The sequence below is a fragment of the Arachis hypogaea genome, chromosome 16 (genome assembly GCF_003086295.3).
Source record: "Arachis hypogaea cultivar Tifrunner chromosome 16, arahy.Tifrunner.gnm2.J5K5, whole genome shotgun sequence".
Lineage (NCBI taxonomy): Eukaryota > Viridiplantae > Streptophyta > Magnoliopsida > Fabales > Fabaceae > Arachis > Arachis hypogaea.
In genome coordinates this window covers 31815022-31887110 of record NC_092051.1, presented here as the reverse complement: position 1 = coordinate 31887110, position 72089 = coordinate 31815022, and the positions used below count along the sequence as shown (strand labels likewise).

The window sequence follows — 72089 nt, the reverse complement described above, 5'->3', positions numbered from 1 at the left end:
CAGCCAGAAAATACCTGAAATCACAGAAAAACACACAAACTCATAGTAAATTCTAGAAATGTAATTTTTGCATAAAAACTAATAAAAATATACTAAAAAGTAGCTAAATCCTACTAAAAACTATACGAAAATACCCCCAAAAAGCGTATAAAATATCCGCCCATCACTATACATACCAATATCACTAACATCAATATCTAAAATTCACAATATACCAAAAAATAAGGGTTTTTGAGAAATCTTACCTTAATCACAGAAATTGGGGATGAAACCTAATGATTCCTCACTATGGGTTGGCACCTAAACAACCAAATCACAAAATTTCACTCAAAAATCAAACCTAAATTTTGAAATTCATAAGGACAAAGAAAGGGAGTATGAAACTCAAAAACTTACCAGCAAAAATTGGTTAGAATTGACAAGCTTGGCGAGAGCTTCGCGTAGCCGCAAATGAGACGCGAATCGGAGTACCATAACTCAAGTTATAAGTGAAAGAGTGAGAAAGTGAATAGTGTTTCTTCCCCCACTTCACTCTCAACTCACTTCAGCTAGGTTTCGTGTTTATGAGTAGTGAATGAGCTAAATGACATTCTCTTGTGGGTATTTATATGTTGGGTTTGGGCCCAACTTGGGTACGGTCTAACCTGTTAGCATTTTTTGTCTGTTTTCTTTAGAATTAACGCCCAATTTTTAACTTTAATTATTTTCCTAAGTATTTCTACAGTTTTTATTACTCTCACGCAGTACCGAACAGACTTAAACCGGTACTGTTGGCTAATATAACGGTATGCATTTTTACGCAATTTTCTTTTTCAGCTCGAAAAATTTTACTGAATTCAAATCTCACCTCCAAATTTTAAAATTAAGACATCTAAATTTTCAATCTATTTCTGGATAATTAATTTATTATTATTTTACGTTAATTATTTCTGATTCTTACAGGGGACGGGGGATGGGAGTAAGGGTGTTACATTATCTGTTTGTTCCTGATATAGTATTTTTGAGATTGAGTATTGATGATGAGATGATGATTGTGTTGATTGATTATGTGATGGGCTGAAGGCCGTGATTGGTTTCTGATTGAGGTATTAGTAAAGTATGAAAAATCAAGCTGGTTCAGCATAGACTTAATGAACCTATGCTTGGAACAGGTTGGTTATTCATACCGTCTAGGAAATTGATTAAGATTTTCTTATAAGAAAAGAAAGGTTTTAGATTTTCTGAAAAATTAAATATTGTTGTTTTAAAAAGGTTTGAATGATTAGCCTTTGGTTTTTTAAAAGATTCATAGGACGAACGATAATCACTGCCTTGAAAAACGTATCTTCTTATAATAATTCTTAAACCCTCTACTAAGAACTCTTTTAAGGATGATGTTCTCACTCCCCTACAGAATTTCTTTTTCAGTGACAGGTTTAGGAAACTTTGGCGCGAAACCGCGACCGATATACAAACTTTACATATTTGTTGTACTTTCTATTTGTTGGTTTAATTGAGACTTTACCCCTCGTCAAATGTCATTTTGAGATTTTAGAGGGGCAAGATTTGTATTTAAGGAGTTTTAATTTTAGTTTATGTATTTATTATTATGTGAATATAATTATGTAATTAAGTGAATTAACATAAAGACTTTTCGATTTCGTAACTAAGGATTCAATTTATATTCGCGAAGGCTCAATATTAAATGAATATAGTATGAAATTAAAGGAATAGAGGTAAGTAACGCTTGAAATTTTAGTACGATCATGAGGTATTAAAAGTAAGGGTGTTACAATGGGGACCTGTATAATCTCTGTATATGTGAAAAGACTTAAATACATACATATATATATATTGTTACAGAAACCCTAGCCATCAGTTTTGTTCCCCAAAATTGAAATTGAAAATTTGAAGCCCTCTCACAGCCTCACCATCAAGCTCCTCCTCTCTCACTGCTTCCCCCTCACTCTCGAGGTCACCGGACCTGCAACACTGTCGTCGCGCGCCTAAGTCCCATCTTGTGGAGAGCGTCGTTGTCGTGCTCAACGCGCTTGGCCCAGCCGAGGAGAACGTTGTTGTCGCTGCCTGACCTAGCCGAGGCAGAAGAGCTTCGCGTCAGAGCTTTTTCACCGTCAGAGCCTCTTCGCAGCAAAGCCTCATCACTGTCTTTGCCGTTAATGCCTCTTCCTTCCAATAAGTTAATTTATGTGATTTTTATTTACCTTAAAGTATTTCCGTGAACCTGTGATTGTTGTGAACATGTGATTTATGTGAATCTGTGGTTGTTGTGAATCTGTTGTTTCATTTTATTTCTGTGATTTCTATGCCATAATGATGAATACCTCATATATGTGATACTATTGAAAATTCTTGCTTGATTATTGGTAATTTTTGTTTATGTTTTGCAATTTTACTGAGATCATGTTTTAATTTTATTGTTTTAGAGTTGATATATGATTTCTGTGAATTTGTGATTGCTGTGAATCTGTGAATCCGTTGTTTCATTTTGTTTATGTGATTTCTATGTCCTAATGATGAAAACCTTATATATGTGATACTATTGAAAATTCATGTTTGTGATTATTGGTAGTTTTTGTTTATGTTTTGTAATTTTTTTGATATTATGTTTTAATTTTATTGTTTTAGAATTGATTTTGATTTTTTTTTTTGATGTAGGATTCAAACAAATCAGATTCTACAATCACTACCATGACCAAAGAATGCCATTTATGTTTTTAGAATGTGTTTATTATTTAGAATTTTGAATATGTTTGGTTGTTTTATGAATATTTTAGAACTTAGATTGAGACAATATTAGTTGCTTGTTGTTATTTAAGTCTTTGAAGATTATAGAGATTATGCTGATAATGATAATTGCAGGTCATTTTTTATCTTTCACTTTTTTCTGGTTTTTATTGGATATTTTTAAATTTTTTTAAAATTCGCAGATATTCCTGATCCCTGGTAGGCTAGGGTTCTGTTACCTACCATGGGGACAGGACGGGGGTGGGATGGATTTTGGGTGACAGGGACGGGGGCATGTTTCCCACCCCATGGGACCCGTTGCCATCCCTACTTGCTCCCAACAAAAAAAAAGGATTCCAGGATTATATCCCAGAATAATTTTTCTTTGGAAATATTTTTTTATTTTATTCTAGAAAAAATTCCTTTTTATAAATTTAAAATCTAAAAGATTAAAACACATTTTGAATACAATTTATAAAAAATATTACTTATTTATCAAATTGAGTACATTTCGAATGCAATACGTGTGTTTGTGTTAGGAATGAGAAATATTACCACAATTCAATGTATCATGTGTCAAATAATTTGTTATTGTTATTATATTAAAGGGTTAATATAATAAAATTTTTGATCAATTTAGAGATTTATCATTATGATAGTGATCAAAACAATAAAAGATAATTTTTTATAATTTAATCTAAATTATTCTTGATTATAGAATTATTAAAATAGATATTAATAATATGGATAGATCAATATGTATATAATAGTCTTTATTAGATAAATATTAATATATCTCATTTGTTAATATATATATATATATATATATATATATATATATATATGTATGGTGCATATAGAGATATGACTATTAAATTGACTCATTTTAAGAATTTTTAATGGTTATAATTACCGCAAATTTGTCAATAGGATATTCACAAAATGAATATGGTACTAGAGTTATTTTGACATACGACTATCATAGTAATTAACAATGTATTTATCATATTTTGATTCCGGAGACCTAATACCCTAGGGTGCTAGTTGAATGGATATTGGGTATGATTTAAATACTTGTAGAATTAATTATTAGTTGATGAAAAATCCGTCAACTCTCGGTAAAGAGTTTGAACTCTGATTATAATGACTGAGATTAATAAAATCTTGATCAAGGGGATTGAATGAATGAGAAAACACTACTATATACTTAACTTTTACTAACATTTAAAAAATGTTACTAAATCATATTAACATGTTACCTATGTATATTAGTAATATTTTAACAAATGTTAAATATACTCTATGTTACTAAAGCGTTTTACTAACATCCTTCTAAAAATTTAATAACATTTAGTAAAAATATTTATATTCTATAATAATATTATGAGAAATGTTACAATAGACCATTCATGGTAATACTTAGAGAAATGTTACATAAGATATTTTTTGTAACACTTAAAAAAAATGTTACCATAGATAATTTTTGTAACACTTAGAAAATGTTACCATAGATATTTTTTGTAACATTTAAAAAAATGTTACTATGGATATTTTTTATAACACTTAAAAAATGTTACTATAAATATTTTTTGTAACACTTAGAAAATGTTACCATAGATATTCTATAGCAATACTCTAATAAATGTTATAAAAGATTTTTTTTTGCTAACAATTAAAAAATATTACAATAGCTCTTTAGTAATATTTAAATACACAAAATATTGAATTAAAATATTTTTCTTCAATTACATATTCTATACCCACTTTACAAATTAAACCCAAGATAGTTAAACATTAAAATTAGTCCAATAAGTCAATTTTTCTATTTTTTCAATATGCTTACATGATTAAATACAAATATTTGAGACCATGAGTACATGTTTGAATTGAAAAAGAAGTAATATTGTTTATCTTTCAACTATACAAGCAAGAGACACCAACAATTATAAACAAAATAATATCTCTATAACAAACAAACCTGATTAAAATATTGTTGAAGCTTTTCATTAGTCAAATCAATACAAAATTGCTCAAAACAAAGTACACATAACAACCGATATAATATACCAAATCAACAATGCCACATTCGCAAATGATAGAACTACAACTTGACTGGTAGTAATGAGTGAACACAAGCAATGTCATTTCTCATCTTTTGAAACAGATGAATGTATCTCCTTCCTTTTCATGAACTCAATGTTGCCAAGATGCAAAATTGCAGCAACAACTCAAAATATTGTATCCTGAAGAATGACAGAAAAATGGAAAGGCAAAGTATTGAAGCACATGTCAAAATTTAAGAATCTAATCATGAATTTAAAGAAACTTCCTATAAAATACCTGTTCCTCAGAACTCATTCCAATAACATCTATTGCTCTCCTTGTAGCTATATATTCTTTATATTCGTCAATCCCTTCTAACTCATTGCAGTTTGATTGGTTCAGATAATGAAATGTTTTTGGATGTCTTAACTTGTACTTCATAATCTCCTGTCAAAACAAAGTCCTATCATGCTAAATTTTTATTACCCCATTCATATTATCAGCTAGAGCTAATAGCAAGACCAATATTGAATAATGACGTGCTCTAAGCTTCTAAGCACCGAAAAAAAAATCATAATGAATAGCAACCACATGCATTACCATAATTAAGCAAAATGGCATAATGTACAACGAACACTGTATACCTAACATGAAGATAATGATAGAAAAAGGAAATGATCTCTTATTCTCTATCGAACACTCTAGAGATCATATGTCAGGGATTTTTGTTTAATTATCAGTTACTCAAATGTGTGATTTCATCCAGAAACAAATTAGTGCAAGAAAAAGAATTCTACTACCTCCTGTGGTGCAGTGTAGAAGATGTAGAAACAGTGATAATTCCTCTATGAGTCTGACAGCTGACAAACACGCGATCTTTCCAGAAGATATGTTCTGATAGTAGCTCCTAAAATTCTTCCCCTCTGATCAAATTAGTGCAAGAAAAAGAATTCTACTACCTCCTGTGGTGCAGTGTAGAACATGTAGAAACAGTGATAATTCCTCTATGAGTCTGACAGCTGACAAACACGCGATCTTTCCAGAAGATATGTTCTGATAGTAGCTCCTAAAATTCTTCCCCTCTGATCAAATTAAATCTCCACAAACTTACCAAAACGACTGCAGAAATCACAAATTATAGTAAGACAGCATGGCATAAAAATAATGCCATCTAACTAAATAAGAAGAAAACTTACTATTATTTTCCACCTTGAATTATTGTTCCTAACCGTCTTTGCATTCCCAAAACTTCAAGAACAGGATTGGGCTATAAATCACAGAAGAGCAAAAATGTTCATGTTTATGTAATTTTTATGAAAACTAGGTACTAGAAATGATTAACAAAGAAATAAATTTACGATATTCAAATCAGCTTGCAAAACTAAACTCATGAAATTTGATTCTCTTACCTACAAGACTTTTTGCTCAACAATTCTACCTTCAGCAGTAGCAATTCTAAACTCAATTGTATAATAAAATTCTTGTGATGAAGATAAGGAAAGGGTTACTATATTTACCGACAAACAATGTAAAGATCACTTTTCGATAGCTCACTAACTAGTATAGATTTTCCTTGACAAGTATGTGATAAAGGCATTTAGTGAATACAATCTACAGATCAAGATTTCCTCTAACATTGTTTGATTAACAATTCAAGGCTTCTTAGCAGCCAAATCAAAGTAATGCTGAACAATTTGCAATAAAATGAACAATGGTTTCTTAGTGCTTTTTTTATCATAAAATTGGAAGCTCTTTTCTACTAGAAATAATAGAATAATTCAATCAAGCATGAATCATGACTGTAGATTATTCTTTTTCTAATCAATTAATTGGAACTTATTGAAAAACCGATGCTAGATTTTCTGTAATTTGGTAAAAATGTACATTTGATTAAATTTTTACATAAGTACAGAAGCAATAAGACTAAAAATTTCTTTAAGGATCTTTGCATTAAGGTATTAAAAATGATGAATAATTGATGAATCAAATAATTCTTTTAATACAGTAATAATATTGTTACCAAATCTTGCTAATCAACCTTCTATATATTTGCAGAACAAGACAAATATGCTGTTATAACTGAACCAAATCCAATTATATACAAAATTGACAAAAATTTTAGCCTGTAACTCCCAGTCCACGCAATAGTCCTAACATGTCACATCATATCCAAGTGATGTTTTTTTGTTCTAGTTACTAACTGCTAACATTTTGTTTTCTAGTGCAAAAAATTGCTACAATAACTAAATGAATTTAGAAAATGAAGCGAGGAAAGAAAAAGAAGTACCTTAGCAACTGGAGATGCAATTCTGGAATCATCAGTGTCTTGCTCGAGACTCCCAAACTTGAATTGAGCATATCTTAACATTAGGAATTCAATTAATTCATGGTCAATAGATCTTAACAAATATATACAAAATGCGTAAGAAGATTTCAAGAATAATAATGAAGCAGTGAAAATTAGAGAAGAAAGAACACGAAAGGAGGTTCTTCTTCTCCTTCTTCATCAGACACACCTCAAAACAGAGAGTAACAAACCCTAGATATGATCGAGAGAGAAAAATAGAGTTTGTTGAAACAAGAGAGAGATTCAAGGAGCGGAGTGCGAGCGAGATTGAAAGCACGATCGAGATCGAGATCAAGAGCGCGAGTGAAATTGAGAGTGAGAGTGCGAAGGAGAGCAAGATTTGGAGTGAGATTTTCTGTGCTAACAGGTTTCCCGATCTTTCTTCTGTCCCAGCCGTTAGGTTAGGTCTCTAATTTTGATTTTCAGAGAAGCGAATGTTCATTTATTTTCATGCCAATAGGAATAGGTAACACTTTTTAAGTTTTTTTTTTAAATTACATGTATTTACTAACATTTCATTATAAATGTTACTTTATATATAATTTTATAATAATTACTAATATTTTAGCAAATGTTAAGAGATAAATGTTAGTAATAAATATTTAAAATGTAGTAATAAAACGAGTTTCTTAGGCCATTCACAGTTTACTATAATAATGCTAACAAGTTAGAGTTTGATAATTAAATCATACTTTAAGGGTTAACCAAGAGTTAAAAAAATGGAAAGAATTATACTTTGTTATTCTTGGATTCTTAGTAAAAATATATTACTTTATACTATCGGGTCGTTAAGGAGTATTATTAAATGCCAATCTTGATTCGTAAATTTAGTAGGACTAATTTATTACCCGCTTAGTGTTGAACCTATGGAGTCACACATTAATGAGTGTTCTGATCTTTGCTAAGAAATTATTTGATTATTATTTTGATTTGATCAAATAAATAATTATATTAATTTAAATAGAATATTATTATATTCTTTGTCAGTAACTAGAATATAATAATAATAATAATAATAATAATAATAATAATATAATTAAGAATATTAAAATATTTAGTTATTCTATTTCTAAATTTGAATTCTAGGTTTGGATGAGATCCTAATCGATTCTGTTTCAAATTAAATTGTGATATGATATGATTTGTAAGATTTCAATTTGAAATAAAATAAGATAAGATTCAATTTTGAAATCAATAACAAATCTCATACTATATACATAGGATAAACTGGTAAAGTATATTTTTTGTTGAGTAAAGAGACAAAAATATACATAAAAGAATTTGGGATGGAAAAAAGTGCACACCAAAATCCGTAAATATGAAAGTATATTTCCAAAAGATTGATTTTGAAGGACAAAGTACACCCTAAATTTTACAAACTCACTAATGGCACAACACTTTTGTCCATCAAAAATAATCTTTTAGGTGTACTTTGATATTTATAATTTTTTACTTATATTTTTGTCCACTCCAAACTCCTTTATTTGTACTTTTGTTCATTTACTTTTTTTTTCTCTCAAATTTGGTAAATTTTAAAAATATCTTTAGTTTTATTTTATTTCAATTTTGTTTCAAAAGTTTTTTATTTGTATCAAATATACTCTTAACAGCTAAATTTTTAAAAAATTTAAGATTAATCTAATAATTAATAATGTATAAAAATTATGCTTGATTTGCTTATTTTGAAGGTTGTTCTTCTGAAACTATTATTGAATTTGTCCTAATTTTTTTTGAAAAATTAGTTTTCACGGATATATTTGATGCAAGTAAAAATTTTTGGGATAAAATTAAAACAAAGTAAAACTTAGGGATATTTTTGAAAATTTTACCAAACTTCAAGGATAAAAAATATACTTTACCCATATATATATATGACAAGAGCAAAGGAGAAAAAACAACACAAGTTTTTTTTATTCTTTTATCTCTACATACACAAATACATGTGAGCATAATTTTTAGAGAAAAATTTTATGGTGTGCAAAGAATTGCAAAGAGATTTTTTCAATTTAGATCAAATGTCCATTAGTCAAAAAGTTGATAGCAAAGATTAATTTCAATGTGAATATACATAGCACCTTCGTACTATTGAAAAAGAAAATTATTTTAACTAGTGTACACAGTATTTAGATATATGTTACTAAAATAAAATTTAAGTATAAAATAAATCTTTAAAATTATTTTATTACTTTTGCTATATATTATGAACACATAATAATTCTACAGTTTAAATTATTTTTTCATTGATATATTCAACCTCATCCAATTCCTTTATTTTTTACTATTTTGATTAATTTTGTTTCAACTTTTTAAAAAGTGTATGCATGTTGCTAATTAAAAAAATTAAAAATTATTTTATTTATAAAAAATATCCCTAATTTGATTAGTTTCATATTATCCGAAATAAAAGCAATTAGTATTTAAATGTAATAATGCTAAAAAAATAATATTTAAAATTATCTTATATAACATAATCTTCGTAATTTTTTGTTTATTATTGATCTAAGAAATTACATTATTATTTTTTTTTTATGTAATAGCACCTAAGTATACAATGCATATTAATTAAATTCTTAAAATAATAGTGATGATTTAAAATTTGTAGTGAAGCTTTTGTTTTGGAAAATTATCCCGTATGGCACTTGAAATAGCGGAGTATAATATTCCTTTATACTAACAAGTAGCCTTAATTAAATTTATCGTGTAGTGAAATTTGAAGGACAAAACTAACCCTCTTAATGAAAGTAAAATGTGTTAGATGATAAAAAAAGTGTAGCGTGGCCAAAAAAAAATTTGCTAAATACATACGTATTTTTTTATATATTTTCATATATATAATTATATATTGTGAATATATACCTATATTAGCTATTAAACACATTTTAACAATTTATGTAATTATTTCACGTGAATTTTATTATTATGATATGGATAATAAGGTGAGAAATAAACATTTTAAAATTTATTAAAAAATATTAATAATTTAGATAGATTAATGATGATAATAATTTTCATTGAAAAAAATTTAATGTATCTTATTTATTAAATTATACACATATAAATATAATTATTAAATTGACTCACAATATGATCATTATTTATGGTTATGTTTATTAATATTTGTTAATAATAGAATATTTTAATAACAAAATAATACTGAAAATTTTTTTGGCGTCCAACCATTATGAAAATTACTTCATGTTATCATGTCTTTGAGAATTTTTGTTAAATAGTAATTTTAATTGGCAAATTTAGTTTGATTTGTTTACTACTTGTTTAGTGTTTAAAATTTATAAGTTCATATACTAACAAGTATTTTAATATATTTTAAATTATTATTTAATTATTATTTTGATAATTAAATTATAAAATTTGATTTGATCAAATAAATCATCTAAATGGAATTTGAATTTATTTTAAAGATTATTTGAAAGTTAAAACATTCAAATTCTTTTGTTTATATATCAACTAGTATTTTTACTCGTAATAACATTACAGAAATATAATTTTTTTAAGATTATGGTACACTTTGTTTTGATAGTACAGATTATGTATAGCACAAAAGATTTATAAAATCAAACTACTTTTATAAAAAAAAAGTCCTAGATCAACAAAAGTCTCTGGCTAAGTAGACCAATGTATCTGTAGATAAAAAATCAAATAATAAGATTTTTAGTTATTATTTTTATATGAAAAGTCTAATTTTTTATTAATAATTAATTTTAACATTCGTTATCTAAAATTTAAAATAATTTAACGTGTATACTTTTACATTTAATTAGGTGTTAACTGTTAAGTTTGATGCACAAATAAAAATAATTAATTTTTATATTTGTTATTTAAAAATAATATTTTTTTCTCTATGTATATAAAAATATAATTAGATATTAGCATAAAAAAATTATACTGATAGTTATAAAATTAACTCAAAATTAATTTTTTTAAAACAATTGAATCTTGATTCTAACTTTTAATTATAACATTAGTATTCTCTCCAAATTATATGTAATAAATATTTGAAAGAAGAGAAATGAAAATATAGATTAAAAAGATAAGCGGTAAAAATTTAAAACTAAATAAAAAACTAAAAAACTATATATGTATATAATAACACTAATAATAATATTTTTATTTAAATTATATTATTTTGTTCATTTTGTTTTATGTAGAAGAGAAAAATAGAAAAAGTAGAGAATGAGAGAAAAAAGAGAGGAAGATAAAGATGAAAAATAAGAGTGAAAGTGAGAGTTTGTTAATTTTGAAAGAAAAAATATTTATTTTAATTGTAAAAAAATATCGAATGACATATTTTGATTTGTCAAATTACTAATATAAAATATAAATTATATATAGAATAAAATTAGTAGAGAGAAATAGAAAAATGGAGAGAGGTAGATGAGAGAATTTAGGAAGGAAGTTTATTAATTTTGAAAAAAATATTTTCTCTCAATTTTAATAAGAGAGTGTCATGTGACACATTTGATTATTAAATTAGATACTAATATATGATACATAATATAGGTATATTTTAATTTTAATTTTAATGCAATTAAAGAATGTCATGTTGCACATTTTAATTGTCAAATTAGTAATTAGTCATTGATATTGATAGGGGTGGCAATGTGTAGGGTAGGGTAGGATAGAATTTGGATCCAACCCTAACCCTACCCGCGTGTTGAGATTTTTATATAAACTCAACCCTACCCTACCTGCAAGTTGAGAATTTTTCAACCCTAACCCTACCCGCTCTTAACCCGCGGGTACCCGACCCTTTCCGCGGGTTATAAAAAAGATACAATTTTATTATATAATTTGATGATAATTTAAAATATAACTGATTTTTACGTAAAAAAATATTGAATTACCAATTAATAATTTTTTTTAGTGGCTAAGGATATTTTACATTTAGTGAGAGGTATTTGATTCAACATCCACTTAAAACATATTTTTATATAAGTATATAACATATCCATATATATAGAGTGCGGGTTGGTCGAGTAGGGTTGATGCTCAACCCGCACCCTACCCGACCTGCACGAGAACCCTACACGCACCCAACCTTACCCGCTGCGAATCGGGTTGGGTACCCACGGATATGGTACATATTGCCACCACTAGATATTGATAATGATATATAAAATAAATAGAGTGGTTGAAGGAACGAGAGAAATAGAGGAAGGAAGAGGGAGGATAGGAGAATTCTTTAATTTTAGAAGGAAAGATTTGAATTCAATTGCAATGAGATTGGTTGTAAAATTAGTAAGAAGAAGAGGAAAATTTCTTAATTTTGGAGAAAAAAAATTTGATTCTAATTGCAATGAGAGAGTGATATGTAACACATTTTAGTTGTAAAATTAGAGATATATAATAGATAATAGATATTTTGCTATAAAAAAATTTCAAGCCTTTTATAATTTATTTTTTTCACATTAATCAAGCAATCAAAACTCAATATATAAAATTTTACTTTACTTTATTAAATATTTTTTCTTTCTCCTAATTATCTATCTTTGAACAAATCATAAATCGTACGATATTAAAAACTAAAATTTATTAGATATAGTTAGATATCATGTTTTTTTATTTTTAAAATTTTAATTTGAAGGTAATTTTTTTTTATGAAATCACAACTTTTAATACTTAAGAGGCCAAAATAGGTTTAAAATATATAGTATGTTCGAGGGTTATCCAATTTATACATATTTATGTGAATTTATGAAATTTACTCAAATTCATCCTAACTTATTTAAATCTAAATTACTAATTATTAAATTTATTTATTTTATTAATTTAAATTAGTAAACTTGTAAGAATTTAAAAGTTAACTTGAGAATTTAACAATTTTAGTTTTTAAAAAATAAAATCCGTAAAAACAAATTATGAATATATCAAATAAAAGTTTAAAAAAGAAAATTATCAATTTGGTCTCAAAAATAAAAGATTAACAAAATAATATATGAAAAGAATATTATTTAATTGTTAATATTAAATACATACTTTAATTAAGATAGACTCTTTATTTATAGTGAACAAACTTATATGCTAAAAACAAAAATAAAAAAACATATATTACACGATATATATTGAAAATAGTTTTAAACTTGTAAAAAAATCTTAATAATTAATAAAAATTGTGAGAAAGAGTTGAGATTTACAAGGTAAAAAAAATAGTTCAGATAAAAATAAAAAATACATTTAACGTAAAAAACAATTTTTAGTAGTAGGATCCAAAATATTTTTTTTTCTTTGGTTCAGTTTGTGTATATTCACTTATATAGAAGTGAAATATTTAAGTAAAATATTTTTACATATTTTTCATATATAAAATTGTAAAATATGACTAAAATTTTTAATATATATTTTTGCTATTTTGTTAGTGAAATATGAAAATGATATATAAAATAATAAATTTTAAGATTTTTCACAAATTAAAAATTTTTTAGAGAAATAAAAAAAGAGCAAAATTAAATATTCTAACATTATTTTTTATCGATTTTTTAATAAATTTTTAATTCTATAAAATTCATGATAACATATGTATTTAAGAGTTAATTTAAAAAAATAAAAAATAAAGTTTTATTGTTAAAAATGGTTTAGAAAAAAAATGGCTTGACATAATTTATATAAATTATTGACAGATAGGCTCATTGTATATTACCATGAAACAGTTTCAAATTGGGTAGGTTGGACATTTTCATCAATTTCAAACTGAAAAAAGAAAAAATTCGTTGCAGACTTTTTGTAGACCTTTTATTATTGATATGTACAATATTTTTATTCACTAAATTTTAATCACATGTATTATTTAATATATATCTTAATGGTTGTAAAAATTAAAATACCATATTCCAAGCAAATAGAGTGACATATATGAACATTTTCTGTTTGTTTTACACATGGATATAGTATATAGTAGTGTTACATGAATAATCAATTTTAGTTGTTAGTTCATGCTTTCATATACATCTGTTAAAACATATTATTGTTTACTAAAATTTTCTTACATTAACAATTATCACCGTCATATCCAATAATGATTAAATTGAAATAGCTGTCTAAATAAATAACAAAGTTACACATTATATATTTATCTTTGAAAAGATAGAGATGCACATGCTTCTTTAATATCTCAAAGATTGGCTTTAAATCAAACTTGGACGGTTTGTCTTTCAGTTGCTGGAACATCAAATAATCAAACAAGTGGTTATATTATTTATTTCAATTTGACTGGATAACTAGCTAGAGTATCAACTAATTCTGTCAATTTTAATATAAAATTCAATATAATAAGTTCTATTAACACAAAAATACTATCCCACATACTTTTATTTAGACTAATCCTAACTTATCTTTTTATTTAAATGTGATTCAATCACATTACTCTTCTCTTACTTCTAACTACGCTACTGTCAAATTTCACCCAGTCGCATCGTCGTCTTCCATCATGTTCTGGCGACACCACTGCTACACCAAAAAACCGTGCGCTAACTCGACAGTGTCGCGAACATAGCCCTAGGAAGGCACCCTTCGCACGTCGTTGCTGCCTCCGCAGGACCCATCTCACGTGTCATTGATGCCTCATCATCGTACCAGACTTCTCGAGCCATTGTTGCCCTCGCGATCCCATCCCATCGCTGGCATTACGCAACCGATCCTGCAACGCCAACCCTGTGCTGAACGTGCTCTCCATAAAGCCACTTCCTGCATCCTCCGTTGCCGAAGACCATCACAACATGCATGCCAAGGATCGTTGGTAGTCACTTCACCGCCAATTGCAACGAAATCACCTACAAGATAAGTCCCCTTGTAGTTGAATGTTTTTTAATGCGGGCTTGCAGATGTTCTTTCTCTATTGATAGAAGTTTCTTTACTCTTTAAATGGATGTTTTTTTTATAGTATAGATGGATGTTTCTTATTATAGGATTGCGGATGTTCTTTTTATTTGGTGGATATTTTTTTACTTTTAGTTGCATGTATAAAATTTGGGATGTTTTCTTTTTGTTACTGAATGTTTCTTTTTATATTTTTTTGGGCCCTGCGGTGACACGGCAGTGGCACAGCACTTGCACGACGCCTGGTTGATGTCAACAGTCTGGCGACGCAATGTGAGAGCTCCCGACATACACGCAGCGATTACTTCTTCGTACGTGTATAGAGAATGGTTATGTGTTTAGAGAAGAATTAAATCTCTAATTCTAATTATTCAAAATTTTATTTTTTAAAATTAAAAGATTAATTGGTTAATAAGTTGTTTAAATTGGTTGGTGGGTGAGTTGCCCCTATACTTTTTTTACTATTTGTTTTTTTTTAGAAAATTGAACTAACCTGTTTCACTGACTGTATTGATATAAAAATTCTCACTTCTTTAGTCTTTATAATTACGTAGTTTGTGTCTTTATTTTTAGAGTTAAACATCAATCAATAATTATCGAAAAAGAAAATATATAGCGGGGTTATTATTTAGTGGTTTTAATTAATTTACTTAACTAATTCTACCTTTAAAAGGCATCTAATCTAATTAAGATAAAAGGAATAAGTAAAAAGGAGTGAGCAAATATCTAAAATTGGCACTTAAATTTATTGGATTTAAAATGGTTTTTAAGATTTTAATTAATTCAATTTAATAAATTATCAAATTTTTATTTATGACTCTTTGTAGTAGTTGGTTTTATCTTCGTTAGTTTGATTTTAAATGTATACTTACGTAGTTAGACAATAACAAAAGTCACATAATAAAAAATTTCAATAATTATCTGACATAGTTAAATTTTTATATTGAATTAATTTAACTCTATCTCATTACGATAAAAATGATTTAAACCCAAATTTGTCTTCCTTATAAGAACCCTTCTGAAATTTGTTATTGTCATTTTGAGCATGTCAAATATATAGTGACAGTCAAATTTTTTAATAGCTTCACTAAGTCTTGGTCATATGGAAAATGAACATAGGACAATCTAATATGATAATTTAGCATGTTGCTAGCGCGCGGAGATACATTCATAGAAAAAATTTTAAGTATTTAAAAAGGCAATTTACATAATAAAATGAGTGGAGCTCAAATTTATTTGATTATAACAATTGAAAATATTTTACACGTGTGTTCAAATTTATATTTATATAAATTTATACTTTATGCAGATTACACATTTATATGTAAACTGTTATATTTTACGATAGTTTACGTTCAATAAAATTAATGCATAATCTGTTTTATTCTGTTGTTGATTATGAAAATGAAAAATTATATATAATTTGTTATATCTCTACCACAGATTATAAATAAATTAAATGTTAAAATCTACTATTAATTATCACAGTTTATAAATAAATTAGACTAATATATAGATTGTCAAATTCACAATATCAAATGAAAAAATTAACCAAAAAAATCATGTCAATTATTTTTTTTGTTAATTTTTTGATGATATTGTACAATTTTATAATTGTTATTTTTTTATTTTTTTTAAATATTTTTTTATATAATATTTTTTCTAGCAGTCTTAGTATTATTTTTTAGTATTTTATAATTTTTTTTACTATTATTATTTATGGTTATTTTTTTGTTTAATTTACTCTACCTCACGGATTAATAATTCATATAATAAAAATATAATAACAATAGACATGATATACAAGAAAAATAATTATAAAATTAAACAATGTGACCAAAAACTTAATAGAAAAAATAAAAAATAATAATAAAAATTTTTCATCTTTAGATTTTTTTTTGTTATTTTTTTGGTTTGATATTGTGAATTTGTCACTCTATATAGTGGTCTCATCTGCTTATAAACCGCACGACTTTCAGCATCTGCTAGTTTGTTTAGTAGATATACACTAAATATAGTTTTTCATCTTCATAATCTGCAATAGAATATAGCAGATTATGCATTGATTTTGTTAAACATAAACTGTTATAGGGTGTAGTTGTTTATGTGTAAATATGTAATTCGTGATAGAGTGTAACGATTTATATAAATATAAATTTACACATGTATATAAAGCATTTCTAATGGTTATAATAACGTAAATTTGAATTTTAGTCATTTCATTTATATAAATTGTTCTATTTAAAAATATTAATATTTTAATAATTTTAACTGTTAATTTTAATTATAAAATTTACTTAAAATTAAATAGTTAAAATTTAAAAATACTTTAACATCAATATTTATAAAATACCTAAAATTCTTCCAACCCCATAAAATTAGGTCAATTAATTAAGGTTATTTCCATATAGCCATTTAAAATGTGATGCATGACTATAATTAAACTTCTCAACGAAATTATGAACGAAAAGAGTAGCGAATTAAATTATAACACCTAGCTTGCTTTTCCAATCCTACCAATACCAGTGAAAGGTGTTAATAGCTTCAACTAAGCTTCAACTACTTTAGGGTACTCCACTGTGTTATTCTTCAATTCATTTATTATCAATCAATAAATTACCAACTGTTAGTCTGTTACTGTGCTACATATATTATGACTACATATTTATGGGGCTTCCCATTTCTACAGTCACTGTTCACACTCCATCATTACTTACATTTACACGCATCTATTATTTATTAACTTTGAGGGATATTAATACCCCGTTATACTTTCGGGGTTAACTTCCTTTCTTATATTTTCTTCTTTGTCTTCTTGTGGACATATATGCACTTGTATTATTTTATTGATTTTATTTTATTTTATTAAATTAGAGTATTTTCTAAAGATCTAGAGCCTTTATAGAAATTTATAAATCGCTTACTAAAAGAACCTTTAAAATGATTAAAAAAAATTCAAACTGAAATTTTTTAAAACAATTATGTGGTACATACTAAAATTGACTACTAATACAAAATATATATTAAAAGACACAAAATATATTAAAAATAAATTAAATTATATAATTATACATATATTTATATATAAATATATGATTTGTTAATTTTAGTAGTTATTTTTGGTGTACACTTAATATTTTGGAATAAATACTGTTTTGATTCCTAAAATTTAGAGTCAAAATTAAAATCATCTTTAATTTTTTTCTAGTATAAAATAATTCTCAACGTTATATTTAATGTTAAAATCATCCTTTTAAATATAATAATTTTTTAAATAACAAAAATATTCTTTTGAGTTTGTTTTTTAGAAAAAAAGAGGAGTTAAATCTCAAATTCGTCCCTGAAAGATACCCCGATCTCCATATTAGTCCCCGAAAGATAAAGTTAATCAAAAGAGTCCCCGAAAGATACCCAAGTTAATCACGTTTGTCCTTCCGTCAATTCTCTTAGTGACATGGCTAACGTCTGCTGACGTGTTTCGTTAGCTTCCAACGTGGAAGAGGCCAACGTGTCATAACCGATTGCTGACAAGGTAAGTTTGGCAAAATAGTTCAAAAATCAGTCCCTAATTGTTTGAAACCTAATCCTAATTTCGACGATAAATACGTCGTCTTCAGCAATCAGTGGGCCATATGCCTGGGTTAGTGTTGAAATTGCTGGTTTGGGGCGACGATGGAGGCAGCAAATGGAGGCCGTGGTGATGGTGTGTCGTTCTACTACACTATGCCTCTGCCAACCTACATGTCTTCTTCTTCTTGTTCTTCTTGGATATCATCTGAACTTTGGAGATGGCTCAACTTAACTTTTTCCCTTTTTGATTGTGATGAGTCTTCTCTTGCGTCCTCTTCGTTAGCCTTCCTCTTCTCTCTATTACTATTTTCGTCATCCTCATTAGTCTTTGTCTTCTCTCCGTCACCGTTTTCTTCATCGACAGCCACTGCAGGCTGTTTGGCACTTGAATTATCTTCTGATTCCAACGGATGTTTTTGGATCAGACTGTTCAGCTTTATCTTTGTTGCTAGATGCTCTGTTCTTGGCTGATCTTTCGAATTCCTTCAGAAATGAGCGGACTTCTTCATTGTTAGCAAGATCCAAAGGAGTCTTTCCTGCCCTTGTCTTGGCAATAAAACTCGCCCCTTTCTTGGCCAAGTACCTAACAAGCTCCAGATGGGAACCTTGAGCTGCGTAGTGTAATGAATTCATGCCTTTGCGAGTACAAGCCTTGATGGATGCACCAGCTGCAACTAGAGCCTTAACAACTTCCAAATGCCCCTTCTGAGTGGCAAAGTGTATTGCGGCCATGTCATCCATAGCAGAAGCACCAACATCAGCCTTATTCTTGCACAGATAACTTACTATCTCTGCATGTCCAGCAAATGCTGCTAAATGAAGTCTATGGTCCAAAGCTAATTGTCAAAGAAACAAAGTGAAAATTACACATTAAGCACATAACAAAGTACCAAATCATTTTCAGATAAAACATGCAGCACAACTCTGTTCATGCAACAAAAAGATAAAAAGCATAAACAATAAGTCAACAGAGATTCCAATATAATGGTATTAGGGAAGCTAATCCACGATTCGATGCAGATAGGTCAAAAAGGAAAGGGAAGAAAATCACGGTGCAATGGATTCAATTATCATCAGGAAAGAACAAGTTAAACTTCAAAGCAAACGAATTGAATGGAGAATTTACCGTGGGAACCGAACAGAGTGTCAGGGTTCCTTTAGCAATTAGTAGTGATAATAAATGAGAGGAGGATACGGTGTTCTCGAATGCTTGTCTCTGGAATTAACAGCCAAAGGGTTTGAAGTCAAAATCATCTGAACAGCGACGAGATCACCGGACCTTGCCGCCGTATGGAGCTCGTCGCCGGTGCTTCTTCTCTGTGGGTTGCCTTTACCCATCTCCACACGTTCCTCTCTTGCTGCTTCACTTCACACACTTTAAAACCAACCAACCACAAAATCTCCATTCTGCCCACAAAACGACGCCGAATCATGACTATCAGGGCATTCACTCAAAACGGCGTCGTTTTCCTTCTCTGCCAGCGTGGCAGTTAACGTCACATATCAGCAGACGTTAGCCAAGTCATCAAGCGATTTGACAGAAGGACGAACCTGATTTAGTCGTCTATCTTTCAAGGACTCTTTTGATTAACTTTATTTTTCGGGGACTAATATAGAGATCGGAGTATCTTTCAGAGACGAATTTGAGTATTAACTCAAAAAAAGAGAGAAGAAAATTCTGCTTTCGTAAAAATTGAAATCTTTAAACTCTAACTTTATTAAACTCTAATTTCAGAAATCTGAACCCTAATTTGCTGGTGGTGACGGCGATGATGAATTTGCTTGGTGATGGTGGCAGCGAACATGGATGGGTTGCGAAAGAATTGAACAGCACAACACAGCAACAACAGCATTGCATAGAAAGTTGCAGTGAAAGGGAACAACACAGAAGCGGTGGCACAATAATATGAAAAAGCTACAGCAACAGAGGACAACATAGCGGTGGCGTCACAATGAAAAGGGACGGGAGGCGTGGGTGGTGCTGCCAAAAACGCAAAGAGAGTTTGCTAGTGGTGTGATAGGGGAGAAGAGGGAGCCAAACTGAGTTAAAACAAAAAATGGTCCTTGAAATTGGCATCGTGCACTAAAATCGTCCTTGATATTCCAATTGCACCATTACGTCCTTGAGATTGACAAAAATGTACTATGTTAGTCCCTGACCCATTTTCCATTTACGACATGATGACATGGCTTGATGACGTGGGCTGTTAGTGACACGTGTCACTCCATGATTTAGCCACGTGTAATGGTATAATGATGCGTTGACCAGTGACACGTGGCATCTTGATGTGGATGGTTGTGCCACAATGAGAAAAAATTGGTGAAGGGACTAGTTTGGTGCACGACATTCAATTTCAGGGACTAAAATGAGTCACTTAATGTAAAGTGAGGGACTAATTTGGTGCATCTACAATGATAACATAATGGATGACACGTGGACGAATACTATTGCAACACGTGGCATAACCATTCACATCAGCATGCCACATGTTACTAGTCAACACATCATCGTACCATTACATGTGGCCAAATCATGGAGTAACACGTGTCACTAACATCTCACGTCATCAACCCATGTCATCACGTCGTTAATGGAAAATGGGTTAGGGACTAATGTGGTATATTTTTGTCGATTTCAGGGATATAATTGGTACAATCAGAATCTTAGGGACGATTTTAGTTCACAACGCTAATTTTAGAGACTATTTTAGGGTTTAACTCGAGCCAAACTGCATGAAAAGAGCTGGCAAAAGAGAGGAAGGAAGAAATTGCAGAAGGTTTGGTGACGCAGTGGAGATAGCTCTGGCGGCAATATATATGGTGACTTGGAAGGATCGAAAATGTGAAAATATGGTGGAAAAGTGGTGATTTTAGAAGATGATAGAATGATAGATGATGGATGATGATGAAAGATAGAAGGAAGAATTTTTTTTATTTATCAAATTTTATAAAAAATAAAATTATTAAAAGGATGATTTTAAGCTTTTAACATTAAATATAACGTTTAGATCATTTTGAACAAAAAAAACAAAATTGTAGACGTTTTTAATTTTGATTTCGAATTGTAGAGATTAAAAGAATCGTATTTATCTCTAAATTTTTGTTATTAAAAAAAATATATATTATGAACATTCACCATTCATATTAACTTTTTTTTCGGTTCTATTGATTGATTTGATTCTAATTTATTACCTCATCATTGAAGAAATTTTAATCTTTGTCAAGAAATATATATCTTTCTAGTTTCTAAGTCAACAGTCCACCACATATTGGAACAAACCAATCAACCAAACGATAAGGGACTTTCAGAGTACGACACAGTGGAATGGGGAGTTTGGTTTCATAGCCCTTACAGGACCACTACTATGCAGATCCACGATCGCAGCTAATTAACTACGATGAACAAATTGTTTCACCAATTTTGAGAGAGAAAAAAACATATCTCAAAATTTGAGCACACTTAATTATGTCATTTCTCCAATAATATGATATGGGCATGTTCAGAACAACCATCACGATATCATAATCAATCAACATCATCATCAATTTTCCCCCACATGCTTATGGAGTGTTTTCAGCTATGAATTCGTCACAGTAGTCATGGTAGCCAATGACAATTTTGAAGATCAGTCAGCTTTCATAACCAATGAACATAACCAAAATAAGACCACATGGAAAATTAAAAGAAAACAAAAGAAACACAAAAAGAAATAATAAGAAACAAAAGAAAATAATATATAGACACAAAAAAAAAAAAACCAACATGTTAGAATTGAGAATAAACATTTAAATCACTCCTTAAAAAATTTTAAATTGGACACTTTAATTTTAAAAAACTTTTTAGAATAAATACACAAATTGATCTGCAAAAAATTTTTTGAAGATCGAATTGTTTTATAATAAAATTTATTAAGGACTTATTTGTCCAACACACATATAGAATAATTGATTTAAAATGTCTTAAGAATCAATCTATCCGATGATAGTAATTTTCAAAGACTTTTAGAAAATAAAAATTTGTTCGGAACTAAAATGGTTGATAAAAAATTCTATAAAGATTAACATAAGTATTTATTCAAATTTTTGTTATTATAGAGGTCTTTGAGACAAATTGGTCTCTCTGAAAGGAGGACTAATTTGTCTTTATAAATGTATTTGTTAGGAATCTAATTGTCTTATAATAAAATTTGTTAGAAATTTTTTTGTCTAATACGTATATTAAAAATTTGAGTAATTACTCAAATTAGTCCTTAAGATTCTTAAAATTGGACACTTTACTTCGATCTTTAGATTTCAAAATACACAAAATAGTCTCCAACGTTTACTTCTGTTACACACTACAATCCTTCCGTTAGTCACTAACGATAACTAATAACGTGAAATGTTAACTCGTACAAGTGACCGTTAAGTGTTCATAGATGCTATTCGGACAAATCAATCCCTAAGATGAATTATAAAAAAGTTCCCAAAAAGTAGGAAAAAAATCTTAAAAAATCCTGAAAAATTTTAAAAATTCAAAATAATCCTTTTCGATTGATTTATATATAATTATTTTTAAATTAATAAATTTTAATTTCTAAATTTTTAGTCTATTTATTTTAAATTTGATTATTTATATACAAAAACTTTTTATATATTTTAAAATAAATTATAAATTAATTTTGAAAAGACACTATTTTAAATAAAAATGAAATAAATAAACCTATATTTATTTTTGACCATGCAAGATATTAATTTAATTTAATTTATAGATACCATATTCTATGATCATTTTTTAATGATGAAGAAGAGAATAAGCTAGTATTATTTAAAAAGATAAGAGAACTCTCATTTAACATAAACTTTTTTACATAAACAATTGGAATATTTATGGAAATGTTTACGAAGTCATCACTTTAGAACTTGCATGAAATGGAACCAAGTCATCTATGAAGTTAAATTTGTAAATTTTAGTCAACCACAAGGTCAACATGGATAATTTACAAAATTTCAATGTAAAGCTCCTAATAATTTGCAACGCTTAAAGAATAAATGTCTTTGCAAATCCACGTGTTCTGTTCATATTTTTTAGAAAATTTTGAGATTAACTGGTTATAATATTGTACAAAATAGATATACAATTAAAGTTGTTTGTGCTACTACAGACTACAGTTAGCAATTATGCCACGAAAAAAAAAGATTTTTTTATTTAAAAATATTTTTCTAAGTTTATTTGATATCAATATCTTAGGAGTTTAGGTATATAAATAATGACTTTCATAATTCAATGACATCTTAAATTTAGTTGTTATATTATGATTTCTATATCATCTTGATGTAGGTATCATAGGTTGATGATTAAATAATATAATTTTTTATGACATTTTAATATTAATTAATAAAATTATTTTTAGTATATTTTTTATTATTTTTTGAATTCTTTATTTAATATTTTATTATTTTAATTAATAAAAATATTATAAGATGTTGATTTTTGAAAAAAATTAAAAATATTCAAAGGGATTGTTTTGGAATTTTTAAGATTTTTAGGGACTGTTTTGTTGATTTTTGAAACTCTTCGGAGACTATTTTGTATTTTACTTCGGGACTGAATTGTCCAAATCACACACATGGATACTTAACTTCTATATGTGCAAGTTAATGTTCTACACTAGTAGTCACTATTAGCGACTAATAGAGGGAATTGTATTATCTAACGGAAGTAAATGTTGAGGACTATTTTTTGTATTTTAAAATCTAAGGGATTAAAATGATCAATTTTAAAAATCTCAAGAATTGATTTGGGTAATTACTCTAAAAGGTTTATTAAAAATGATAGAGGGACCAATATGTTGAGTTTAGCGAACTAAACTATGATTAAGATGATGACTAAACATTATTAGGATTATTATTAAATTGTTTGTATGATGTGTTTGTTTAAGTATGCAGAAATTAAATTAAACTGATTCAGGCCAAGAAACATAAACAAGGCCCAATATGGATTCAATAAAGATATTATACTATAAGTCTTAATCCAAAGGCCAAGTGTTGAACCATGTGAAAGAAAGAAACAAATTGGCCCAAACTGAGACCATATCCATCTTAAACCCATTCGATGGTCCAACACCCAAATCCATCCACTTTATTAATTTGGCACCATCATATGAAATTTTATTTCATTTGAATCTATTCTCACATCCACCGAACCAACAAACTCTCTCTTCTCTCTCTTATCTTTTCTTTCTTATCACGTCAATATCTAAAACAAGAAGAAAGGAATAGAAAAGTTCTAGAGCTAGGGCAAAAAGAAGAACAAAAAGGTAGTTTTCAAATTTAAGTAAGAAGAAAAAAATTTATGGGCTACAACAAAAGGGAAGATATCATTCGAATAGAGGATTACAAAAAGGTGACTTCCTCATTTGTGCTTCAACGAAAAGCCGTGAAAAAATCCTCTGTGTCTCAAGTATCGTTCAAGAAACTATGAAAGTTGTGAAGTCAACGATGCTCAGAGGTTCATCAACGGCCAACAAACAAACTTGGGGCCAAAGAAAGAAAGCACGGTCCAGATTCAAGAAGTTTGAAGAAAAAGGATGAAAGAGAAAAGTATGGTTGCATGTCAGTGCTTCTGTCTTCTCTCTATTCTCTGTGAACACCACTGCTGACTCTGATCTTGGGAGAAGAAAAATCAACATATGTTGAAGCAAGGTTTTAACCCTAGGAAGCTTCACTCTTCTATAATAAGGGTGAATGGCCAATGATTGAAGTAAGAGAGAAAGAGCACTAGTTTCGGTCCTCATAGTTCCCTGAGATATTCTTGTTCTTCTCATTCATGGTTTTCATTTTTTAATTCTTTTTCTCGATTTTATCTGTCTGATTTAATCTTTTTCATCGCTCGAATCTCTTCCAAGTTTTCATCTTATTTTAATCGCAATCTGAATTCTTTTCTCGGACAAACTAATGCTGATTTTGATTGAAATCTGAATCGCGCTCTAGTTATCAGATACGGGTTCCTTAATCTCCCTCTCAATTCTGATTCTTGTGCTTCCAATTTGTGTTCTATCATGACCTAGTACTTTTTCCCAATTCTTTTTGGTTCAATATACATTACTGAAATTCAATTGTCACTATTATTTTGGAATATTTATTTGATAGGATGAATTAGGATTATTAGAATACGAAATTGAGCTTGGCAATATCTGGTTTCACTTTTATGCTTCAATCTTTGTAAATAGGTAGAACAATTAGACCATTAATTAACCCTGAAAACCTCTAACAATTTGACGCGTGCACAGATCTGGATCAAGGGTTTAGTGTTGGAAGTGTTGGTGTTTGCTCTTGCCTTCGTATTTGCCTCTGCAGATGATGTTGTTTGCTCAGCGAAGATAACTTTGAGAAGGAGGTTGGTTAGGACAGAAGAGCACTTGTTGAGTTCTATGCTCCTTGGTAATAAAATAATCACCAATCCATTTTTGGTTCCTTTGTTGATTCAATTTTTACCTTATCTAGGGTTTAGTTCAGTATACAGTTCACATAGAATATATTATTGTCCTTTATCTCTTTGATTTTGTAGATTAATAGATGTTTAACTTTATATTCTTTGATTTGATTCCTTTAATATAAGTTATTAGATGATAAGATCTCTGTATAATTGACACTAGAGAGAGTGAGGGTACAAACGATACTTTTTTTGTGCCAATTGAAGGGTAATTCATCATGGCGATCTAGCAAAGATAAGATGCACTTTTTTTCTAATTCTCGATCTGTGTTTTTCATACCACTTTTTTGTTACCATAGGTGTGGACACTGTAAAAAGCTTGCCCCTGAATATGAAAAACTCGGTTCCAGCTTCAAGAAAGCCAAATCTGTTTTAATTGGCAAGGTAAGCAAGAACAAGTGGCGTTTCTCACTTTCTCTATATTCAACACCTTTTTATAAAATACTAGGAACTGTGTATAATTCCTCTGTTCCCCTTACAAATTATTCATACTCAATTAGTCCTTTAAATCATGCTATATCTATAGGGTTGTGGGTGGGACGTTTGAGCAGTCAAGATGTCATTAGCAATCTGTACTATATCTATAGGGTAGCAAGGAAATAAGAGAGCATCAGGCTTACTGCAGGATCATGCTTAGTGCGCTTAGTTTGGTTTAACCCTCCTAGCATTCAGTTGGTTGGGAAAAACTGTCATTCAAGGACCTTGCTTCATCCCTTATCAAGGTTAGTCCAAAAGAGCAGCAAGTCAACCTAAATCTCCTTAACATGACAATGCTTGGAAGTCACGTGTTGACAAATATTAGAAGATATCTCATACCTCTTGCAGAGGACAAAAATTTGATCTTAAGTTTTTTGTCTCTTATTGAGCAGAGTAGTGAAATTTTAAAAGGAAAGACACTTTTTTGTGGCTCTACTTTGTAAGCATAGTTGGAGGTGGCTTCCACACTTCTTAGTAGTTCATTATTTAAACACAAATTGGTTACAATTCACGTCTTACGGCAGCTGGCCAATCTATATAAACCCATTAAAACATCGTTTCAGGTTAGTGACACAACCATTGTCGTCGTTATCCTTTTAATGATATGTTTTATTGTTTAATTGTTTTCATGGACCTTGACTCGTTGCTTGTTAAAAAATAAAATGAAAGTGTTTGGCTGACTAACCACAGTCACTAATTTAGTCATAAATTGATTTGCTGATATGTACTTGTTATTCTGAAAACATGAGATTTTGGTCTTAAAAACCTTCTATATATCTCTCGATCAAATCAAATTAACAAATTCTTAAATTTGATGTCAATTTTTGACATATTGTTTGATTAATTAGTATCTCATTAAATGATTGCTTGATCAGCTTGACAATATTTATTGAGGGGCTAATGTTATGGTGTAGATTTCAAATTTTATCGAGTTAAGCCTCAGAGTGGTCCCTGAAGTTACACTCGTGCTTCATAGTAGTCCCTGAATTTAATAGTTACCTACATTTGTCCCTGAAGTTATACGCCGGGACTCAGTCTCGTCCTTCCGACATATTTCTTCCAGCTGGCATTACCAGAAAGCTGATCTGGATAACTGGGTGACACGCTGGCTACGCTAACGGCTAGCTAACGTGGATGAATAAACTTTGTTGAGTTAATTTGATCCCTAATTTGAAGTTAAAAACCCTAATTCCCAAATGTTCAATCTCCAGTGCCCATTCTCTTCTCTTCTGGTCTCTTCCCTTGGATTGTCTTCAGCATCTTCATAGCCAGACGACAATGGCTAGCACGAGCAACGCAGCTGGGAACTCCAACAACCCACTATCGTTTGGAAGCATTATGAGGAGAATGAACAGAAACAGGGATTCGCATTTGCCAGAATGGTGTGGGTGCGGGTCGAGACCAGTGCTGTGATGGTCAGCGACGGATTCTATTCCAGGGAGACCATTCGTGGGTTGCCCAAACTACAATGTAAGTGGTTGTTGTTATTGTTTGCTGTAATTCTGGATATAAACTTGGTTGATTCACTTTCTTGGGTGCAGACTGTAGGTAAGATGTGGTGTGAGTTGTTTCTGTGGGTAGATAAAATTCTTGGAGAAGATGTGATAACATGTGATGGTAGAACAAGCCCTTCAATTGACAATAAAGAATGGAAGATGAAGATTGTTTGGAAATTTGAAAGGTCAGAGTCTGAAGTTAGGGTTCTAAAAGTAGGTGGAGTTTTGGTATTTGTATTTATGTTGCTGATTACATTAGCTGTTCTTCTCTTAAAGTTAGATAGACAATTTGGCCAATTGTATCTAGCAAGAAACAAATGACATACATATATTGTTTCTGTAGTTGTACCTGTTAGTTTGTTTGAAAGAAATACAAATTAAAGTGTTTGATACTACTGCTTGCATATTTTGGAAATTGGAGAAACAATATGAACTACTAATATATTCATCCAAAATATAATTCTTGTAAATAAAATAAAAATAGACAGTGTTTGGAATGCATCTTAATTGCATATAAGAGGACAAAATAAAACTAAAATTCTGACAGATCAATTCAAGAAAGTTATAATTCATGTTTCATAATGTAAAAAATACATCCAAAATAAGGCATTATAAAACCAAAACAATAGTCCCCAAGTATATCATAGTTGTCAAAACACAAGTCTCATGAGTTTCCAATACTAAAATCCCCCACACTGGGATACTAATTAAGAAAGCATACAGAGTAAATTACTTCAAAACAGATAAACAAAGACACCATCTGTCCCTAAAGATAATAATCTAAGTCATTAATTCTTGGTCTTGGGTAGCTTGAATCCAGGATTAGGCACAAATCTCATTATGCTTGCTGGTAGAGTGCTTGCAGATGGAATGCTTGCAGGTTGAGTGCTTGCTGGTAGAGTGCTTGCAGATGGAATGCTTCCAGATGGAGTGCTTGCAGGTGGGGTGTTGGTTGGTTGGGTGGTAGCAGCTGGTGTACTTGTTGATGGAGTGTTCTTTTTGGGTGTGGACAACTTTTTCTTAGGAGCTAGTTTGGTTAGTCAACAGAAGGGGGTTGCACCTATGTATAAAACATGAAACATTTGAAGTGACTAAGAAAATTTAAAAGAGTATATATATATATATATATATATATATATGGGTAAGTAATAATATGAACCTGTTAAGAGTCATCAGTTTCTGACAAGACAGGCTGACTAAGATCAAGCTGAATCTCAACCTGAGCCTGTGGCACAAGTGGGGCATCACCACCATTTATAGCAATAGTTGGAGCAGAATTATTGACCTCACTTCCATTAGCATCAGTATCAGTAGCTGCTTCTTCGTCAATAGCTCTCTTACGTCAATTCCTCTTGGTGTGACCTATTTCACCACAATAGCGACAATAATGTCCTATTTTATAAACTATTTTCATGGAGGTATTCTGTTTGTTGCCTCTACTTGGCTCCTCATCAGCATCCTTTCTTCTTTTCTTCTTAATTGGCTCTGGTTTCTTCTTGAACTTTGGTGCTTGAGGTCTATTATGTGGTGATTTCTCCCACAGTGTCTGACCAGGAAGTGGATTTATATGGAAGACATAGGTGTTGTTGTATGCTTTCATAGTCAACCAGTGATGACAGAATTCATCTGGCTTTTTATCAGCCTTGGCCAATGCGACACATGCATGCACACATGGCATCCCTACATAGAAATTCACAGCCATACATAAACAAAATTTCAACTATAAATCATGAATAAAATAATAAAAAAATATGCATAAAAAGCTAGTACAATTATGGAATTCGAACATTTGGGAACACATCCTGAACTGCATGGATAAGTCCCTGCATAACCAAAAAGCCAGTACAAAAGTTTATAATCGAGCCTCAAAAAGGTCCCTCATATTGTATTAATGAACTCAGACTGGTCCTTAAAGTTGTGTAAGTGACATCAAAATTGGCCCCTCGACAGAGTAAATAGATACTACCCGTATATAGCAACCATCAACTATGTAGCATCCAATTTATGCAACAACTACTCAGTTGTTCTAAATAGCAGTAAATAGATTTACTACTCAGGACACATATATTAAGATATCTAACAATAAACAACACTAAAGGGATTTACTAATCAGCAGTTATATCTCATAATCTTCGATTACTACCATTAATTAAGATATCTAGCAATAAACAACAAAAATACCTTTTGCATGTCTGAAATAAAACACCAATCATGTTGTTTGTAATCATCCAAGTCTTGATGCAGCAATTTCAGAAACCATCACAAATTCTCCATGTTTTTTATGGATACAATTGCATAAGCAATCACATAAATGTGAATTTTTGCGTCTTGACCAATGGTAGAGAGGATTTGACCACCATGTTGTGTTTTTAGAAATGCTCTATCCAAACCTATAAGTGGTCTGCAACTTTTCTTGAACCCTCTTTTACACCCATCAAGACAAATGTACATCCTATCAAAAGTTGGATCTTCATCAGGATTGGGATGAGGTCTTACACCAATACTAACAGTTGAGCCAGTATTACTTTTCAGCAATGTCAACCCATAATCCCTAACAATACCATACTGGGCAGTAGCATCTCTGTACACTATGGCCCTAGCATCCCCTAGATCCCTTGTTAGTGAAGACTTGTTCAGGTCCAAGTTACACTTGCTCTTAAAGTATTGTGCAACTTCAGAATGTTTAAGATTGGGATATTTTCTTAATTTTCTAACCAGTTTGCAACCTAGCCACTTCCAATTAGCTAGCCACTTCCTGTTAGCTAGCCTGTTCTTAGTCTCTTTAGGACAAGTGTGATCGTCCATAAAGGTCTTGATCTGCCAACAATTACCCTCACTATCCCGGGAAGCATATACAAAGCCAGCTATAGTCCTCTCCCTTACACACAGTCCTCATCCTTACTCTATCATTCTTCTTAAACCAGATCCACTTTTCCTCCTGGATACAGTACTTACAAACAGCCTCCTTAAATTCCATATTTGAATTAAATTTCATTCCAACCTCTAGTTTAAGCTCACTAAACCTTCCTCCTTCCCTAAACACAGGAAACACCTCATTTGAATCAACCTCCTCCAACTCATCCTCAGAATTCAGAGGAGTCTTCATTTTTTCAGAGTGCCAAGACTCTCCACCATCAAAATCATCATAACCTCCATCTTGAGCATCAAAATATGGTGCCATTTCACCAACCTTATAAATTGGTCCAAAAAATAATTCATCATCTTTAGACCTTGAGTCTACACACACAAGACCATCATCCTCAAGTATAACATCTCTCTTTTCTTTAACTTCTTTCTTATCTGTTGTAGTCCTCTTTTTAACATCACTCTTCTTTCCAACTGATCTCTTCACAATCACTTCTTCTTCCTCACTAGAGACCTCATCACCAGCAGGCCTATATGGTTCGTCCTCTACGCTGTTATAACTGTCATGGCTATCTGAGGATTCCTCCTCACTGGACAAGCTCACAAACACAGCTTAGGACTCCTTTCCCTTAACAGATGCTCTTCTAAAAGTTTTAGTTGCAGCTGATCTTGTCAAAGGCCTCCTTACATGTGATGCTGCATTTTTGACTTTTTGAGGACCTTTCTTTTTTAGATTAGACCTTTTGATTTCTTTAAATTTAAATTTGGACCTAGTTAGAGGTTTTGAAGTGGGCTGGGCCATTGATTTTGGTGGTGGGTTAGGCTTGGTACTAGGAGCAGCAGTAGATTGGCTATTATTTTTGGTGGTGGGTTGGGCTTAGTACTAGGAGCAGTTGTAGGGTGTGCCATTGTTTTTGGTGGTGGGGTGGGATTAGTACTGGGAGCAGTTGTGGGGTGTGCCATTATTTTTGGTGGTGGGGTGGGCTTAGTAGTAGGAGCAGCAGTGGGTGCTGCCATTCTTTTTTGTGGTGATTTGGAATTACTAACAGAAGTTGCAGTAGGTTGAGTCTTATGTTTTGGTCCTAAAATACCTTTACCAGCAAGCTTAGTTATGGGGGATTGTTATTGGAGTAGAAATAGTAGTGTGTATTGGGTTTGAAATTGGAATTGGTGGTGATGTCATGGGAATTATTTTGGGACTAGTGGTGTGAGTTGGCTTTGAAATTGGAGTTGATGGTGATGTGGTGAAAATTGTATTGGTTGTGACATTGATGGTGGGGTATGGATGTGGAATAAGTTCTTGTAGCACCATTAGCTCCTTGCCTTTGGATGATGCTGGTTCTGCTTCCTCATTAAACACAGGTTTAGAGACTCCATGTTCATAGTACACATGGATAACTCTCTTGTTCTTCTGAGCAAGGTAACACATCTCCATGAGCTCTTTGTCATGTGTCACAACTCTAAGACCAGTTTGCAATGGCCTATTAAGCACCAGCCACCAACAGTAAGTCACATTGTCATACCCAATCTTCTTGTAGTAGTCTCGGACAAAAAATACATCCAGTGTGTCTTTGTCAAATCTCGGTAACTCAAAAATATGTCCACCATTGTAATTCACACTTCCATCACGCTCTATGATAAATGACCCTCCATGGTGAAATATGATGGTAATCAAAGGATCATTCATTAGAAATTTAAAAAGAAAATTTCATGATCGAACTCATCATCTTCAACCACGTTAACAAATTAGAAACTTCACAACTAAAACATAAATCATATTTTCAACTGTAAATGCAGTAAACCCTAATAGATAAGAAACAAGTTTCCACCATGACAAACAACCCTTATCCAGTCAACAATTTCATTAGCCTAACCATTTAAAAAGTTAGTTACGATCAAACCCTAGCAAACATTGCGAAACACAAATATGCATATCCACACATTACACTCCAAAAATTGTTTCTAACTACTGAAGATATTAAACTAACAACAATACCAAAAAACAGAGCATTCCTATTATCACATAATTTTTTTTCTTTTTTTCCTTACCTCTGTCAGAGAAACCAGCCTTCGGTACAGTCTTTGTCTAATGTAGATGACGAAACCGATCCTCCAGAGCAGTCATCTTCCAACGTAATCGCTGCAGTTACAGCCTTCACACCACCGCCATTGATGAGAAGAAAAGACTATGTTTGTGTTATATTTTGAGTGGGGGGAGACAATACGTTACATTAACGTTTGAGGGAGAATTTTTCAAAAGCAATTTTGGAGTAAAACAACATAGTTTTAGGACATTTACGCACCACCAACAATACTACGTCGTTTTAGCGTCGCCAGCGTGTCACCCAGTTCTCCAGATCAATTTTCCGGTAACGCCAGCTGGAGGAAATGTGCCGGAAGGACGAGACTGAGTCCCGGCGTGCAACTTCAGGGACAAATATGGATAACTATTAAATTCAGGACTACTATGAAATATGAGTGTAACTTCAGAGATCACTTTGAGACTTAACTCAATTTTATCTACATATGTAGATGGACAGGTGTTGAAAAAAGAGAACTAAAAAACCTACAAAGATAGACGTAATAAAGCCTGAAGAGTTGGAGCCCACAAAAACTGAACAAATTTATAAATTGTAATAAACTAGTAATGGACCCACGTGTTTTTAGATTTATTTCTAATGATTCTCATCACCATTTTCTAATGAGATTTATTTGCAGTCATATTAAAAAAAAATTAATTGGATATGAATTTTTTTTTTTATAAAAAACACTTCGCTTCAATTATGTAAAAAAATTGATGCACTAAAATGTTTAATTTTAGTGATATACTGAAGTCATTTGCCGTTTATTATATTAATTTTGTGTTTAGAATTTTATTATTAGCGAGTATTAGATTTGTACCTTATACAAAATTAGATGATATTATTAGTGAAAAATTAAGTATTAAATATCTATACATTAGTGTTTTTCAATATGAATTAATTATTTCATAGTTTTCTACTGTTATTGTGTTGTTAGCAAAAGAAAAATAATAATATTTCAATAGATTTATAAGTAAATTTTAATCTTAATTAAATAATTTTCTCGATTAGGTTGTGATAAATAAATAAAGTAATATGAGCAGGAAACGACAATATTTTAAGTATAATATATTGTAGATTGGCCTAATTTATATTGTTATTGTAATTTAATTTTTTTAATATAATTGCAAATAAATTTCATTAAAAAATGGTGATGAGAATCATTAGCAACAAATCCAAAACATGTAGGTTCATTATTACAAGCTTTTTTCAATTTTTGTGGACCCAACTCTTTAATCTTTGTTGCGTTTCTTTCTACATTAGATAAAATTTGAAATCTAAACTATTAGTAGGCTATTTTTAAATGTATAATTTTAGATTATTGCTAATACTTGTATTGCTATATTGATGAAATATTGTTATAGGTTTTTAGTATTTTTTGATGTTTAGATTTGTAATATGGTTTATTACTTTCAAAAAGAATTTGTGTATCAATATTTTGAGTTCATTTTGTAATAATTAATTTCAGTATATTTATATTATACATAATAACTATTGTTGGCAAAAATATATACTTAATTCTAGAAAAAAGATAGTTCGTTACTTCTAAGAAAATGAGTATAATATAACTAAAAAAAGTTATAAGATTTTAGTGGCAATAATAATAGTAAATAAAAGTGAATAATATTATAATTTTAGAATTATTTTTAGTGGCCATATAAATTACCGGTAAAAATGGATTTTGGCGGCAATAGTAATGGCTACTAAAAGTGAATAACATTACAATCTTAGAATTACTTTTGGTGGCCATTTAAATTGCCAAGAAAATAGACGCTAAAAGTTATATACTTTTTGCGGCCATTAAAGCGGTCTTTACCGGCAAATGTTATAATTGCTGTTAAAACCTTTTAGCGACAAAGCATAAGACGGCTAATGTCTAATTGTTGGTAAATGTATTAGTGATTATTTTTATTGCCACTAAAAATAAAATAAATGACCGCTAAAAGTGATTTTTCTTGTAGTGCAAGTTGAGTTAGCACTTTGCACTTGAAAATTAGGATGAGTCCTAATCAAGTTCAGGTTGGGTTAGAATCTAGACTTGTCCCAGATAGGATTGGATAGATCTTAAGAAAAATTGGTGATTGTAATCTGTTGAAAAGATAATGAAATTCTATCATAGTTGTGATGGAGAATGGATGTAGGCTACGTTATACTGGATAGCTGAATCAGGATAAATCTGTATTATCTTTTTTTTTGTCTGATTTAAAATATCTACTTAGTAAAAGATTTATATTAATTTTATCGATTTTAATGATATATTATATTGATTATTGAAATTTTTTAGTACTATTAAAAACACTGATTATATACTTATTATTTTAATAGTAAAAATTTTATTACACTAATTCTCGTAAGATTTTTATTCCTTTTTGAGAGTTTTCTCATGATAAAAATTTTAGTGTCAAGTGTTTTAATTTCTATTATTATATTTACTACCTGAAGTATTTTTAATGTTATCTATTTAATTGTATAAATTATAAAAAAAATTATTTTTGATACTTTTATCATTAGACAGATTTTTATCTGGGTTTTAAAAATTTTCAATATTTTTGTATTCTATGTTTTTGTTGCCCTATTGCCCTGACATGTATTTGAGTCAATTGAATAAGTTTCATTGGTTGAAATAAATTCCAGATTAAAATGTTGCAACCGACTCTATATCAATAATTTAATAACGATGTCGGATTTGATAATGTATTCGGAATTAACTATATAAGAATATGAAAGAGTTATTGTCAGTGAAAATAATAGGGAAAAATAAAAAAGACACACAAATGTATCAATGATTTTAGGCTTTTTTTTTTAATGATAATTTTAGGTTGTTTGAAATGTTCTGATTTTTTTACACAAAATATATCTTTCTTAAAATAAACTTTTTGAATTTATTTTTTAGTAGTTTTATAGAGGAAACCTAACCTACTGGAAATATATTTTATTGAATTTGAAATTCCTAATATTTTTTTAAATGAACTAATAAATTCATCACTAAATCAACCAAAGTTAATTACCACTGCCAATTTTTATTTTATAATTTTTTTGGTTTGATACCAAAAGACTCTGCTGTTTCATCTAAGCCAAAAAGTTAACGTTTCCTTGTTTAAAGGCCCAACAAAATTCCACCGTTGGAATTCCCGGAGATTTTGGGCCCGTCACAAATTTTCTTTTCTAAGCCCAGATTTCCCATACGCAACTAGATATGCCAAACTCTCCAATATTTGGTAGGTAAACAAAATTTTTTAAACCCAACAAAATTTCTAAAAGGCTTTTATTGTTGCACCATAGCAATTGTCTTAGTTCATATTACAATTAGTCAATTACAACAAGAGACATGTGAAAAGAATGCGGTCAGTTTACAGTTTGCTGCACTTTGAATTAATAATTGAAAACGAGAAGGGGTTATTCACCTTCACCTAAAGATATGGAAAGGCAGCATTTTGCCACTTTTAATTAACATTGCTCTAGTCATTGCCACTTGAATAAAAAATTATTAACCAATTAATGAAAACGAAAATGGAAGAAACTAAGAACCTGTTTAGTTTGTATTTTTATTTGAATAATTTTTTATTTTTTTCCCTCACAAAAAAGAAAAAAAAAATAGAGAAAAGAAACCATACATATCCCAAAAGTATTAATTAAAGGAGATAAAATAAGATTAACCTAAATTAATAATGCTAATAGGAGGGAAGTGAGTCAGCATCCAAAGTTAACGGTGTCGGTGATTCACGACCCACAGGCCACTCAATCCCAAAATATGTGTCTTCAAAACTCAAAACTCTTCTGAATCTCCGTTTTCCCCTTTTTCCTTTTCCCCACTCTCGTTCATTTCCAATTCCCATTTCTATCGTGCTTTCCGGATCGGATACATAAAAGACATGGCGGCATCGCGGCGGTTGCGGGAACTGCAATCCCAGGCGGCGAACAAGATCTGCGTCGACTGCTCTCAGAAGAACCCACAGTGGGCCTCCGTCTCCTACGGCGTATTCATGTGCCTCGAGTGCTCCGGCAAGCACCGCGGCCTGGGCGTCCACATCTCCTTCGTCAGATCCGTCACCATGGACTCCTGGTCCGAAATCCAGATCAAGAAGATGGAGGCTGGCGGCAACGACGCCCTCAACGCCTTCCTCTCTCAGTACGGTATTCCAAAGGAAACTGATATTGTCACAAAGTACAACACCAACGCCGCCAAAATCTACCGCGACCGCATCCAGGCCCTCGCCGAAGGCCGTCCCTGGCGCGATCCTCCCGTTGTTAAGGAGGATCTCCGCTCCTCTGCCGGGAAACCTCCCTTGTCGCACACCGGCGGTGGCGGTGGTGGTGGAGGTTGGGATAGCTGGGATAACGATGACGGTTTTGGATCTCGCAATGATATGCGGCGGAATCAGTCGACTGGAGATGTTAGACGGTTCTCTGGTGGCGGCGCCGGTGTAGGTGGTGTGCCGGCGAGGTCGAAATCGACGGAGAATATGTACACGCAGTCGGAATTGGAGGCCTCCGCCGCGAACAAGGAGAGCTTCTTTGCTCGGAAGATGGCGGAGAATGACACGAGGCCTGAGGGGCTCCCGCCATCGCAGGGCGGAAAGTACGTCGGGTTCGGATCGAGCCCTGCCCCTTCGCAGAGGAACATAAACCCTCAAAACGACTATCTCTCTGTCGTTTCGCAGGTGGTTCTCGATTGCAGTGAATTGAGTGTGTTGTTTGTTAATTTGTTTATATTTGAATGGAGATGTGTTTCTCTTTGTGATTAGGGGATTGGTAAATTATCATTGGTTGCTGCATCTGCCGCTCAATCTGCTGCTAGTGTTGTTCAGGCAAGCACCAAGGAAATCACTGCTAAGGTAATTTGATTGTGATGTTTCGGTGTTAATTGCTATCTGGGTTTATATATAATAATTTATGTTTTGAGTTCGTTCAATTGGATCAATAATTTGATTCAATTTGATGGTTAAGGTCTTAGTACCCAGTTTGGAAAGAGACTTGTGATGCATTTACACCTGCGTCACTGATCCGGTGGCATCTTATGAATAAAATTGATCAATGACTTGTGTCGGTAAAATTCTCTTATGCTTGTTGCCTGATGATGGTTTTTGTTCTGGTTTTATTGTATAAGTAACGTGCTTGAGATGACATGGAGTGATGACATAAGTTTGTTAGTGAATATTGACTTGCGGTATCTAAAACGGATTAGAGTGTTGAAATGTCATACCATAAGTGCTTTAAGTAAGAAATGCTATTTTCAATGAATTTTATGTCTATATCTATTATTACTCTTGTTTGTGATATAAGTATATTTACTTAAGGTGAGTAGATTGACATTTTGTGAAATGGTAGATAACTTTTTATGCTTTGCAAGGAATCTGAAATAGTATGTTATAAGGCTTTCACAGACATTCATTAATCTTTCTGTGCGTTAGATTTATGAAGGTTTGGTTTTTCAGGCACAACTTTTATGGAAGGAAATGTGGATATGAAATCTCATTTTGTGGTTTATTTCTTTAATTATGTGCTTTTATGGAAATGTGGAAAATGCCAAATCTTCATTGCTTATCATACTCTTGAGCAATTTTGTTGGCACTTGGCAGCTTAGTTTTTCTTTGCTTGATTAAATACATTCATCTTTCCGTTCAGGTAAAGGATGGTGGGTATGATCACAAGGTCAATGAAACTGTCAATGTTGTTACTCAGAAGACATCTGAGATTGGCCAAAGGACATGGGGCATTATGAAAGGTGTCATGGCATTGGCTACACAGAAGGTGGAGGAGTTCGCTAGAGATAACCCAAATTGGAAGCCTGAAAATTGGCAAGCAAATGATATTGATAGAAATGGTTCCTATCAAGAGTACAATCAAGAGAATAGAGGCTGGAATTCTTCTTCTACCAGGGGAGGACAACCATCATCAGGTAGTCAATCTAATAAGTCTAGTTCTTGGGATGAGCAAGATTCTAGGAAGCAAGTACCAGCTCGTCCATCTTCACGTGAACAATATGCTGGTACCAAAAACACAAGCTCTTGGGATGATTGGGACCAAAATGATACTAGGAAGCAGGGACCAGCTAAGGTATCAGCTTCTCCATCACCAGTTGCACAGTATGGTGGTACTCACAACACAAGCTCTTGGGATGATTGGGACCAAAAAGATACTAGGAAGCAAGAACCAGCTAAAGTATCTGCTTCTCCGTCATCAGTTGGACAGTATGGAGGTACTCAAAACACCCACACCAGCTCCTGGGATGATTGGGACCAAAAAGATACTAGGAAGGAAGAAGCAGCTAAAGGATCAACTCCTCAGAAAAGTGATGGTTGGGCTGGCTGGGATGATTCTAAAGATGATGGATTTGATAATTTCTATGGGAGTTCAGCTAATAATAAAGCTGCTGGTCATAATGGAAAGGCAGATTCAGCCTGGACGGGAGGAGGCTTTCTCTGAGGTGGGTAAAATTATGCAATATTTCCTTGGACATGTAAGGGATAAAAAGAACTTGCTTAATTGAAAGGAACAAGTGAGGTCTTGACGTTTTATTTGGATTCATTTGCCCTTGGGGTTACTTTTATCCTAGTACTACTATTAACTTGAACAAAACCTCATAATCCTCTTGGTGGGCCATTAGATAACAATTGCATGATTGCATCCACCTATGATTGGGCTCTTTTATTTATTCATTTATGATAAGGTTAAAGTTTTTAATCTTTGTAAATTTCATATTTTATTTTTTGGTCCCTTTAGAATTAAAATTGTTTGGCTTTGCTGTCTGCCAATAGTTTGTCCTTGTTAAATGTTGATGTGTCTTGTCTTTTCACGTCAATATTTAACTTGTCATCCTGACGTTTTATTGACGGTAGGGACCCAGACCAAACAATTTGTAGTTTACCAAACCAAAACCTAGAATCACAAATTTTAAAGGGCCTAAACTTCTATGCAAGCCTTCATTTTGTTATTTTAACCTGCAAGACCGGAGAAATAATTGAAGTTGTAATAGGGGTGGTTCTTGTTTTTTACTTTGGGAAACCAGAATGGGTTGCATGAAGAACATGATTATATTGGAAATCATTGTCTTATTATTTTGATATCTGTTAGGTTCTAGCTATGTTTTCAAGAACATATCCTAAAAGGTTGAACTATAAATTGTGACTTATGTTACTCATTCTGGACCAGGTTTGATCCTATCTTTATCAGTTTCTAAATTTTGTCTCAAGTGACAAAAATGTTATAGCTTACTCTTTGCACTGAAGCCAAGCAGCCCAAGCAGGGGTGTTACTGAACATGATGAATGTGACCAGACTCTGTCATCTATGACTTTTTGGGTCACTACAAGGCCTTTGATGTGCAGCAAGATTTTTCTTTTTTTAATTAAAGTTAGTACACTGTCAAGCAAGTCTTTAAATTTTTTTTTTTTTTTTGCAATTTCCATTTTCTGTGTACCTTTTTGGGAACATTTGTATGATTGGAATGGAAGTACATGTAAAAGTTTCCAAAAGAAGGGGTGAATTGCCCAAATTTAAGGGAACTACTTTCCTGGAAGTGTGATGAAACATAACCGTGACATGAAAAATTTCATATTGTTTTGAATTTGTCTCAATTTTTGCAGTCTTACTAGTTACTAGCTCCATGTTGAGCACTGTTTCATTGCCCTTTACTCCTGATTTATTATCAAGAATGGGAATTTAATTCACATCCGCATTGTAAAATAGGGGTTCATACTCGGTATACACTGATGGACCACACTTCATTACTCAAACATATCCAAGTATAAGGGGTTTATTTTTGATACATATTTATAGGAATGATTCGATCCTTCTGTGGATCACAAGACGCTAGCCATCTTTCTGAGTTCAGTTTCATTAGAAGTTACCAATTGCTGGTCTTGTATAACGAGCACAGAACTTGTAATACCCATTGCTGAGGAGGTTAAGAGATTTCCCATGTGCCCCAGCTCAGCATGCTCGAGTCGAGAATCTTCCATGGATGACTCTGGAAGCTGATTTCCTTTCCCCACTATCAGTAGCTCATACTCCTTAGATTTTCCAATTCTTAAGACCTCCTCTGTTATGCTGCTTGCGTCCTTTTCAATGTACGTCACTGACTCCTCCAACTTTGCTTTGAACTCATTCACTGCCACCTCGTCTAGCTCCTGCATAGGACATTCATCAACTCGTTTTTTTTGGGACACTAATTGACGTACATCGAGTCTCAGTAATTAAACATACTAACATACCTTGTCTGTTTCCCAATCCTCTGCTGACATGAATCTCACCAGAGACAACGTTATTGCTGGATGTTGTGCCATTCTTGCACCCAAATTTAAAGCCATACGATCATCCAATCCACCTATGAAAACTATGCAAACCCTCATGGTTGCATCAGTTGCACCTGGTTGAAGCCATGTACCAACTCCACGGTTGACAAGCACCGCCACCGAGCATGGTGCGGTTTGAAGCACCGTTTGGTTGACTTCCCTCCACCCTTGGCCTATCTCAATTGCTTCTTCATCATCTTCATCTTGTTCCCCTCTCCGCCACCTTTTATGGAATGGAATTATGATCATTCCCACTCCATGCTTCTCCGCAACATGACATATGTCCTCTTGCATCGTTGACAGCGCCGACACTGACCTCAAATGACGCAATCTCACTTGGCCTACACCGTGGTAAGCTTTGAAAGCGGCCACAACTTGGTCGTGCATGGAACTTTCTGATCCTTCGGGGAAGCCGTTCCTGCGGCTGCGTTGAACGGTCAAGATGGAGGTGGATCGGTCTGTGAGCTCGACAAGTTTCATAACGTACAATTTGAGATTGGTGGTGGTGGTGGTGTTTGGTCGAATGGATTCAATGAAGCTTATTAGGGAGGGTATGTTGCAAGTGTGGTGGTCGTGGACGCATGCAAGGATGCTAAGGTCGTCTCGCGGTCCTGCCCGGTTTTGTTTGCTGGGACGCGAGGGTGGGTATATTGCTAAGACTATTGGCGTTGTGATGAAGGTGGTGAAAAGAGCCATTAGCACTAGGATGGCAAACACCTCATCGTTAAGTACCTGCATGCAAAAATTCCAGCTACTTTTTCTTGTCAAATTTCAATATCATTCAAATAATTTTCAATTCACATGAAATTCTATATAAATAATGTATACTATATAAGCTCCTAATCCAACAGCAAATTTCATAAAAAATAGATTTTGATAAAAAAATTTAACGGTATAATTTTAGTTTAATAGATATTTGCTTAGATTTTAGTTGATAAGTATCTTGTAAAAAATATAAAAATAGAAAATTCTTATAAAAATAAATATGATTTTATAAAAACTATAGTTTCACTTTTGTATTTGATTTCTTTTTTGAGGTTCTTGATGACGGAGTAGTTTTTTAATTTGTTAAGAGAACTAATATTTGTACCATCTTTTGTTTAGATTTTAACTTTTTCTTTATATAAAAAAATGATGATCCCTAACTTTTTTTTTTTATCAACTACTTTTAATATCAAAGAAAAAAACATGTACACAAAAATAGGATTGAAAACAATAAACTCAAGCGAACTTGATGTATTAACAACTCAATATGCTAAGTTCATAAGCTTTGAATTTATATAGAATTTGACGTTATATATGTATATAGTTATAATTGTATATTAGATATTATAATTATTTATATTAATACATATATTATGTATTATATACTTTTAATTTACAATAATAATAATAATAATAATAATAATAATAATAATAATAATAATAATAATAATAATATTATTATTATTATTATTATTATTATTATTATTATTATTATTTGTTAAATATGTGAATGTGTATTGTTTTTTGTTTGAAAAAATTTTATTTTTTTTAAAGATGCTAAAATGATACTTTATTCATCTCTATTTGTAAAATGTACGTTCTCTTCCCTTATAAATTTTAAAAACTCCTCTTTAATTTATTTTAAATTTTTTGTATTAACTAACGTTAACTTTATCCACTCTTTAAAAAAAAATATTTTTTTACAAAAATACCCTTTAATAAAAATTTTATCTTTTGTGATTAAATTTTATTTACCAAAATAACCTTTAACAAATTATTTTTTTATTGATTAAGTTGTATTTTTACCAAAATATTATTTTAAAATTTTTTTAATGATTAAATTATTTTTTTCCTAACATACTCATCAATAATTTTTTAATTATTAAATTATAATTTTACCAAAATTTTCGTTAACAATTATTTTTGTACTTTACTATTAATTTTTCGATATCAATGTTATTATTTTAACATTAAATTAAAAAAAAATCTTATCACCGCTAATATGTATAACAATTATTATTAATAAATAAGTTGTTTTATAGAACTATTGAAAATTCTTAACTTTATCAAAACTTAAAAACAAGTCGAGATGGATAAATCCCAAACTTAAAAAATTAACATCTCATTCTTTCACATCTTTAAAAAGTAAGTTCTTTAATAATTAAAAAAACATATTGAAGGGTATCTTAGAAAAAATAATTTAATCATTAAAAATTTTTTTAAAAATATTTTGAAAAAATACAATTTAATCAATAAAAAAATAATTTATTAAAAAGTATTTTAATAAATAAAATTTAATCAGAAAAAATAAAATTTTTACTATAAAAAATAATTTATTTTAAAATAAATGAAAAAGTTTAACGTTAGTTAACACAAAAAATTTAAAATAGATTACAGAGGAAGTTTTTTAAAAATTATAAAAAAGAAGATGCATGTACATTTTATAAATAAAGGGAATGGGAATATTATTTTAACATCTCTAAAGAAAAGAGAGCAGAATTTTAACATTTTCTCTTTTTATTTTTATCAACCCTAAATTATAATATATATATATATATATATATATATATATATATCATCTGTCGCTATAAATTTTTAAAAGTCATAATATATGTGATTTTGATATATAAAGATCATTATTACCTGTAATCGATAGATATCAATAAATGTAATTGATATTTTTTATTATACATAAATTATAATTTATTTATATAGAACTATAGATTATCTTTCTATTATTTGAGTTGAGTCAAGTTTTATATAAATTTTTAATAGATAAAATTTAATTTTATAAATAAATTTAATTGTTGGTCCAATTATAGTCAGAGATGGCGGGGAACCGGGCAGCTAAAATGGAGATGGCAGGCGGCTGTTTGAAGCATCCTCTGCATCCTGATATCTCAGTGAAGGTGAAGGCAGGGCTTGGTCTATCTAGGAAAGAGGTATGCGAACGTCTTACCAAAGAGACGGGTACAGCAAGGGGGAAGGAAGCCATAGGAGACCGGGTTGGATTCCTCGAAAACGGGAAAGATATACTAGAGGCTGACGCGATGGGGGTTCTTGTAAGGCTTGATGAGGGAAGTGGCGAGAATGGGATGGATGGTGATATTGGAAATGAAACACAGGTTGCTGAAGGCAGGGGTGAGAATGGGGCAAATGTGGATATTGGCTCTGTACAACAAGAGATCTGTGGTGGGAATGCTATGGACAGAGAAGAGCAAATGCTTGAGAATAAAAGGGCATGGAAACTGGCAGTTGAATTCGGAGCAATGTAATACAATGAAGAAGATGATATAATGGCAATTTTGCAAGAACAAAATGAAGCACTAGATCAAAAAAGGAGGTTGGCAAAGCAGAAAGAAAAGGGTCGAAGATGCAGACCAAAAAAATTCAAAAAGGTGTGTAAAAAAGTTTCATTATGATTTTTAGCTCTTGGAATGTTACGGGACTAGGAGGGGTTGGAAAATTGAGTATGGTTAAAGAGCTAAAAAAGAAACAGAAATTGAATATGTTGGGTTTAGTTGAGTCTAAAATGCAAGTTGTGACTAAGTTTGATGTTGTACGAATCTGGGGGAGCGATGCTGTGGGGTGGGAGTTTGTAGGATCAGAAGGCACGTCGGGGGGTCTATTGTTGATGTGGGATGTCTTGCTATTCAGAATAAATAACTGTTACAAAGGAGAAAGATGGTTATGTGTTGAATGAGTCCTTTTGAAAAATGATTTTCGTTGTGCTTTCTGTTTGGTATATGGTGCTCATACTAGAGCAGAAAAACTTGCTGTGTGGGAGGAACTGAGTTTTATAGCTGGCTTATGTCAAGTCCCGATATGTTATATGGGTGACTTTAACGAGGTCACACAGGTTGAAGAGAGGAAAGGTCAGGACAGATTAACAGCTTCAGCAGAAGATTTTAAGAGTTGGATTCAAGATATGCAGTTAGTGGATTTACCTTTGAACGATCGCAAATATACATGGTTTAGAGGCAGCTCTTGCAGTCGTATTGATAGAGTTCTTGTGAGTGTAGAATGGACAGAGGAGTTTCCAGAGGTTTGGTTAAAAGGGGGATCGAGAGGCCTGTCAAATCACTGTCCAATTATAGTTTAGAACACCACTTGCAGAGGTGGTCCGCGTCCATTTCGAAGTTTAGATTCCTGGTTTACACACGAAGGTTTCCTAAGAATGGTCAGAGAGGAATGTAGAAATCTTGGTGAGGTGCAATTCACAGATAAGCTGAAGGCTCTTACAGTACCTTTGGGAAGATGGCATAAGGACAAATTCAGTGACATGGAAAAGAAAATTCAACATTTTGAGGAGGAGATCAGGAAGGTAGATGAGTTGGCAGGAAATGGAGTATATGATAGTACATCGGAGGCTAGAAGGAAGGCTCTAGTAAGCTGTTGCAAGCAGTGGTATGTGAGAAAAGAAATACACTGGAAGCAGATGTCACGCTCCAAGCATGCGAAGGATATGGATAAAAACACTAGGTACTTCCATAACTTGGCGTCGGCAAGAAGGAGGAACAATAGAATTGATGCCCTGATAATTAACGGAAGGTTAGTAAGGAATCAAGCTCGGATCAAGATTGCTATCAGAGATTTCTATAAACATCTGTATCACCAGGAGAGATCACCGGTAGTGGGATTTAGGGACGGACTGGTAAACGGATTGATGAAGAGGAGTCCATAGCTTTGGAGAGATTACCGACATCGGAGGAGATTAGAGAGGCAGTTTGGGATTGCGAATCTTCCAAGGCTCCAGGAAGTGATGGGTATAACATGAATTTCATCAAGAAGTATTGGGATGAGATTGGTGCAGAGTTTACTAAAGCTATTATGGATTTCTTTCGATCTTCAAGGTTGCCTTCTAACTCCAATATTACTTGGGTGTCTCTTGCACCTAAGTTCACAGGAGCCAAGGAGATTAAGGACCTCCGGCCGATAAGCATGGTAGGCTGTGTATACAAAGTGATCTCCAAAGTGATGGTCAGGAGAATGAGATCAGTCATGCCAGGTCTAGTGGGGGAGACGCAGAGCGCTTTTGTGAAGGGTCAGAAAATACACGATGGGGCACTTATTGCTTGCGAAACAGTGCAATGGCTGAAGACGAAAAGAAAGAAAGCGGCAATCATTAAACTAGACTTTCAGAAGGCTTATGATCGGGTTAAATGGAGCTTTGTGGACATCGTGCTACAGAAGATGGGCTTTGGTTGGAGATGGAGGGAATGGGTGAAGGAGTGTGTTGGCACAGCGTCTATGTCAATCCTGTTAAATGGCTCACCATCTAAACCTTTTAAGATGGAGAGGGTTTGAAACAAGGTGATCCTCTATCTCCGTTCCTGTTTGTTCTAGTTGTTGATGTTCTGCATAGGATGGTAGGGGAGGCAGTCAGGAACAGACGTATTATACCGCTGCTAGTTGGTAAGGACAATATAGAGTTGCCACATCTCCAGTTTGCAGATGACACTATATTGTTCTGTCCGCCAGAAGATGAGACCATCAGAAACTATGCTAGGTTGCTAAGGTGCTTTGAGATGATGTCGGGGTTAACCATTAACTTTGATAAATCAAATCTAATCCCGATCAATTGTGAACAGTAGTGGACGTACAACATGTGCAACTTGATGGGGTGCAAGGAGGCTTACCTTCCAGTCAGATACCTTGGCATCCCTTTAGAAGCAAACCCAAGACTGGTTAGGACTTGAAAACCGATAATTGACAAGGTAGAGGAGAAGCTCAGCCTGTGGAAGGCAAAGGTACTCAATAAAGCGGATAAGCTGGTCCTTATTAAGTGTGTGTTAAATAGCTTGCCGGTTTACTACTTGAGCCTGTACAAGATGCCAAAGGCAGTAGCAGAAAAATTGATATCATTGCAGAGAAGATTCTTGTGGAGTAAGGAGGAAGGTAGGAATGGTCTGGCATTAGTTAAGTGGGAGGTGGTTTAAGCCCCTAAAAAGTTGGGGGGATTGGGGGTAGGTGATGCTGTGGTTAGAAACACTGCACTCCTATCAAGTGGTGGTGGCGTTTTTCAAAAGAAGAATGTCCATTATGGAAGAAGGTGGTATGTTCTTGTTACGATTTGAATCCCAGTGTGATACTATCAGCTCAAACATTACCTACTAGAAGGGGTCCATGGAAGGATATCTGCCAACTGCAGTTCACAGATAATACTGTCAAGGATAAGATGATTGCGGGGTTGTCTATGGAGGTGGGTGACGGAAGGAGGACTCGATTCTGGGAAGATGTCTGGCTACAAAGTGGTCCATTAAAGATGAGTTTTCTGAGACTTTTCTCCATTTCAAACCAAAAAGGATCTGTCATAGGGGATTGTGGGTTCTGGGATGGGTTAGAGTGGATTTGGAATTTTCAGTGGAGGCGAGATTTATACCAATGGGAGTTGAAATTAGTGGATCTTTTACATGAGACTTTAAGGCTTATCAAGCTAACACATGATAAGTAAGACAGAATTTTTTGGAAGCTTGAGAAGGAAGGTATATTTTTAACTAACTCTTTTGTGTAGGTGGTACAGTCAGAATCTCTCACGGAGGATATTACCAGCTACAGCTTCACAAGAACACTATGGAAAGGTTTGGTGCCGCCACGGGTGGAGCTATTTATTTGGTTTACCTTGATAGGAAGGGTAAATACTAAAGAAAGACTGTTTAGATTGGGAATTATTAGTCAAAGTGATAACATGTGCGTTTTGTGTAACAAAGAAGTTGAACATATTCACCATTTATTCTTGGGTTGTGAGTTTACTTGGCAGGTGTGGTGTCAATGGCTATCTGAATTTGGGAGATCGTGGTTTGTTCCGGGCTCACTAAAAGAACACTTTGAGAGTTGGACAGGTGTTGCTAACAGGAAGGTAGAGCGTAACAAGTGGCTCATTTTTTTTTTTTTTTTTTTTTCAGTAATTTGGAACGTTTGGCTAGAGAGAAACAGACGGATTTTTAATAACAAGGAGGGGAGTGCAGAGGTGGTATTTCAGCAATCCTTAAACAGTTTTAGAGAATGAAGTAGTTTAGATCTTTTTTGTTGTTAATGGCAATGCCGGAGATGACATTAAAGAGATTTTTGTGTTTATTTACTTGTTCATGTTGTCTTGCTGGCCTTGTTTGTCGCTCCACTTTATTGTGTTTGAGCTCTCTTATTCCAAAAAAAAAAAAAAAAAAACTTAAATTTCGTATAATTCGATTCATAAAGGTGGTACCATATATATGACATTAGACAACTCATGCATTGAAGTTATTTCATGCCAAAATGCGGTATACTTTAACAAAGAATCCTTTCTAAAATGTGCACAAGAATCATATCACATTAATGTTCTGGAAATCTTATTGAATAATATTGCTTGTGATTCCCTAATTCCGTTAAAGAAATAAAATTCTCTGTAAATCTTATTGAAAAATATTTATTTTGATGTCCTGATAGTCGGAGGATGAGATTCGATAATAATTGTTAAGGATCCTACTTTTGTTATGCGCTTGATATAAAGTTCTTTTAATAATTTTTAAACTAAGATAACAAAGTTGATACTTAATAAAAATTACAAATTTAATATTAATTTTATATATTTATATATAATGGAAATTTGTACTACGAAAATACTTACATTACATTAAATTTTTTATTTTTATGAATGTTAGTAAAACAATTCAATTAGGAATGAGAATCATGAAGCACCAGAATAAGAGGACTGGATAATGCCCACTTCTTTAGATTGATAATACCATTCTATTAAAAAACGTTATCCTCTTCCAAAATTGCTTTCAGTAATCCTTATTCTTTTATTTAAATATATTTTAAAAAATAATTAGTGGTTTACTTTACCAGCCATTAACACAGAGCTAAGAGTCCAAGTCCAACTCATTAAAATGGCATTGTTAATCAAGATAGAAGTGACATTATTCACTCCCCGAATTTCTCATAATGCGGCAATTAATTTGGAATAGGCTTAATAGTCCATGTTTAGCTACCTAAGTATCTATTCCATAATTTAATTATAAAGATGACAATGACAGCATAGGAACACCAATCACTAATGGTGTCACCAACACTAATATGATCCAGAATCCTATGCCCAACACAAATTCAATTCGATTTTTTTATGAAGTGGAAAAAGGATAATGAATTTAAGCATTTTGATGATGAGGAGTGCTATAAGAAAGCAGATTTTATGATATGTAACTATCAATTAATTACAAAGAGTGTTAGAGAATTAGCAAATTTTATAATTTATAACTATTAATTAATTATTATTGGTATTTTTAATGGTATGAGATTTTATCTAATAATATAGAATTATTTATTTTTCTTTTACTGATTAAGTGTTAACCAAATTTTTAATAAAAGTGTTGACTCTCTAAATTTTTTCATTAGTTATTATTAATATTTTTAATAGTGTGATATTATATTTAATGATATAGAATTATTTATTTTTTTATTAGTTAAGTATTGGTTAAATTTTAATAAAAATGCTGATGTTTTAAACTTTCTCTTTAGATTATAGAAATTATAATATTATATTATAAAAAGTTTTAGAAAAAATTAAATTTTATTTTATATATATTTCAGGCTCAAATACTAATGCCAAAATTATCACAAGGCATGCATGCACTAACCTTTTTCTCTTTGCCAATGTTGAGAACAATAAGCTCCACCAACCCTTTGGTGTTCATCAAGAATCCAAGAGTAAGAGATTCCCTCACAGGTATCATGCTCATCATGGCCACCGTAAATGTCCCCAAGATTTTTCCGACGCACGCCGTCACTATGACCAGCACCAAAAGCCCCCACTCTTCCATTCCATGCAACTTAGCAACGTCGGTTTTCAACCCGCTCGAGGCGAAGTACAACGGAAGCAACAGCACCGTGACAAAGTCCTCGATCCTCTTTGCGACGCTGCTCGCAAACTCGCCCTTCTTTGGGATCGTGATCCCGAAAACAAAGGCTCCAAAGATTGAGTGTATCCCAATGAGGTCAGTGACAAAGCCTGCTATCATAACCCCCGCGAGGGTTAAACATATGCTCGCTTCGTCAAAGACTTGGCGTTGACGTGACCACTGGCGTGCTACCCAGTTCATAAAGGGTCTAACAAGGACCAATACGAATGCAACAAACGCCACCCCTGAAACCAACATATATTTGTTTTGAATTTCAGATATTTTGATTAATACAGCTGCCTGGTTGATAAAATTTTAATAGTAAAATAAAATAAAAATAGTATGTAATAAAATATCTCACATAAATTTACATAATATAAAGTAAACACTAATAATATAAAAAAAAAATTTAAAAACTCAGCATTTGTATTAAAATTTGGTTAACACTTAACTAGTAAAAAAAAAGAGTAATCCTAAATCATTAAATATAATTTCACACTATTAAAATATTAATAATGGATAATTGATGGTTACAAATTACAAAATTTGCTGGTCTGTTAACACTTCTCTATAAAAAAATTTAAAAATGCTATTTGTACACTAAAATTAGCTATTAAAATCAGCCATCAATATATTTGTGTATAAATACATATGTGGTTTAATTATTTTTAATATATATTTTAACATATATTTTATACTAGTAACTGATTAGCATATAGTTGAAAAAAATTATACCGTCCTTAAATTAATGTATGCGCTTGTAAAATAATGAATTTAAAAATGATTTTTTTATAATAACTAGTAATATATGATTTATTTGTGTAAAAGTATTTTAAATTTATTATGCATGAAAATTAAATTCTAAAATATATACTTATCCACAACTTAATTTGAGTCCGAAGCATTATCAAAAAAGAAATGAGTAATTAGAAAATCTTAATAATGAAAGTAATAATAATTTATATAATAAAAATATAAGTTGGATCACCTGAAATGAGAACCCAAATAGATGTGAGGGGTGAGCTTTTGTGTTGTCCATCGGCCAAGGCGATTGCCAAGGCCAAGAGAACCCAGGCCGCAACATCATTGAAGGCGGCGGCGGCCATGGCAGTTTCTCCTACTTGTGTGGTGAGGAGCTTGAGCTCTGCTAAGATGCGGGCGAGCACAGGAAAAGCGGTAATGGAGAGGGATACTCCCATGAACATGAGGAGCTGGAGGTAGTTATGGCCGGTTCCGAAGTGGATGGCTTTCTGGAGGAGGAAGGTTACTCCCATGGCGAAGAGGAACGGCAGGGATATTCCGGCAACGGCAATGCTAAAAGCTCTCTTGCCGCTGCGGCGAATGGTTCGAATATCAAGCTCAATGCCTACAAGAAAGAGGAAGAAAAGGAGGCCAATGCTGGCCACTGATTCCAGTATGGGAGTGCTCCATGAAGGGAACACCAACTTCGTAAATTGTTTGTTACGTCCAATTCCAGATGGTCCAAGCAAAATTCCACCCTGACATTTAATTTACGTCTTCATTCATTAGTATTTTGTGCAATTTAAGTCATTTAATCAAAATTTTTTTTAACCATATTAAGCGTACATCTAACATATTTTATACAAATATATAATAATTAATTTTAATATACATATAATATTTTTGTTTTTTTCTATAATTATTCTAACCTCGTTGTACATATATAATTGGGTGTTTCTATATACAAATCTAAAATATCTGCACACAAAAATTAAATTAGTTACTAAATTAATAAATATATATATATTTACGTATAAATATATGTATTGTTTAGTTATTTTTAATGTATAATTTTATATCCTGCAGCATGATTGTAAAAAGAAAGATGTTATACTTAAGATTTATTAAAAAAAATGTAAAGCTCGACAGTATTTTCATTTATCCTATTGAAGTCTTTAAGTGGCATGCACTTGAACTGTATGCGTACATGTGTAAGTGTAAGTCATCAAATAAATAAGTAAACTTACGAGAATCTCTGCAACAACTTTGGGTTGACGAAGAGGTTTGAGAAGGAAGGTCAAGCTACGGCTAACGGAAAGGACTAAGATGGTTTGAATGATCAACAACGGAATAGCGTAGTTGAGAGGGTTATCACCCTGCCACGCTCCATCGGAAGCGGTTTTGATGGTAGTGATGTTAGCCATCTTAAGTTTCATTTGTTCAAGTCTATGGGATGGGAACGGCTTTTTATAGTGGAGGGGCTTCAGTTTAGGCTTTAGAGGCTGACGACACTCCAAGAAATTTATATATACCAATACATATATTTAAGAGATAAAAAAACAAATAGTTCCTCGCACTTTTTAATTTAGATGTGGTTGAGGGAATGGTGTAGTACGTAGTTATGGAGTGTATAGGTGCTTTACGTAATTGTGGTATTAGGAACAAAAATTGGACCGTCTGATTTTTTGGAACACAAATCTCAGACCCTCGGATTTCTGTTTTAAAACTTAAAAAAATTTAGGATACACAAGTCGGACCCTCCGATTTGTGTACTAATTTTTTTTACAAAGAAATCGGATGGTCCGCTTTCTTCATCCTTATTTCAGAAAAAAACTGTCCCACATACATGCCTAGCACCCACATTTTCCACAACAAAATACAACACACATATGCTTCTGGTTACGGATCCGGCCCATGAATCCTACGCCCGGAATGGTTCCCGAACTCGGTTACTCGGGTCCGACCCGCTTCGCCCTTCTAAAAGGCCTAGAATTGGCCTACTAGAGCTCCTAACCAACTTTTGAATTCAAACGTCTCCCTTATCTTAGCCAAACAAGATAAGATAAGATAGCTACCATCACCTATAAATAGAGGACCCAGGTCCCTCCAGGTATTCATTCATTCCTCACACCTTTTACCTCTTAGATCCATTCTGACTTGAGCGTCGGAGTGTCTTTGCAGGTACCACCCCCATTGCTCCAGTCAAATAATCTGGCATCCGCCTCAACCTGCAAGTTCTCGATCCATCTCTCAACCCGTACTGGAGGCATCCAGTACATTGGCACCGTCTGTGGGGACTTTGCAACGTTGTGGTAGCATGGCGGATAACCCAGAAGAGCAATCCTCAAACTCACTCACTTGATTTCTTGCTTGTAACTGAGAGCAAAAAGGAATAATGTTTCCTTAACTTGCATCACCTTTGCAGTGATAACACACCTTCGCCCTACTCCAACGGCGAAATCCCAAAGGAACAATGTTTCTTCGACTTGCAATCACCTTCTTAGTGATAACACTCTTTATACACCTTTACCCTACTCCAACATGAAATTCCAAATCCTCCGAGCCCAAAGTCTCGCCTCCCTTTAGTGGGACACCTCCACTTCTTGGACACTCTCATTCACCACTCTCTCATCTGTCTCTCCAAGCGCCATGGCCCTATCTTCTCCCTCTACTTCGGCTCTATGCTCACCGTGGTTGCTTCTTCTTTTGAACTCTTCAAGCTCTTCCTCCAAACCCACGAGGTCACCTCCTTCAACACCAGGTTCCAAACCTGTGCCATCTGCCACCTCACCTTTGACAACTCTGTCGCCATAATCCCTCTTCGGAGCTTACTAAAAATTCATAAGGAAGTTCATCATGAACGACCTCCTTAACGCCACCACCGTGGCCAAGCTCAGACCTCTCAAGAGCCAAGAGATCAAGAAAGTTCTCAAAGTTCTTGCATAGATGCGGGGGATTGCCAAATCGTGGCGGCATGAGGGAGAACCTTGAGGAGCAATCCTCCAGCCAACACCCCAACTCAAACCCACGAAGCCCAACTCCCGAACTCCAAGATAACACTCCTCCCACCCACGGGAGGATAACAAGCGCGGCACATTGCCAACCAACCCCAACCTAACAATAACCAAGAGAAGACAACCGTCCTCCCACTGAAGGCTAGCCACTCGACGGCCTGGGAGAGAAGGCGATACAGATAATCCAAGAGCTGTGCCTCAGGGTGCAAAACCTCAAAGGCCGAGTTACACCCAAAGAATGGTACCACCCGGAGCACGCAAGCCAAGCAACCTCCAGGACCTGATCTCACCGCAATACCAGGAACACCAGGCCGCCTGAGCAACGACACAGCAAACGGCATGACTGCAGCGTTTTCCTAGACCCGAAACACCGGCGCGGAGAAGACGATCGACGGCACCATCGGGAGGCCAAACGAGCAGAAAACATGCACGTGATAATGGAAGCCATCCCTTTCACAGAAAAATTCTTGAGAGCCAAACTCCCGAAGGACTTTAACAAGCCCACTGACATGAAATACGACGGGACCAAAGATCCCTAAGAACACCTAACGGCCTTCGAGGCCAGGATGAACCTGGAAGGAGCCGCTGACATGGTCCGGTGTAAGGCCTTCTCGATAACCTTAGCCGGCCCCGCAATCAAATGGTTCAACGCCCTTCTAAATGGCTCCATAGCCAGCTTTCATGACATCTCCAGAAAATTCATGGCTCAGTGCACCACCAGGATCACCAAAGCAAAACACCCCATCATGTTGCTCGGAATCACCCAAACAGAAGATGAATCCACAAGAAAATACCTCGATAGGTTTAACGATGAGTGCCTAACGGCCGACAAACTCACGGACTCGGTCGTCAGTCTCTGTCTAACCAATGACGTCATAAGTGAAGACTTCTAGAAACACCTCACCACCAAACCAGTTTGGACCACGCACAAAATTCAAAGCATCACAAGGGAATACAGAAACGACGAAGAGGTAAGCCAAGTTGTGGCCGCCAACAAATGGCAACACGGTAACATGGCACCTCGTAGTAACCCACCACCAAGAGATACACCAAAAGAGCACCTCAAACCCGTGAACGCCAACCGACCACCCAGGGTTGGAAAGTTCTCGAACTACACCCCCTACCCGCGCCCATCACTGACATTTGCCACCAAATAGCAGAACGAGACATCCTTACGAAAGCGCGACAACTAAAGTAACGGACAGGTGGCAACAAGCTGCAACTACCACCGATGATATGTGCATAAAATCCAAGATTGCTTCGACCTAAAAGACGCCCTCGAATAAGACATTCGAACGGAAAACTCCCCGAGTTTGTCAAAATCATTCGAGAACCTCGGAGAACTGAAAGAGAAAGATCACAAGAACGTGAAGGACGCAACTCGAAGACGATATGATAGGCATCCCAAGAAAGTCCGGAAACCGACCCCACCATAATCGTAAATGTCATCATTGGAAAGGACGCGCTGAAAAAGTCAAAATCAGCAATAAAAAAGGATTTCAAAGTCCTAGCCGTAAGAAACCAAGCACCAATCTCCTCGGTTCTAGCAGCAATCACATTTTTTCCCGATAACTGCCAACGCGGCACTTCGGCGAAAGATGCCCCATTCATCATCTCGGCAAAAGTCGGAACCAGACTTGTGAAAAGAATACTGGTCGACACCAGAGCTGATTCCAACATCCTCTTTAGAGTAGCCTTCGACAAGCAGGGTCTTTGAAACAAAAATCTGCAAACCCACCATAACCGGGTTACCAGACTCGGAGACAAGTTTCTCAAACTGGATGATCCATAGTGTTACCACTAACCATCGGAACCAGAAGCCAGAGGAAGACCATCCTCTCTGAGTTTGTGGTCCTCAAGGACTCCACTGCTTGCAACATCATCCTCGGAAAAAAGATGATCAACAACCTATCCGCCATCATCTTCACCAAGATCCTAATCATGAAGTCTCAGGCCGATAATGGCACTATCAAAATAATACACGGGGATCGGAAAGTCGCAGTAGAGTGTGAGAACACCAGCTCGGCCCTTCGCAAGAGATCTCGAGACGCGGCAGGCATCTTCCTCGCCGACCTCGATGCACGCTAAGACCAAAGTCCACGCAGAACCATAGCAGGAAATGACAAAGAAGCAGAGTGGGACCTTGTAGACAAGGTCAGGAGCATAGCACACCTACGGAAGCTAGCCCTAAAACAGAGAATAAGCCTAAGGTACAATAACAGTATGGTACGACGAGACTTTGGACCAGGAGACCTCGTCTTACGACAAAACGACATCGGTCCACCCACTCCCGGAGAAGGGAAGCTCACGCCCAACTGGGAGGGTCCCTACTAAATCAAGACGGCAATCGAAAAAGGAGCCTACAGGCTCGAAAGACTAGACGGGACCAAGCTCCCAAGATCCTGAAATTTCACTAACTTACGGTGCACTATATGTAGAAACATCCTTCCAAAACAACAAGATCGAGGTCGTTTAAGACTATCTCTTTACCCTTTATATTTTGCCTTTTTCACTTGCATTTATTGCTTAAGTTGTTTAATCATATATTTTCTTACTGGACACTCTTTTCTACCCACATCGGGAGGTTTTAACGAGGCCAAAACTACAAATAAAATTCATAATTTCAAAAGCATTGCCCCGTCCGAAGGCACGAACCAAATGCGGCTATCCCCGAGGATCGATCACCCCGAGGCCAACAAAACGGATATCCAAATAATAAAACGGATATCCAAATAAGTAAACGGCTACCCGGGAATCGATCACCTCGAAGCCAATAAAACGGATATCCAAATAACAAAACGGATATCCAAATAAGTAAATGGCTACAGGGAATCGATCACCCAGAGGCCAACAAAACGGATATCCAAATAACAAAATGGATATCCAAATAGGTAAACGGCTACCCGGGAATCGATCACCTCGAAGCCAATAAAATGGATATCCAAATAACAAAACGGATATCCAAACAACAAAAATAGTGACTCGTGAATCGATCACCCGCAAAGCTAACAAAACGAAAATCCAAATAAGCTAAATAAACAAAGTCTTGAAATCGGCCCACCAAGAGGCCTAAAATAAGTTCACAATAACGGCCCAAAAAAGGCCACACAAAACAAGCATGAGCTCACGGTCTTCCAACTCGCGGAAAGCCAGACTGACCAACATCCTACCAATTGATGCAGGATGATGTCACGCCCTTTCTAGGCCCCTCATAGTCTCCTAAAATACAGAGAATCGGACTCTCCAACGATTTAGCATTGAGACCAAAAAAACATACTCTCATGCTCTGGGGGCAACTGTTCCAGACCCAATCTCCGGGCCCTTCTTCGGAACGGTTATCAAACCCGGCATGTGATGAGACGCCCAAACAACGTGCTCCTCGCCTGACCATGAAACGGCCAGGAACTCCCCAAATCCTCTACCTCGACTGGAAAAACCAAATAAAGATCTCCTTGCCAAACCACAAATGGCGAGGAAAAGGTTCCTCCAGCGATGAGACCGAGCACCCTCACTCTCTCGCTCCGGGGGCAACTATTACGGATCCGGCCCATGGATCCTACGCCCAGAATGGTCCCCGAACCTGGTTACCCGGGACCGACCCACTTCAGAAGGCCCAGAACCGGCCCACTAGAGCTCCTAACCAACTTTTGAATTCAAACGTCTCCCTTATCTTAGCCAAAAAAAATAAGATAAGATAGCTACCATCACCTATAAATAGAGGACCCAGGTCCCTCTAGGTATTCATTCATTCCTCACACCTTCTACCTCTTAGATCCATTCTAACTTGAGTGTCGGAGTGTCTTTGCAGGTACCACCCCATTGCTCCAGTCAAATAATCCGGCATCCGCCTCGACCTGCAAGTTCTCGATCCATCTCTCAACCCGTACCGGAGGCATCCAGTACACTTCTCATATTCAAAAAAATCAGCCTAGTTCCTCAACTTTATAAACTCAAAAATAAATAAATTTTTAATTAATTAAAAATATAAAAATGCCCATCATTTTTAAAATATTAGATATTTAAATTTTTTTTATTTAAAATATGTGAGGATATATATATATATATATTCAAAGATACTTAAATGTCTCGCACTTTAAAAGGTGAAAGACGTTTTTATATTTTTAATTAATAAAAAATATTCATTATTTTTAAAATACGAAATATTTAAATATTTTTATTTAAAATATATGAGAATAAATAAAATTTTTTAAAAATATTTAAATATCTCACATTTTAAAGAGTGAAAGACATTTTTATATTTTTAATTAGTCAAAAATTTATTTATCTCCAAATTAAAATATTAGAGACCTAATTATATACCACCTCATTTATATGTCCCTCTCTAAGATTCATAAATAGTCTTTTCATTATTTTTATCATAATTATTAGAATTGAATCATAATTATTCCAACTAAATTATTAAGGTCAGACAGGAAGTGGGGTTAATTAATAATAAAACTTTTTAGGTCCTTTACTTAAAAAAAGATTTAATTAAAAATTATTCTATATAAAAAAATTTAATTAAAAAATTACAATTAAGACTTAAAATTTATTCATTTACAAGATATATATATATATATATATATATATATATATATATATATATATATATATATATATATATATATATATATATATATATATATATTCAAAGATACTTAAATGTCTCGCACTTTAAAAGGTGAAAGACGTTTTTATATTTTTAATTAATAAAAAATATTCATTATTTTTAAAATACGAAATATTTAAATATTTTTATTTAAAATATATGAGAATAAATAAAATTTTTTAAAAATATTTAAATATCTCACATTTTAAAGAGTGAAAGACATTTTTATATTTTTAATTAGTCAAAAATTTATTTATCTCCAAATTAAAATATTAGAGACCTAATTATATACCACCTCATTTATATGTCCCTCTCTAAGATTCATAAATAGTCTTTTCATTATTTTTATCATAATTATTAGAATTGAATCATAATTATTTCAACTAAATTATTAAGGTCAGACAGGAAGTGGGGTTAATTAATAATAAAACTTTTTAGGTCCTTTACTTAAAAAAAGATTTAATTAAAAATTATTCTATATAAAAAAATTTAATTAAAAAATTACAATTAAGACTTAAAATTTATTCATTTACAAGATATATATATATATATATATATATCATAATACTTAAACATAAATATATCAAAACTAATTTCAAATATTATAAAGATAGATAGCTGTATTTAAAATTTACAGATATTTGTTAGTTTTTTTTTAAATGTTTTTTGCAAAATTAGTAAGAAAATGTTAAAATGTATTCATCATTCATGCAAATAATTTGAAATACAAGTATAACTTATGAACGAAATAATAATAATATTACTATAATTGAAATGAATTAAAATTTATAACTTATAAATAAGTGTACTTGATATTTTTTATTTAAAGTCATTTATTATTAAATATGTATTAAAATAAAGTAGTTATAATTTCTTTTTTAATGTAAATTATTCAATTACTACAAAAAATTTATTTGTCATTTTATTTTGAAGTCTTATTTTAATAATTTTTATTACTGAAAAAGCTTTCTTTGTTACTAAATATTGCGAATTAATCTATCAATCAAATGATAAGTTCTTGTTTGTTCTGTTTCCTTCCATCTTTGACATAATTCAAAAAGTAGTGTTCCAACATCTTTTAAATGATTTGGTATATTAAATTCATAATATTACAATTGAAGATTCAAAAGACTCTTTTTATGATTAGAAAAATCAAAGGGATAAAATTTTCCAACTAGCTTCCATATATTTTGAATATTAAACAACTTAAAATTGTCTTTAGAATAAAAAATAATACTTAAAAGTTAAAAACTTTATACTTTTTTCATTGAATCTACTATTTAACTGTTGTATTTGAGAGTCAATTGTTACCTATGAAGCACGGACACTTTGCTGAATTGTCGTATCCGTGTGTCAAACACATTTCGGACACGACACTTACCGACACTCGTCCGACACGTGTGTCTGCTGTGTCTAACCGTGTCTTAATAAAAAATAAAAAATTCTTCTCCAGACACGCCTGGACACACCTAAATATCATCATGTGTCAGCGTATCCAATCTTATTCTTAACATATATTCTTAAAATAAATTTAGATATAGTATATATTATTATTTATTAAAACAAAAATATTTTAAAAATTTGATATAATTAAAATAAGACATTAAAAATAATTAAAAATTTTAATTTATATTTGAATATCAATAAAATATTAAAATATCATTACGATTTATCTAAAAAATACTTTATATTTTATATGTATGCGTGTTCCCGTGTCATGTAAGATTTTAAAATTCGCGTGTCGGCGTGTTCCGTGTCGTGTCGTGTCCCGTGTCCGTGTCAGTGTCCGTGCATCATAGATTGTTACCAAAAACACATCTATTCGATAATGGTGCTCAACTTGTGTCTTTGGTTGGCAGGATCGACCTCTTCCGACCATTTATTGTATACTTATGTCAGGGATGTCAATTTTATACTTCTCACAAAACTTTTAACAGTCTCAAAAAAAATTCTACCATTGATTATCCTTCAACTTTTGAAGAAATAGTTTTAATGTGAAAACATGTATTGCATTCAAATTATCTTAGAATTTTTATTGTAATACTTGGCACAAAATATTTATAATTCTCATAATTTTTTTTATCAAATGTTGAAAAGATAAATTCAAACGAAAATAGAACTTTGTTAATACCATAAGTCTCACCTCTTTAAGCAAATGTTGCACCTTTATCAATGTTATTAAGAATAGTATAAAAGTGAAAACTGCATCTTGTATCTCAGAATAGTATGAAAGTGAAAACTGCATCTTGTATCTCCGGCTCTTTGCAAAATGTACAATTGGTTTGAACCTTAACATGACTATTTTGGACCTCATCATTATTAGCAATCAACTTTATATTTTCAATTTCTTGAGTTTTTTATAGTTGATCATGTTGTTTGCAAAATGTATCAATAATATTGATAATAGTAGTCAATTGTGTAAAATATTCATGAATTTGAATTACTACTTCTCTTGAAACAACCACTAGTGCTAACAATTTATGAGCAAAACAATGAATATAATATGTTTGTCAACAATCATTGAAAAATAAAATTTGTAAACTATTCTATTCATCTCACATATTACTAGCACCATTATATCCCTAATCTCGAATAATTTCAATTCAGAGATTATAAATAGAAAGCACAAACACAAAATCTTTTTTTTGGAAGTCAATGCACTAGTGTCACTAACATGCACAATATTAAAGAAATATTCACGAACAAAATCTCAAAACAATAGCAATCTAATATTTTATGTAAAAATAAAAAATTTTAAAAATAAACCCTAATCGTCAAATAATAATCGACTAATATATTTTAGTAAAATTTTAACACAAAAACGTAAATCTCTAAAAAATATATACTAACAACTTTCAAATAAATATTTCTATTTTAAAAAAAAATATTTAAAATAAAACTAAAATTACTAAAAATATGTACTAATAACTAATTATAATATACACTAATAACAATTAACTAACACTAACACTAATACTATTATTACAGCTACAAGTCTACAACAACAAAATCATATTCTTTAACTATTCCTAATCAACTAACAACTAATTTACTAGTGCTACTCAACAACAAAATAATATTTAAAAATTACAAATTATTTTTTTATATTACTTTCAGCATAAACAAATAATAGCAATAACTAAGTACTAATAATAACAATATACAACACATAAAATACTTACCTGTATATGACTGCTCCCTGCCATTTTGTTCCAAGTTGTGGAGTGAGGAGGAAACTTGAAAGTGGTGTTCTTCAACAGAACGGGGACGAAGGAAGAAGGAATGAGGAAGAGAATGCTGCTGCCTCCAGGTTCACGTGTGGGAAAAGAGAGAGTTGTCACGTGTCGTCTATACAGAACAAAACATCATCGACATTTTTTAGTTATCGGCGTCGGCGTTTTTAGTGCCTTAGTAGCCACTTTCCATAACGGCGTTAAACACGTCGGTCGGCTCATTTTGATGATATACACTTCTAAAGGCCCAATATGAACTTGAGCGTTTACCGTCCAAAAAAAAAATTGATCGTTTGACAATTGGCCCACGAGAGAGACCATTTATTTTTACTTGGGGGCCACTCTTAAATTTGGTTTTTTTTTATATAGATACAATTATTATTTAGGAGGAGGAGGGCAGCTAAGGTTTAGCTCAAATGATAAATCATGTGCCTCTTAATATGTTGCATCCAGGTTCGATCCTTGGGGTATGCACCAAGTTAAATATATAAATTATAATAAAAAATTTATTTAAATAATAAAATAAATAATACTTTTATAATATAATATAATAAAATTATAATACAATAGATTATTAACTGATAATTAAATTATATATAAATTATAATTTAAATAATGCATTCATATAATATATCTAATTATTAGCATATTATAATTACATACTGTTGTTGGTATTATATTGTTTACATATACAATACTATTGATCTATATGTAGTTATTATTCTTTTATACGGCTATTATTCACATGTTTTCGTTATGCTGGTGTTTGCTTGCTCGGATTCTTGACGGATCGGGGGTTGAGATGGTAACGGAGTAGGTGCGAAAGAGAGTTGGGACCTGAGCGCAAGCTTGGATGATAGAGTTTGGTTATGACGTTAGTTAGACGGCGGGTGGAGCTACCTGTAAGGACACTCCGAAACTTAAGTCAGTATTTATACAAAAACGATTAATTAGAGTAGGAATAGTGACGTACCTCTAGAGAGGGGTAGGTCCCTCCCTTTTATACTCTATACCCGGGTAGGACCTTTGTAATCAGGCCCATCATTCTAGAAGCTTTCGAAAGTTGTCCAGGTTCTTTGTGGAATGGGAGTGACGTGCGGGTCACCTCCTGGCTTAGGTTGGCGGACCCGTCGGGTTGGTGAGTCGTAACTTGACTCGGCTTTTTAGTGGGCAAGGTCGGAGCAGTCCCCCCAACATGCCAACCGTGAGGATGGAAGCTCTTGGTTGGCGCATTCGATTCACTCGTATCTGCCTCGATCGTGTCCTCCTGAGTTCGGGAGTCCATCGATGGAGTCCGTGCTCCCAACGGGCGAGTTGGCCCCGTCTGTTGCTTGGGGCGTTGCTTTGATTTTCGTGTCGAGCATTTAATGCTCATTATGATTGATTTGAAAGTCAAGGGAAAAGTCCACTTTACCCCTGACTTTTTGCGCTTTCCTCCGACGGTTACTATTTTGCATTCCCTTTTTACCTTGCTAACCAAACCTTTCGTTCCTTATTCTGTCATATGTTCTCCACTTCACTCTCCTCATTCATGATTCCATTATTCATTCGCTGCGTGTTCTATTGCGTTTGTCCAGGATTCATCCTAATTCGTTCTTCAATTTACTACTGGTGAGTCTCAAATGCTTTCATCTCTTCATTATAGATGGTTGTTATTTTGTTTTTGTTGTTACTGCCATTACTGCACACCATACGTTACTTCTGGCTGTTCTTGCTTGGGTTGGGTGCGTCATTGTTAAGTAGTTCACAGGGGGTTACCATTAGGTGTTTGAAACTTGAGTCTAGGCCTCAATTATCCTTGGATTAGTGTAGAACAAGGTCATAGCAGAACATAGCCTTAGTTTCAGTTTCCTCCGATTTTTTGACCTCCTGAGTTTAACTTAAGTGGTGCCCCACTGTAGGTATGGCGCATCGTCCTGTTGCGAGAGCTCCTGTAGACCGTTATATTTGGGTTATATCTGACGCCAAGGACACGGCCTCCAAGATAATCCAGGAAGAGCTTAGGAGTTTCGTAGCGCCGGGTTACTGTATGGTGGCGTGAGCATCTTATACCCTTTTTCTTATCATTTTCTAGTTGTTTTATTTAGATTTTATTTAATTTTACTTGATTTTGGTGCAAAAATATACTTTAGACGCTACTTTGAGTTTTGTTGATGCCTTTATTATTTCAGGTAAATTTCGGAGCAATTTGGCGGAGTTTGGAGCAAAAAGGAAGAAAGCTGTCAGCACCCACCTTGGGCGCTAAACGCCCAAACTGGCGTTTAGCACTAGCAGGGGACTCAAGGCCAGCAACGTTGCAACTCCCCCTTGGGCGTTTAATGCCCAATTTGGCATTAAATGCCGGCAGTAGTTCGAATCACCTTCTCATTGGGCTTCCAAGTGGATTTAGCATTAATTAGTTTTATTTTATTTTCTTTTTGTAATTTTTATTTACAAGCAATATTTTTTAGTCTTAGGATTTATTATTTTATTTTATTTCCATTTCAAAAAAGGTTAGTATAAAAGGAAAAAGATCACTTAGGATTAGCATCTTTGATCTTCTTTCTTCCGCACGTTTTTCAGAACCCTATTTTCTCTGTAAGTTATAAGCAACTAAACCTCTTGGTTAAGGTTAGGAGTTCTGTTTATTTCTATGGATTTGAACTATTATTCTTCTATTTTAATTAATGTTTTGATTCAATTCTAAGGATTATTTTTGTTCTTAATCTTATGAATTGGGTGGAACGAGAGTATGACCCTTTTCTACATGAGTTCTTGTGATTCTCGAGAGAGTTATGTCGCTTGAACTATAGCTTGAAAACAAATTCCTCCTAAATTGCTAATTATGTGAACTAATTAGGATATGTGACATATAATCCTGTTAGCTTTGGATAACTAGGATTTTGGTGGTCATAAACTAGTTTTTGAACTTAACCTTCTAACCGGAATTAAGTGACCACGAGAGTGGCGGTTAATGAAGGTTAGAGGAGGCTAAATCACTAAGAAATTAGGGTTTAGACATTTATAGTTTGCCATGGAATGAATCATGCATTGTTAAAATAGTTGATAAGAACTTTTAATCCGAAAAAGTAAACATTTTCGATACCTTAATTGTTTTCTCATATTGTTTTTACACCAAACCATTATTTGCTTTCTTTATTTCCCTGTTTATTGTTTATGCGAATTGCAACTCACCAAGCCCATTTTTGATTCGCCTAACTAAATCAACCTGACAACCATTGTTTGCTCAGTCCGACAATCCTCGTGGAAACAACCCTCACTCACTTGAGATATTACTTGGATGACCCAGTGCACTTGCCGGTTAAACTTTGCGAGTTCTTAATTCGCGCACCATGTTTTTGGCGTCGTTGCTGGGGATTGTTTGTGATTGACAACTACCAGTTGTCTTGTTGCTTATATTAGGTATTTTTATTATTTTTTGTTTATTTACTTTTTCTTTTAATTTTCAACTTTTAACTTTATTTTCTCTTAATTTTAGATTTTTTTGTCTTGTTTATTTTCTCTTAATTTCTGGTTTTATGTTTGGTGTCCCGTTAGTGTTTTTCTTTTCTTTTAATTTCAAAATTTTTAGAGTATTTTCCTTTTTTTCATTATTTTCAAAAACTTTTACAAGGTTTCTTTTTCTCTTTGTATTTTTCGAAAATTTTAAATTGTTTTCTCATTCCTATTTTCAAAATTTTTAGTTTAATTATTTACTTTAATTTATTTTATTTCTTTTTTTTAAGGATATCTCACCGAGAGCTCTCTATACTTTGGCATAGAGACTCTCACTTTTTCTATGTCTCTTGTTTGTTTATGAGCAGGAACAGGGACAAATAACCCTTTCTTGAGTTTGATTTTGAACCTGAGAGGACCTTGAGGCAACGTTTGCAACAAACTAGAGCTTACAAAGCCGAAGAGGATCTCAAGGAAACCTTTGAGAAGGAAGCTGAATAGCTCAGTATGGACACTAATGGAGGAAATTCGAATGCTAATGAGCATACAAGGAGGACTCTGAGCTCTTACACTGCCCCCACTCCTGACTTTTATGGGCGTAGTATTTCAGTACTTGCCATTGGTGCTAATAATTTTGAGCTGAAGCCGCAGTTGATCACTCTAGTGCAACAGAATTGCCAGTTTTATGGACTCCCGCAGGAGGACCCACCCCAATTTATTGATCTCTAATTTTCTGCAGATCTGTGATACTGTAAAGATGAATGGAGTGAATCCTGAGGTTTACAAGTTCATGCTCTTTCCATTTGCTGTGAGGGATAGAGCAAAACAGTGACTTGATTCTCAATCCAAGGAGATCCTGGACACGTGGGACAAGGTGATCATCAGATTTTTGACTAAATTTTTTCCACCTCAGAAGTTAACTAAGCTTAGGGTGGATGTCCAGACCTTCAGGCAGAAAGATGGAGAGTCATTTTATGAAGCCTGGGAGAGATTCAAGCTAACGATCAGGAAGTGTCCTCCTGAAATATTTTTTGAATGGACTAGGCTACAGATCTTTTATGATGGCCTCTCTGAAATGGCCAAGATGTCATTGGATAACTCTGTAGGTGGTTAGTTACACATGAAAAGGACACCTGAAGAGGCGAATGAGCTTATAGAGATGGTTGCCAACAACCAGTATCTTTTCACTTCTGAAAGGAACCATGTGAACATTGGGACTACTCAAATGAAAGGAGTCATGGAGGTGGACACATTGGATGCTATCTTAGCTCAGAACAAGATCTTGTCCCAATAGATTAGCATGATCTCTCAGCACTTGATCGAGATGCAAGTTTCAGCTGTCAACACTCAAGATGCATCTTATGACATGACTGGGAGCTACATCCAAGAGGACGCTAGTGGCTATGCTCAACCCACCACTAAGCAAGTAAATTACATGGAAAATTCCTTTAGAAATCCCAATAATGATCTCTATGCGAATACTATCAATCAGGGATGGAGGAATCACCCTAACTTTGGATGGAGGAAGCAACCACAAAAGCTCCAACAAGGATTTAACAACAACCAGGGTGGAACCAATCAAAACAGGTTTAACAACTTTTAGTTCCAGCCCTCTCAGAAGCAGCAAGGACCCTCTCAGAGACAAAAAAAAAAAAAAAATTCTAACTTAGTCACAATAATCTCTGAACTTTCCAAGACCATTCACAGCTTTGTGCAAGAGACAAGAGCTTCAATTCGGAATTTGGAAGTACAAGTGGGTCAGTTAAGTAAGAGGATATCTGAGAGACCTCTCAACACTCTTTCCAGCAACACAGAGGTGAATCCACGAGAAGAGTGCAAGGCCCTCATCATGGGCAAGGAGGCCGATCATGGAGAGACGTATGCTACTGAGAAATTGAAGGAGAAAAAGGCTCAAGAGGAGACTGGAAGCACAAAGTTGCACACCCTAGTGGTGGCACAAGAGCCTGAAGTGCAACACCCTCAGAAATTGTAAGAGGAGACCAAGGATGAGCAGCTCACTCAATTCTTAGAAATCTTTAAAAAGTTACAAATTAATATTCTTTTTGCTGAGGTGTTGGAGAAGATGCCTCCCTATATGGCCTGTTTGAAAAGTGTACTCTCTGAGAAGAAGGCTTTGAAGGGAGATGAAACTGTGGTGTTGACCAAGGAGTGCAGTGCACTGGTCCAGAAGAAGCTACCCGAGAAAATGCCAGACCCCGGAAGCTTCCTGATTTCCTGTACTATAGGGACCATCACATTTGAGAAGGCATTGTGTGATCTTGGTTCAAGCATAAATCTAATGCCTCTCTCTATGTTGAAGAGGCTGGGGATTTAAGAGGCAAAGCTCACAAGAATTATACTAGAGATGGCTGACAAGTCCCGAAAGGAAGCATACGGATCGGTGGAAAATGTCCTAGTAAAGGTTGAAGACCTTTACCTCCCTGAAGAATTTGTGATACTTGATATGAGAGAGGATACAGACAACTCCATCATCCTAGGAAGGCCATTCCTAGCCACCAGAAGAGCCTTCATTGATGTAGAGAGAGGAGAGTTATGCCTAAGGATGCATGGTGCGGAATTTATAACCCACAAACTAACCAGCAAGTGCACCGGGTTGTACCAAGTAATACCTTAGGTGAGTGAGGGTCGATTCCACGAGGATTGGTGGATTAAACAATAATGGGTAAGTGATTTACTTAGTTAGACGAACAGAAAAGAGTGTTGAGAGTTCAATTGCATCGAACAATAATTCAGAGAATCAGAAAATTAGTGTAAATAATATGGGAGAAAACAATTAAGGCTTCAGAGTTATCTATCTTCCGGATTGACTTTTCTTACTAACTATTTTAATCATGCAAGAATCAATTCATGGCAAACTATATGTGACTAAACCTTAATTCCTTAAACCTTTTTAGTCTCCTTTAACCTTCATCAACCGCCAATTCCTTGGTCACTTAATTCCAATTAGAGGGTGAAGTTCAATTCTAGTTTATATGCCACAGAAACACTAATTACCTAAATATAAGAGGATTATATGTCACTATCCTATAAGTCCAGATAATTAGAAATTTAGGAGAAATTATTTTCAAGCTGTTATTTAAGTAAAGAGCTTTTCTAAGTTATACAAGAACTCAATTAGAACAAGGGTCATACTTCTGTTCCACCCAAATTCATAAGATAAAGAACGAAAATAATTCTTGAAATTGAAATCAATACATGAATTAAAATAGAAAAATAATAGTATCAATCCATACAATAGACAGAGCTCCTAACCTTAACAGTGGATGTTTTGCTGCTCATGGTTCAGAGAGAAAAACTAGGATTCAGAAAACTGTAAATTGCGGAATGAGGTCAAAGAGAAGCGAAGAGAAGAGCCCGAAAGGCTGATTCTTTTCTCTTTTATATCTAATCCTAATTAATGTAAATTATATTTCCTAAAACTAAATAATATCTTTTCCTATTTTTAATTAAAATAAGAGTTTTAATCAGAATAAAAATGAATCTTTGAATGCTCTTTGTCATGCGTGGAGACCATTGAACTTGGCATGCTTGGACTGGCTGAGGCAGCATGAATTGGAGCTGATGTGAGTGTTGCTGCGCCTAACTTGAGAAGGGATTGCGCCTAACTTGAGAAATCTCAAGTTAGGTGCCACCTTGGTAGACTCCTTAGATGCCCCTTGCTTTGTCCTGGTGCCTAACTTGAGATTTCTTGGCTGCTTTGGATTAATGGATGTAGTTGATTTTGGCGCCTAACTTGAGAAACCTCAAGTTAGGCACCACCCTTGTAGAATTGATAAAGAAGAAGTCTGGACTATTATACATCATTAGAAATCTCTGAAAGTTAGCTTTCCAACGCCACTAGAATCACATCACTGGGACTTCTGTAGCTCGAGTTATTCTAGTTAGAGTACAGAGAGGTCAGTGTTGACAGCATCATTCACTTTCTTCTCTTTTTCTACAGAAACTCCATCAAATCCATCCGAATGCTACCTGAAATAAACAGAGTTGCAAACGACTGAAAGTAGCATCCATAGTGGCTAAAAGATAATTAATTCTTGATTAAACTCAACAATTTGAATGCAAATTCATTAGGAAAAGATAGGAAAGATGCTCACGCATCACAACACCAAACTTGAATTGTTACTTGTCCTCAAGCAACCCAAAACTAATACAGGGTTAAGATGTGAATTTGCATGAGAAGTGAGAGTTCAATTAGGCTCATGTCTCTTCTTGATGTGGGGTTTACAACTGCCATCCTGAATAGTTCTGGCATCTCACTCTCCTTTGAATAAGAAGAATGTCATTGTCATTCAGAATTAGAATCAGGATAATATTATGAATTCTCTAATCTTTTATACTTCAGTTTAATCCTTGAACACAACAAATTTCTTTTAATTCTCTTTTCCTTGGTGCTTTGCACCTCGAGCCTAGCCGTGACTTTAAATGTTTTTTCTCAAGCTTCACTTGACACAAAAACACCACAAACACTTAACTGAAAAACTCTCTTTAAGTTCTGGTTTTTCTTTTAGTTACTCCCAAACAGTGGTGCTCAAAGCCTTTGGCATACTCTGTTAAATGCATTTGATCTTGACTCTTAGTGCTCTGTCTCAAAGGTTACTTGACACATTTACACCACAAGCATATGACTAGGAAAACAACTCTTTAAGCTTTTAATCATGTCTGACCTCCCTAGTCATTGATGCTCAGAGTCTTGGACCTTGCTTTTTATTTTTCTTTTGCTGTTTCTTTTGCTTCAAGGATTAAGCTTTCACTACTTCAGAGAATTCATAATAGTTCTCTAAATTCCTATTCTTTATACATCAACATCATTTGATTCGAATTCAAATATGCACTATTTATGTCATGCATTCAGAATCACAAGGAATACCACCACGTTTAAGTAAATAAGACCATTCTTTGTTATAAACTCTATTTCTCATGCAATACATCTTTTTCTTCTTTTTCTTTTGAATTCAAGCTCAGTGAGCAATACGTGAGACATTTTTTCAGAATTAAAAGCAATTAACAGAATTAAAATAGCAAATCAAACTAGAACTTAAGGATTGAAATAACAAAGGATCATGTAGAACCCAAGTAAAATAGCAAAAAACAAGAATATAACATAATAAGAATAGGAGAAAATATAGAATGAAAGGAACTCAACCACCTCAGTTATCCTAGTGGCCGTCTCATTCTTCTGGCTGTGCTCCTTTGTGAAGATGATTTGCCTCCCTTTGGTGCCATTAAAATAAACAGAAAAGCCACAAGCGAAGCGACAATACCAAACTTAGAAGTTTGCTTGTCCTCAAGCAACGAAAAGCTGAAAACAGGGAGGGGTATAAAAAGACGTACGGAGGAGTAAAAACAAATATGATTGCAAAAGAATAATAAAATGATAAAAGGACAAGACAAGAGAGGTTAAAATAATTAAAATATATATAAATATATATTTTATTGTGTATCGTTTTAATTTTTTTAATTTTTTTATTATATATATATATAGTTAGTATATATATATATATATATATATATATATATATATATATAAGAGAGAATTGACGGTCGGAATATTGACGGTTTAGAAATTCACAAATGAAGTCTCGTTGTAAAGTATAGTTTCTAAACCAACAATAATCTTTTCATACAAACATTTGTTTGTCACAAGTACAAACCCCTAAAATCTATAAACCGAAGTATTTAAACCTCGGGTCGTTCTCCCTAGGAATTGCAATAAAGTGTCTTGTTATTGGTTATGAGGTATGTTTTGGGGTTTTTGGGATAAGAGGCATGAAATATAAATGGCAAAGGAAATAAACTAACAAAACTGTCTTGGCAAGGTTTGGTGGTGAAGGATCTCTATCCTAATTACTAACCACAACATGAGAATTGGCAAGGATCAATCCTATTAAGTCATCTCCTAACTAATAGTAGAGGAAAGTCAAATGAGCTATATCAATCCAAGTCCATAAGTCCTAGTTCTCCACCAAATCAATTAGTGAGATCTAGAGTTAATGGCTCCCAATCATCAATCACTTGGACATTAGTAACTCAAGAGTTCCTAAGTTACCTTCCCAAGCCAAGAGCATAAAATTTTACTCTAAAATCCTTCCAAGCATTTTATCAAACACTTGGAAGGCACAAAAGGAAAATATAGTAAAATTGGAAGGAAAGTGAATCTACACTACTCAATTGCAAGGAATTAAACAACAACAAATCAAATGAACAATAAAGGAACATGAAAACATAAATTGCATTAAAAGGAAAAGGAAAGAACAAAAGTGCATCAACATAAAAGTAGAGAATTACAAGAATTAAATGCTAAACTAGAGAGAAGAGATGTAGAAGAAGAAGAATTATAAAAGAAAAGTAAATCTAAGCATGAAATTAATCTAGATCTAAGAATTCCTAATCTAGATCTAACCTACTCCTAATTCTAGAGAGAAGAGAGAGCTTTTCTCTCTAGAAACTAACTAACGCATGATAAAACTAAAATAAAACTCACTAACTACCTAGATGTTCCATCCCTCTTCAATCCTTGGGTTAAATAGCATCAGAAATGAGTTGGATTGGGCCCCAAAATACACCAGAAATCGCTGGCCACGGGTTGCACTTTAGTGGGTCACGTGCACATCGGTGCGTACGTGTACCGTGTGCATGCGCGCCCCTATGTGCAGTGCAACTATGACAAATATTATATCATTTCGAAGCCCCAGATGTTAGCTTTCCAACGCAACTGAAACTGCATCATTTAGATCTTTGTAGCTCAAGTTATGGTCGATTAAGTGCGAAGAGGTCGGCTTGACAGCTTTTGCAATTCCTTCATTTCTCTGTGAGTTCTCCATTTTTACATGCTTTTCCTTTATTCCCTTGATCCAATCTTTGCCTCCTAAATATGAAATCACTTAACAAACATATCAAGGCATCTAATGGAATCAAGGTGAATTAAATTTAGCTATTTTGAGACCCAAAAAACATGTTTTCACTCTTAAGCACAAT

At 33.2% G+C, this 72089-nt stretch overlaps 3 protein-coding genes and 1 long non-coding RNA gene across 4 annotated transcripts; 1 reads left to right on the top strand and 3 right to left on the bottom strand.

Annotated features, from left to right (window-relative positions):
* Positions 1 to 4667: 4667 nt before the first annotated feature.
* LOC140179778 (uncharacterized) lies at positions 4668 to 7544 on the bottom strand. Its single transcript, XR_011873603.1, has 6 exons — positions 7284 to 7544; positions 7055 to 7127; positions 5964 to 6034; positions 5568 to 5886; positions 5065 to 5214; positions 4668 to 4967 (listed from the first exon to the last, which is right to left on the bottom strand). It is a non-coding gene; the product is annotated as an uncharacterized lncRNA (long non-coding RNA).
* Positions 7545 to 18889: 11345 nt separating this feature from the next.
* On the bottom strand, positions 18890 to 19864 carry LOC112757970 (uncharacterized). The gene is made up of 2 exons (XM_025806514.3): positions 19710 to 19864; positions 18890 to 19337 (listed from the first exon to the last, which is right to left on the bottom strand). The coding sequence occupies exons 1-2, from the start codon at positions 19850 to 19852 to the stop codon at positions 18905 to 18907; spliced, it is 576 nt and encodes a 191-aa protein (XP_025662299.1). The 5' UTR covers positions 19853 to 19864; the 3' UTR covers positions 18890 to 18904.
* Positions 19865 to 36437: 16573 nt separating this feature from the next.
* LOC112758895 (probable ADP-ribosylation factor GTPase-activating protein AGD6) lies at positions 36438 to 40483 on the top strand. Its single transcript, XM_025807682.3, has 4 exons — positions 36438 to 37568; positions 37653 to 37742; positions 38533 to 39334; positions 40060 to 40483. The coding sequence occupies exons 1-3, from the start codon at positions 36780 to 36782 to the stop codon at positions 39331 to 39333; spliced, it is 1680 nt and encodes a 559-aa protein (XP_025663467.1). The 5' UTR covers positions 36438 to 36779; the 3' UTR covers position 39334; positions 40060 to 40483.
* Positions 40484 to 40611: 128 nt separating this feature from the next.
* On the bottom strand, positions 40612 to 52312 carry LOC112758894 (cation/H(+) antiporter 20). The gene is made up of 5 exons (XM_025807681.3): positions 52050 to 52312; positions 51050 to 51560; positions 49801 to 50306; positions 41120 to 41932; positions 40612 to 41035 (listed from the first exon to the last, which is right to left on the bottom strand). The coding sequence occupies exons 1-5, from the start codon at positions 52236 to 52238 to the stop codon at positions 40709 to 40711; spliced, it is 2346 nt and encodes a 781-aa protein (XP_025663466.1). The 5' UTR covers positions 52239 to 52312; the 3' UTR covers positions 40612 to 40708.
* Between the last annotated feature and the right edge of the window lie 19777 nt (positions 52313 to 72089).

What these genes read in the sequence shown, in the direction of transcription:
- LOC112757970 (XM_025806514.3), bottom strand. Translation starts at nt 19,852, where the DNA reads ATGGGTAAAGGCAACCCACAGAGAAGAAGCACCGGCGACGAGCTCCAT. An exon ending in GACAAGCATTCGAGAACACC is followed by an intron (nt 19,338 to 19,709) that starts GTATCCTCCTCT and finishes TTTGGACCATAG; the next exon opens with ACTTCATTTAGCAGCATTTG.
- LOC112758895 (XM_025807682.3), top strand. Translation starts at nt 36,780, where the DNA reads ATGGCGGCATCGCGGCGGTTGCGGGAACTGCAATCCCAGGCGGCGAAC. An exon ending in ATCTCTCTGTCGTTTCGCAG is followed by an intron (nt 37,569 to 37,652) that starts GTGGTTCTCGAT and finishes CTTTGTGATTAG; the next exon opens with GGGATTGGTAAATTATCATT. An exon ending in CCAAGGAAATCACTGCTAAG is followed by an intron (nt 37,743 to 38,532) that starts GTAATTTGATTG and finishes CTTTCCGTTCAG; the next exon opens with GTAAAGGATGGTGGGTATGA.
- LOC112758894 (XM_025807681.3), bottom strand. Translation starts at nt 52,238, where the DNA reads ATGAAACTTAAGATGGCTAACATCACTACCATCAAAACCGCTTCCGAT. An exon ending in ACATTGGCAAAGAGAAAAAG is followed by an intron (nt 41,933 to 49,800) that starts GTTAGTGCATGC and finishes TTTTGCATGCAG; the next exon opens with GTACTTAACGATGAGGTGTT. An exon ending in AGGATTGGGAAACAGACAAG is followed by an intron (nt 41,036 to 41,119) that starts GTATGTTAGTAT and finishes TGTCCTATGCAG; the next exon opens with GAGCTAGACGAGGTGGCAGT.